The following is a 72,089-nucleotide window of genomic DNA, read 5'->3' as shown; positions in this document are numbered from 1 at the left end:
TACACAGGTAGTGTTGTCATCAATATATGTGCGAGCACTCGAGCGCTTTTTTGCATGCATTGCTAGCATGGTACACGGTGTTCTCTGCGGAAGCAAGTGCCACATTCATTTCTTTGAATTACCTTCACGCGCAAGTTCGGTATTACGTCATAATGAGACCACGATTGTCACCTTTTTTCATGTATTGGTATTGTTTTGTGCCTTGGTTTGATTTGTGACAAAGAATCCTACGTAACGGTGGTGTGGCGCGACTTGAATAACGCCTTTGTCTGAGCTGTATCGTCAGCTTGTTACGATAGTAATAATTTGTAGCGTGTCGCGCTATTTGAAGCAGTTTTTAAGGCAAAAGTGGTCTCTCAATACAGGTTTCGTCATGAGGGCTACCCAGTGAATAATCTGTGTAGTGTGATACGGCTGGGTGTACAGGTAAGTGTCACGTTCCTCATCCACTGGTTTCTACTTTACAGGAAGGAACAACCTCAGTGCACGCAAGGTGGTTAGCCTCTCTTAGTTTTGCACATTTTCTTACATGTTCACATCAGAAATACACCTTACACTTTAGGCTCCTTCACCCAGCAATACAATAATTAGAGATAATTCTTTTTAGAAGAGTTCCCCATATTCTTTCTGAATAGTTTTTCATCTTTTTAATTTTTAGAAGATACACGGATTGTAAACCATGTTTTAAACTGATGTTTTAACATTTGTCCAATGCATTTATTAAACAACATATTCATTTTTAACTGGTTGCACCCAAATCAATGTTCTGATGTATTATTTCCTTTGTTGTCGATGCACCATAAAAATTGGAATAATCATCATCAATGCAGGTTACTTCACAGCTGCCTCGACATACTCAAGAAATGGGTGCAGAACCTGCGTAATGCCCACAAACTTTGACTACCACAGCACCTCCAGAAAGTAAAGGCATATGTGTCACGTGGGATTTTTAAAGGCGTTCACAGTATATAATACCTTGTATTAACTGTTGTAGATGTAAGCCGTCTCTACAGTACACTCTCAGAAATTAAAACCGTGAGAACCGTGATAATTGTTTCAGTTAATAGGGCATGCACATATATGCTATAAGAAAATTATTTCTTGAGAATGCACTTCTCTGGCTACTGGTGTTGTTTACATCTACTGTTGATCACATTCATTTATCACGTATTATATTCTTATATATACTATTATGTTAACACATATTTGATCACATTAAATTCAAAATTCATCATATATAAGAAAATACCAGGAGGGAAGTTGCTATTCATTGCTCATTCTAACCTAAAATTGAGTGCTACAAATTTAGAGAGAGTACCTGTCCATTGTCATTCCTAAAATATATATTGTCATAGTAGCAAGGTCATAAAACAATAAATGTAGTCTTTTGTGACCTCCCTGCACGTTCATTGTATCCTGAAACGCATAAGTGCAAGAAATAACTTGAATAAACTTGATGTTGTATATTCTCTTTACTCACCATCAGTGACCTTCTTTACAAAAGCATATCGTGTTAGATTTTTTTTGTTTACGTTTCACAGACGGGGTACACGAGGGCCAAAATGACAAAATCACAACTGTTTCAAGCTCCAAATCGTCCTGCTGCAATTATCCTGTTGCAGACCATACGTGTGTAGTGCAAGAAGGCCCTTGCACATCAAAATCTAAGATGGGAGTTAAACTAAATGCAAAGTGGTTCCTATGAGAGACTTCGATGCTGAACAAAATTGTGCAAACTGCGGAAGGTGCCATAGAAGATATTCAGAAAGCGTGTCTGGTCTCACAACGGTGCTACGACGCTCTCTATTAGATGACGATGATACTCATTGGAGTTTCAGATGTGCAGCTGCATTTTTTCGAACATGCTCCACATAACAAGCATGACAAAGTCAGCACTGGATAGCAGGCCCCCGTTCCTAAGCAGCGTTGCTCACGCTGCAGTTGTATTCAGCAAAAGCATGTGAGTACTCGAGAAGGGCATTCAGTTTGGCACAACCGCGCCTGCAAATAATCAACAAATGAAGGAAGAAACAAACAAACATAGAAGGGCTGTACTTCAAAAAGAGGTAAATCCTGCGTCTCAAGGAGGTGTTACCACTTTTAAGTAACTTAATTGATTAAGCTTACATCACTACCTGATTAACTGTCCTAACGAGCGTGTTCTAATTGCGTGAAGCAATTAGATCACGCTCACAACGTATTTGGGCTGCTTCGGTGTGTCCATATTTGTGAGGCAAAGCACCGCAGTCGTTCACTAAAAGACACTTTCTGCGGCGGTGCTTGATATAAATCATACGAAACCGATACACGGCTAAAACAACGGCTCTGATTCTACAGAACGATCTCTTTCTGCCATGCGAGTATATCCTTTCCCGGACCGTTCTTTATGGAACAATTTTTGTCCAGAACGCAGCACGGGATATTACATACATGGTGGTTGTTAACCTCACATCGTTTCTTGTTGAAATATTGGCTGGGAAACGTACTGTAGTACAATCCCCAGCGCTGCACTGCTGTGACGGTCTAGTTTCGGAATGCAAAACATAACGTTATTAAGAATCGAACGGCAGGACACCTGTGAAACACTGTTAGGATACATCAGTATACCGGCACCTTACAAAATTGTGTGATGACAAGCAACGATCAACGCCTGCAGCGCTATAAATACTCACAATCTCCGTTGCCTCCCATTGTTTTCTATGGGCGCACACTGCGCTTTAGGGCCTCCCAACATGGCGGCCCGAATGCACGCCTCTCCCCCGCGAGCCCCTCTCCCATGCGCCATCCAGCCTTTATAGATAGAGATCAGTGCGTGTTATAGACTTCAAGGCCTGCCACCTATGAGTCATACCTTCCATGCGGGCAACCGTGGCGGCGCTAGTGATCTGCATCAAAAACGGCTCTTTTTATGTGAAGATTCCTGACTGTTCCACACGTAGGCCAGTCGGTGTATATGGGTAAAAATTACTCCCGATTGATAACGAAGCGCGCCCCCGATCTTCAACTTGTCGTCACCCCACAACCTGCATTAAATTCGTCACTTCAGCCCGGGATTTGCCACGAGCCCTTACGCGAATCTACCGGGTTTGGAGTGAGCAAACTTTAAATATAGCGATAACGATCGCTACATTATAGTGCTACGGTGCTCAGACTGTGCCAGGTAGGTATGTAACCTTTAGCCTGTAGGTTCCTAGCTACGTTTGTAGAAGAGAAAAAAAGAAAGAAAGAAAGGAAGAAACAAACTAAAAAACAAACATAGACATACAGACAGTCAGACGTGAAAGTTGAAGATGGCTGAATGGCTGAAGTGAGAAGGACGCCTAGAGCAGTATGTTCGAAGTGTACATAGGACATTCCTGGTACACTTCCCACCGACTGTCTTCAAATTTAAAATATGGTATACGTACGTATGGTATAGATGTTGAATGTCCCTTGCAGAGGACAACATGGCAAGTTTGGAGAGGGGGACCAATATTATATTTTGTCGGGACTTGCCTGACCCTTAAAACCTTGGCTGTCCTCTGAACAGAGTAGAATGCACCGCTACAGAATTAATGAAACACCCTCAGAAAGTTCGTCACCTGACCAAAAAGGGAGAGAGAGAGAGAAAAAAAAGAAACCTTTCCTAAACCGTACGTCCTATCGCCTTTAGGCTTGTCTCACGCACCTATGTCCACCAACAGCGAAACACGCTGCGCCCACTCGAATTCTCATCTCCGGCGTATCCATGTGTGGGAAGACGGTGCTCATGCAGAATATAATGAGACACCCCGAGTTATTTAGCATTCCACCGCAGAAGATACTCTAGCTCCACACCTTACTTGTAAATCTACCTCAATTACCTATAAATAATTGGAGTAGAATAATTGGAATAAAGTAATTGGAGTAGATTTACACGCAAGGTGTAGCCTGCTCGTGCAGCGTGATAGGACTGCGGATAAATAAACATGCACTCAAACGGTGCCTGCTTGCGTACTGCTGATCGATCGCCCAATAAGGCCGAAACAGCTATCCAGAGCTGGACCGCTCTTAGATGTACGGCGAGGACAGTAATGCAATGTGGGCAAGCATTGTGTCTTGCCCCATCCTACATGTAAGTTCATCGGCCGCCTTCGTTATTGTCACTCATGCCGCAGTTTGAACGCGAGCTGGCAGGTCATTGTGGACTAAGCGGAAATTAAGAGGCTGACAGAGTGGCTGCTGTTGCCAGACAATGCCAGGCGGTGGTACCGAATATGTTGACCCGTGGTGACAGGAGGGCATTCTTGTCGGCGATGATCCTACCAATGGCATCCCAACAATATCGCCGGGACATTACAGACAGGTCCTTGTTGCACGCCGTCGATCCAACTACATCATCATCAAGGGCCACCGATGTGTGGTAAGCGAAATACGGGTGATATGAGCGATTTGGCAAAATCATTGCGCATACGCACGAGTGCCAGCCCAAAACCTCTTACTCAAAAACTTCAAATCAAAGTTTTCTATAACAGTCAGTAAGTGGCGGGCACGGATTCAACATAGACGCACAAGTACCCATTTACGTACCACACATTTACAGCATTACTCTTGTCCCTGATAGGCAAAAATAGGAATAGAAATGTCCTTATGAAAAAACTCAACGAGAGCAAGTGCGAATGTGTAGTAGCACTTTGAAAACAGTGACCTCGCGACAAGATGAGTGCGATACTCACACGATAATGGGGTTGAAGAGAATCATTTCGTTCGGAGCCCTACAGTAGTTCACGCTAGTACCGCTGTGGGACGTCCCAGAATAAGTACACTAAATAAGGACACGATATCTGTGCGATCACAATAATCGCGTTGCCATGTCAACGTGAACGCAGATTATCGCGTAGGTGCTTCCAGGCTGTGTGAAAACGACTGGGACTCACACACTTCATACGATCGGCGATCGTGATTGTGCGTATCGTGAGTTATCGCGCTCACGAGTAATTTTGTCGAGCTCTGTAGCAGACGATGCTAACCGTCGTCATGACACTTTTTCAATTATTGATTGATTGATTGATTTTATTTGTAACCATACCTGATAACAGCTAATAAATGCCTTCATTTTGCTATGCGGTTGCCTAGTATAACTGTAACACACGAACCTCAATTTGCTTCTTGACCAGCATTTTCACTTCTCTTGTAATTACGCCTTCGATTGAAGAACAGCGGGACGTGGAGCTTCTCTTGTGACTCGTTGGTCTAGGCGTATGATTCTCGCTTTGGGTGTGAGTTTTCCTCGGATGAAATCTCGGACGAGCCCTCGTTTCTTGACGCTGGTGCCGGCACTTTGCTAAGCGGGTTGCTATTACAACAATCACACACGAACCGCAATTTGCTTCTTGACGAGCATTTGCACTTCTCCTGTAATTACGCCTTCGATTGAAGAGCAGCGGGACGTTGAGCTTCTCTTGTGGCTCGTTGGTCTAGGGGTATGATTCTCGCTTCGGGTGTGAGTTTTCCCTGGATGAAATCTCGGACGTGCCCTCGTTTCTTGACGCTGGTGCCGGCACTTTGCTAAGCGGGTTGCTATTACAACAATCACACACGAACCGCAATTTGCTTCTTGACGAGCATTTGCACTTCTCCTGTAATTACGCCTTCGATTGAAGAACTGCGGGACGTGGAGCTTCTCTTGTGACTCGTTGGTCTAGGGGTATGATTCTCGCTTCGGGTGCGAGAGGTCCCAGGTTCAAATCCCGGACGAGCCCTCGTTCCTGACCCTGGTGCCGGCATTTTGCTAAGCGGGTTGCTATAACAACAATCACACACGAACCGCAATTTGCTTCTTGACGAGCATTTGCACTTCTCTTGTAATTACGCCTTCGATTGAAGAACAGCGGGACGTTGAGCTTCTCTTGTGGCTCGTTGGTCTAGTGGTACGATTCTCGCTTCGGGTGCGAGAGGTCCCGGGTTCAAATCCCGGACGAGCCCTCGTTTCTTGACCCTGGTGCCGGCATTTTGCTAAGCGGGTTGCTATAACAACAATCACACGCGAACCGCAATTTGCTTCTTGACGAGCATTTGAACTTCTCTTGTAATTACGCCTTCGATTGAAGAACAGCGGGACGTTGAGCTTCTCTTGTGGCTCGTTGGTCTAGTGGTATGATTCTCGCTTTGGGTGTGAGTTTTCCTCGGATGAAATCTCGGACGAGCCCTCGTTTCTTGACGCTGGTGCCGGCACTTTGCTAAGCGGGTTGCTATTACAACAATCACACACGAACCGCAATTTGCTTCTTGACGAGCATTTGCACTTCTCCTGTAATTACGCCTTCGATTGAAGAGCAGCGGGACGTTGAGCTTCTCTTGTGGCTCGTTGGTCTAGGGGTATGATTCTCGCTTCGGGTGTGAGTTTTCCCTGGATGAAATCTCGGACGTGCCCTCGTTTCTTGACGCTGGTGCCGGCACTTTGCTAAGCGGGTTGCTATTACAACAATCACACACGAACCGCAATTTGCTTCTTGACGAGCATTTGCACTTCTCCTGTAATTACGCCTTCGATTGAAGAACTGCGGGACGTGGAGCTTCTCTTGTGACTCGTTGGTCTAGGGGTATGATTCTCGCTTCGGGTGCGAGAGGTCCCAGGTTCAAATCCCGGACGAGCCCTCGTTCCTGACCCTGGTGCCGGCATTTTGCTAAGCGGGTTGCTATAACAACAATCACACACGAACCGCAATTTGCTTCTTGACGAGCATTTGCACTTCTCTTGTAATTACGCCTTCGATTGAAGAACAGCGGGACGTTGAGCTTCTCTTGTGGCTCGTTGGTCTAGTGGTACGATTCTCGCTTCGGGTGCGAGAGGTCCCGGGTTCAAATCCCGGACGAGCCCTCGTTTCTTGACCCTGGTGCCGGCATTTTGCTAAGCGGGTTGCTATAACAACAATCACACGCGAACGAGCATTTGAACTTCACCTGTAATTACGCCTTCGATTGAAGAACAGCGGGACGTGGAGCTTCTGTTGTGGCTCGTTGGTCTAGCATTCTACTTCCGGCTGCGAAGGCAAACGGTCGTGGTTATCATGAGCTCCTCGGGAGCGGTTTCAACGGCTAGGCCTAGCCGGGCTAATACAGTACAGGTAGAAACGAAGGATAAACGCGTGTAGAGGACGATGATCTTCCTCCACATGATGCTGACCGGCGGTGATGGAATGTCTTAGCGGGCAGATGTGCGTGGCCTCACGCTAGGACGGTGCCGGTAGAACTGGCTGGCAGGCGCAGAGGCGCTCGCCAGCAGAGGCACGTCGTTGTCATCGTCGTCCACAGGCCGCCACATCACTCCCCCCTCAGACGCGGAGCGGTGCATGCGGTTGAGGTCCGCGTCGATACCATGAAGAGGAGAACGATGAAGACCCGTGGATGGAGGACGACTCGACACACGGCTGTGACTGACTGTGGCTGTTGATGCAGCAGCAGCGGGATGGCGGGAACAAGAGCGCTGCGATCTGGGCGGGTTCCAGTGATGAGATGTCTATGTTGAGTGCTTGGATGCTTGAGTTGTTGCTAATTGAGTGAGTTGCTGAGTGGGCGACAGTACAGCGACCGGTACGACAGCGTGAATGCCGGTTGCCGCCAGAGAAGTGCCAGGGAGGACCATCATGAAGCAGGTGGAGGCCGGAAAGTCAGCTTACTGTGGTCTCCCTGCGGGTCTCCGGTTGAGGTCCGCGTCGATACCATGAAGAGGAGAACGATGACGACTCGTGGATGGAGGACGACTCGACACACGGCTGTGACTGACTGTGGCTGTTGATGCAGCAGCAGCGGGATGGCGGGAACAAGAGCGCTGCGATCCGGGCGGGTTCCAGTGATGAGATGTGTATGTTGAGTGCTTGGATGCTTGAGTTGTTGCTGATTGAGTGAGTTGCTGAGTGGGCGACAGTACCGCGACCGGTACGACAGCGTGAATGCCGGTTCCCGCCAGAGAAGTGCCAGGGAGGACCATCATGAACAAGGTGGAGGCCGGAAAGTCAGCTTACTCTGGTCTCCCTGCGGGTCCCCGGTGGAACAGTGGTTCCGGTGCGCCTTGCCTGCTAGAGGGTGGTTCGCTGCTAGTTTGCCGAAAAATTTAGGATGTTGCATGGCCGAATTACGCCGAACATGGTCTTCGTTGTTCGGGTCACCAAATGTAGAGGACGATGGTCTTCCTCCACATGAGTCCTGACCGGCGGTGATGGAATGTCCCAGCGGGCAGATGTGCGTGGCCTCACACTAGGACGATGCCGGTAGAACTGGCTGGCAGGCGCAGTGGCGCGCGCCAGCAGAGGCACGTCGTTGTCATCGTCGTCCACGGGCCACCACACCTGATATAGTCTCATCATGCCACCATTACCTACAGAATACGCTTTTTCTGCACGAAGACCCGAGTGGAAGACCTTATAATGTGCACCATTTTGGTGAACCCAATGGGAACTTGCCGACTACCGAGAGATCGGCCGTCCATCGGCAGTCGGTCGGCAAACGACTTCATCGGCCAAGAATGTTTGAAACAAGCATGGGCCAATGTCACTAGGGCATGTTGGTCAACGGACGCTGGCCCCACAGCACGCCCTGACACCTTGTTGAGGTGTCGTTAAAGCGTTAGCATGCATCGTCTGGCCAACATTGGGTGGCCGTCGCGAAGAGATTCACCGAAAAGTACGCACAGCCGCTCTTTCTTCGATAATAGCAATACATATCGCGAGATTTAAACCATATCCTGTTCTCGATCCCAAGTGGAAAGTGCCGACAGCCAACCATCGGCCAGCGGTCGTCTTTTGGTTGGCATACAACTTAGTCGGCCATTGCACCTTGGACCAACATCAGAATGATGTCGCTCACAGTTGTTTGCAAACGACGTTGTGGGGCGATTTGCGGATGTGCTATTGAGTTTTGCAGAATATGGGCGGGCCAATGTTGTTCCTGCATTGCAAACAAACCCTAAAACAATGCAGCTGCTACTCGAAACAAAAAACAAAAACAAAAAAACAAACAAACAAAGAGAGACAAGGCGCTCTGACGGTTGTCGAAAAGTCGGATGATAGTTCGCCATCGACTCTTCCGGCCGGCCAACGTTGGTGCAATGTTGCATATTGATAGGCAGAGCGAGGTTTGGTAAGCCGTCGGCGAAGGCGCAGACCTGTACCAAGAACCAGCTCGTTGGCTAAGCACTTGCGAAGCACGGCTAGGTTTGCCAGCCGAACTCTTGCCAGGCTTGGTCCAATCTCAGCATGTTTGCTTGGAGAGAGGGAAACGCGGAATGGTGTGGCACTTCATAAGTTCGACTTTGGTTTGGCCATGAGATTGTCTCGAACCCAAAGCAGTAAGAAACAGACACCTTATGTTCATGGTTAGCTAATACGACCAGCAATTCCTCATTTCAGTGTTGTTTGTGTACGCGTTGAATTAAACTTAGACACCTCACCCTTCATGTTGACTCACACACGAACAGGACTCTCGAATTTGTGGAAGCTTGCGGGACAACCTATGTACAGTATCTCTTCTTGCTCGCGAAAGAAATGCTTACGCTTGTCCCGTCCTAGAGTTGGCAAGACGAGAAATGCAATTGCTTTTCTTTGCGATCTGTTTGAATATTTTGGTCACATGCATATTGGAAGCTCTTATGATTCTCCCTGTATTTTTCTGCACTTTGAAATGCTGTTCCATTGTGTGAAATTTCTGTGCTTTAGACGGCGTGCTCACTGCCCCCTGTGAAAAATACAAGCAAATAACAAAGGATGATAAATCGTCACCCCACGCTGCGAGACAATTGAGTATGAATAACGTCCATCCAGCGTCGGGCCTATTGCTGTATGACTGTGAGGCCTATGGCCGGCCCATCGATAAAAATAGATTGCAGCCTAGGGTGAAGCCAGGGAAACCCCAAGCAGCGACCAATCTCGGTTTTATGCTGACACTAACTTAGCCCTACGTCGTTTAGGTCGGCCATACACGTTGGCCCAAACTCCAGCAGATTAAGTCAGGCCACGTCAGGCCAATGTCAATCCCCGATCCTGGCCCGGTCACTTTTACGTAGGTCGGGCCGACAACTTTTAGTCTGACACTGTACATTGGGCCGACTTTGTGCCGACACTGTTTTTCCCATTGGGAAGCCCTTGAAGGAAAAGTGACTAAGGAAGATGTCGCGAACTTCGTTGACCAGTGTACCAGTACAGCCACGTTTGGACCATATGTTTTCACCATGGTGTAGCGCAGGACAAATTATTGGCAATCGGTGAAATAGAAGTGAAAGGAAGAAAATGAAAAATAATTGATCCTAATGTGAAAGATATCACGGTTAAAGTGCACTGGATACCGAGAAACATTCCGGGTGAAGCAGTCCCAAGCAGCACAATGTGCTGAAAGTTGAGTGCAATAGGGGTGGACGGGTAGGGAAAAGGCCTTGAACAAACTGATGAAACTAAAGAACACTGATAAGACACATACCGTGCACCCCTATTGCACTCGACTTTCAGTACATTGTGCTGCTTGGGGTGATTCGAACCTTATCAGCCTTCGGAAAGGTGAAAGAAGTGAACCGGCAAAAGTGGAGGACGTCATTCTTTGAAGGGGTGGAATCAACAACGCGGGAAGTGATCGTGGTATTGAAGGAAAATGTTTCTGTTGACGTGATGCCCCACTTAACCTTCGTAGCGGGATGCCAAGTGCTATTAGACATACAGGGATGTGCCCCGCTATGTTTGAGATGCAAGCAGGTATGCCACATTAGAAAGACACATAGTGTATGGGGCCGGTTGGTAGATATCCCTTGGCCAGGCGACAAAAGAAGGAACAAGACAGCGACGACGCATGCGTCGTCGCTGTCTTGTTCCTTCTTTTGCCAAGGGACATTAGAAAGGCTTGCAATACACCATGGTGTAAAAAATGTAGGAAATATGGGCATCAGGATGAAGAATGTGTGTCTACGTATGTATCACGAACCAAACGGAGGGAAGATTCTGCAAGAGAAATGCATGCGGAGGACACGGACAGCGACATCCAGATAGATGAAAAAGAACAGAAGAATGAACAAAGAAATGAATCCAATGGAAACGGAGATATAGCGACAAACATGGAAGTAGAGAATGAGAAGCAAGGCTCTGAATTGCAGCGTGACGACCAGCAACCAACGAGAAGATGGGTTAGTGGACTATTACAAGCAAGCCGTTCATTATTCATTCATACAAGCAAGCAGTGTTTCTGCCGGCAATGAAATTGAGCAACGTGGATCTACGTCCTCTGCGAAACAACTCAAGCAGGCCGATTTCAACGTAACTTCTCCCCTTGCACTACAAGAAATCGGAGCGTTGTGTTTGGATAACGTGCCTTTTGGAAATATACAGCAGCGGTGCGTTCCCCCTTCAACCTCATAGCAGCTGAAAACACGTTAAGTACGCACCACTTCAATTTTTGCAGACACACCATTGCATGAAAGAAAAAACTATTACTGTGGCTACTTTAAACATAAGAGGTCTGAATTCACGGAAAAAGCAATATCAGCTGAAGCGTTATCTGGAAAATTTCCCAAACTTAGATCTCATAGCGATACGGGAGACAAAAATAAGTTCTCAAGAAGCCAGTGAAGATTTAATCACCAACGTGTTTCAACAGAGCTATGATATTGTCGTCGGCCATGGAGATGGCTACCCGGCGGGAACATTATTATGTTTAGAAAAGAGAGAAGATATGATACCGCTGCAATATGCAACTGATGATCAACACAGGGCAGCTTGTCTCCATGTCCTCATATATAACGACCTGTGGCAGTTTATTGCTGTGTACGCACCAAATGAAGCTCAAGAAAGAGACGCTTTCTTCGAATCGCTGGCAAAGATTATAACAGAAGTTGATAACACAGTGCTCCTGGGTGACTTTAACTGCACCTTGAACGTTAACAACAGAAATAATGTAAAAGGGCCAACTGATAAAGGTACAGAAGCTTTACAAAGCATAATACGAAACTCATGCATGATAGACGCATTTGAATATGCAGCACCAAAGACACATAGATTTACTCATTTCCAAAAGAGTGCCAATGCCAGGTTAGATCGTGTGTATGTTACGGCGTCAAGTACGAAGAAAGTCTACAAATACCGGGTGGACCCAGTGTACTTCAGTGATCATAGTCTCGTGGAAGTTACATTGGGAAAATCCGAGCCTTTAGAACCATACAAGCAAGGATGGATGCTTTGCAAATTTAATGTGAAATTGTTGGAAGACCGGAAATTTGCGGATGATGTCAGGAAGGAAATCCCAAAGATCATACCAGGCAGTGGAACCCACATTTTACTCTGGGTAGAATTCAAGCAGCGAATACGATTCCTTTCTATCGAGAGAAGCAGCATCATCCCAAGAGAAAAAACGTGCTTGGCCCAAGGTCGGCTGAGAGGAGTTGGCCAACTAAGCCAACCTTGGCCCAAGCTACGACAACATGGTTGGGCCGAGCTTGGGGATTGACAATGGCCTAAGACTGGCCATCCATTGGCCACCAACATAGGGCCAACCTTTCTGGCCAACCTGGCCAACGCTGACCCATATACGGCCCTATCACGGCCCAGTGAGAAATTTTGCGTGACAACGCTACCTCCCAGCGGGAAAAGCAATATTGGCGAAACACTGGGCCGACGTCTGCTTCCAACCTAAAAGTTGTCTGCCAAGCTTGCAAAAAAAAGCTTGGGGCAAGGTTGGGGATTAACAATGGCCTCACTCGGGCCGACTTAGCCGGCACAAGCTCGGGCCAATGTAGAGGGCCGACCTGACAGATGTAGGGCCGATGTCTGGCCAATACGGAACCAAGCTTGGCTACTGATTGGGTAAACGTGGGCCCTATAATGGCCCGTGGAACAACACCTGTGCATGGGCCAACCACAGCCCGTTGCAAAAAAATGCATGACCCAACTATTAAGCAGCGCGCCGCAACATGCAGCTTTGGCTGCCCGCCAAGGAGAAAAACAACGTCGGCAAAATGCCGGGCCGACGTGTGCTTCCCACCTAAAAGTCGTTGGGCCGTTCTTGCAAAAAAGGTTGGGCCAAGCTTGGCAATAGCTAGGCTGGCCTACTCGGCCTTGGTCGGTGCATGATCGAATAACAAGCTTGTCTGTTGACACGGATCTGTACCTTGGCCAATGACTTGCCAAGCATTGGCCAGCCTGCATTGTGTCAAGTTAGGCCAAAGCAGTCCTGTGGCGTCGCTCGTATTCATACTCACCCTAGTAAAAATTCCAGCTGGAAATGCAGTGGGATTTCCAGCTGGATTATTGGACTGGTTCCAGCCTGGAATATAACTGGAAACAGGCTGGTTCCGGCCTGTAATTTAACTGGATCTAGCCTGGAAACAGGCTTGTCCCAGGCTGGAAACAGGCTGCATCCAGCTGGAGAAAGAGTGGTCTAGAACCAGTTCCACAGTGGTTCCAGGCTGGATCCAGGCTGGATATGCAGCATGTTTGCAGCCGGAATATCGTGCCCCGATGGGACTGCTTCCACTCTTCAGCCTGCCTCCTGCTGGAATCCAAGTTCCAAGGCAGGAGGCTCCGCTCACATAGAAGCAACTTATACAAGATAAATTGCTGCGCAAGGAAGAAAATGCAAACACACTAACAAATGAATAACGTGACAATCAGCAATGAATTCAGATTTATTTTAACAAGCATATAATAACTCTGAAGATGTATCATCTGAAACATGAAAGCACACCTCTGCATTCATGAGTTGTTTGTAATGGACAGTAACAGTACTCGTTACAGCATACTATATGCAACAGGGGTGGCAACTGATACATGTTACATGTATATTAAATTCAGTTTACGTCCACGAAGCCATAACAACACTGAGACGGTAATATGACATCACGTAACACATGGCCACCAAGGTACACAAAGCATAAATAACCGTGGCTAATACAGATGTCTAATACACAGGATGTAGTTGTCCTGCTTAAAAGTGCGTTCCCCCTTGGGATTTCTTATGCATGTTCTTACATTGCACTTAAGCTGAGTATTATCACTTCCATAGGCAACACCAGTTATAACAGATGCACGCAATAATGCAATATTCATGATATATAGGGTGTTCATTTTTATTCGCAACATATTTTTAGAAAAAAAAAAAACAGAGCAACATAGATGTCGTTTTTTCAGTTAGGTAAACAGCCAGGCAGACATCCTCTCGAAGAAAGTATGTAACTACAAGATGACTGATTACCTAAAAATTCGTTAATTACCTATGTATATGGGGAACTTTCGGCAAAAGTGGGATATCAGAACGAAGGACAATCCTTGCTGAAAGCCATTCCACGTTCTAAAAATCCTGAAAAAAAGTGCATCACCTTCGCTGACGGAGTCTTATCCGGGCAGTTTACCTGGCCAGCAAATTGACACCTACTCCAATCGTCTCTACTGCTTCAAATCACATGGCCCTCTGACGTGAAATGTGCGTTCTACCCCCTGCGTTCCCATTCGCTACAGTTTCGGCTCTTGCAGGGTGCATGTGCGTTAAAATACCATTTTGATATGCAAATGATCCGAAACTGCAGCGAACGGGAATGCAGGGGATAGAGCACCCATTTCACATCAGAGGACCACATGATTTAGGGTGGTAGAGGCAATTGGAGTAACAACAACAACAACTTTATTTTCGACCTTGGAGAGTGGGGAGTTTCATCTCCGCAGGCGATACTCTACCCCATTGCTGGTTGGGATGGGGGGAATAAAATAACGAGCCCCTTCACAATAACTATCGAAGTCCGATGGTGTCCAGAAATGTCAGAAGAGCTTTGAGCACAGAGCGTTGCTGGGCTGGATTGGGCCAGGGACCAAGCAATTTCGATAGGGAGAAAGGGCGAGAGTCCAGCTGACGAAGAGACTCGGAGAGTGTGGTTCGGGAAGGTTGGTAGTGAGGGCAATGAAGAAGAATATGCTCCAGATCCTCAGGAGCACCACAGTGGCAGCAGGTGGGACAGTCAACTTGTCTCAAGCGATAACGCCACTGAGCTGTAAAGGCCACATCGAGGCGCATTCGGTGGATTAATGCAGCATCTTGACGAGGGGTGTTTCGTGGCATGCGGAAAGCGAGCGTTGGATCAACTCTGCTCAACATACAGGGGGGAAGAATGTCGGTTGTCCGTTGGCGGGAAGCCAGGGGTATCACTATGCGTCGCAGAATTGAACGGCGGTCTCCTCTCAGCAGAACAATACGGGTCCGTTTCCGACACGAGAGTGCTGCTTTTGCGGCGCTGTCGGCCTGCTCGTTCCCCACGACACCAGAATGAGCTGGAACCCACTGGAGAACTAGCCTGTGGCCTGCGGCGTAGATAGTGTGGTAAGCCATTAACACATCTGTGACTAGGGGTGCGGATGGGCCTCGTATGCCGGAATTTTCAATGGCTTGAAGTGCAGGTTTGGAGTCTGTAAAGACTGCCCATTCCCGGGGTGTAAAATCAGAGATGTGTTGTAGAAAGAAAAGGATGGCATAGAGTTCCGCAGCTGTGGAGGAGGTTGGATGTGAAAGGCGTCTTCCGTGCACGACGCCTTCGGATGGAATGACGAATGCTGAGCCGGAGTTGTTGTTTCGGGATGCGCCATCGGTATATGCTGCCGGAAACGTAGAAAACTTCTCGTCTACCAGAGCATGAAAATGGCCTCGGAGGACTTGAGGGGGGACCTGGTCTCTTCTTTCCAGAAGGTTTGGGAGGTGTACAAAAGCGGGCGGTACCGGTAGAGACCAGGGGGCTTCCGGCGGTATAGTGTCCTTAGTTATGAAGCCAGTGAGAGTCTGGCGTGTCCTCTGCGCTACTCGATAGAAGTCGCTTTCAGGGCGGTATCGAATTTTCCTGAGGAGCGGGTGGCGGGGAATGTGAGCACGGAAACGGAGGTAGTGCCGAGCCGTTTCCCGTTCACGGAGAACTTCAATCGGGAGCTCACCAGCTTCAGCCAGTACTTGCCGTGTTTCAGCCATTCTTGGAACTCCGAGGCATCGACGAAGGCTTCGAGCAAACAGGGACCGAAGTGTATTTAATGAAGTTGTTGATATCCTGTGCAGAATAGGAAGGCTGTAAAGCACAGTTGCCCTCACCAATGCCGCGTGAACCGCGAGCAGGGAACGCTGATCACAGCCCCATCCTGGGCCAGAAAGATGTTGAATTGCGGGGAGCCATCGCTGCACTTTAGTTTCAAGGTGTTTAATGTGCCGAGCCCAGCGCAAGTCCGAGCCGATTACCACGCCAAGGAAGCGGTGAAAGCGTACCGGTTCAAGCTTCTTTGTACCAAGCCAAAGAGGGAAATTGGCCATAGCTTTACGCGTGAAAGGGAGCTCGACACACTTTTCGGGTGAAAGGTCCATCCCGAGGTGCGTGAGGTACATATGGATATTGTTTAAAGCGAGCTGCAGGCGGCGCTGGAGAGCTGGGCGTGATTTTCCTAGTGTCCAAAGGGCGACGTCATCTGCATACACGGAGAACGACACTTTGCGAGGAATTACTGATTGTAGGCCGGCCATCAGCACGTTAAAGAGTGTCGGGCTGAGAATGCTTCCTTGGGGGACTCTTTGAGTAACGGGATGCTGAGGGCTTTGGCCTTGGGACGTACGGACAGCGACAGTTCGGTCGGTAAAGGAAGTCTTGGAGCCAGATGAAGAGCCGATCGGATACTCCAAACGAGCGCAAGGAGTGCAGCACACAAATGTGCGAGACGTCAATCAAGACGTGCGAGTAGGTGTCAATCTGCTGGCCAGATCAGCTGCTTTCCGGCCGGGATAAGGCTCCGTCAGCGAAAGTGATGTGATTTTTTCAGGATTTTTAGAAGAATGGCTTTCAACGAGAGTTGTCTTTCATTCTGTCATTTTGCTTTTGATGAAAATTCCCTAATGGAATTTCATAATGAATATTAGGTAATCAGTCATCTCGTAGTTAAATACTTTCTTCGAGAGGATGTCCACCTGGATGTTCAACTCAACTGGAAAAACGACATCTATGTTGCTCTCATAGATTTCTAAAAAAAAAATCTGTTGTTGATAAAAATGAACACCCTGCAAGTGATACAAAGGCACCGAAAGCTACAACTTTGCTTGAATGGCCTGTAGCACACACTTTCCTCCTCCCCATGAGGGCTGTTACCAAGCTTGTTCTTGTCATCTGAAACCACTGGGAGGGTGCACGTCTTTCTTTAGTGTTGAAAACACTGTGCAGTGAAAAATAGCTGAGTGACCTAGAATGAAGAATGTAGTTTGACCAACGAAACGCAACAGATGTCATGAGTGGTTACATCTGGACCACTTCCTCTGTCTTCACTGTGCACGCATTTCCAACACTTGAAAGGGAAGAACTGCTTCCCCCCAGTGATGCACATGATACGAAGATACAATTTGGTAAAAGCCAAACTGTCCAAAGCAAAATGGGGATGTCGGTTACATGGGACAATGACAGGCTATGATAACATCCTTCATAACACTTGCATAATACTAAAAGTAATAAATGCTTTCTCAAACCACAGGTAACAACGTATCACAGAAAAAGTCCGCAACTATCACAGTTATATCCAAGAAAAGAAAACAGAAAGAAAAACTTATTCAACTATTTCAATGTGCTTCCCCCCAGTGATGCAAATCATACGATACAATTTGGAAACAGCGCAACTATTATATATGCCCAGATGGGATGTCGGTTACATGTGGCACTGACGGGTTATGATAACAGCCTTCATAACACTTACGCAATACTGAAAGTAATAAATGCTTTCAAACTACTTCAAAAAACTAGAGGTATCAAGTTATCACAGCAAAAGTTCGCAACTATCGCGTTTACATTAAGACATACACACATAGAAGAAAAACGTATGCAAATGATCCGACCTGGATCAACTCGAGATCAACTCTCTTGAGAAGCATGTAGAGCAAACTCTTTTCGGTGCTGTCCTAACTGCCACTACAGCAACTAAACAAAAGGTGACTTATTCTTTCTTTGTTCTGGCAGCATCTTGGCATTTACATGAGAGGACTGCGTTGATCCTATCCTCGATGTCTGCAACACAAACGCTCCGTCTTCGTCCCCATTCACGAAGTGTTGCTGGTAAAAAATACAATTGATAAATATAAGCCTAATATAATCAATTACACTTAATAATTAACATCTGACAAATTATAGCTCAGTATAATTAAGAATTCAACAGCTAAAGCTCTCTCTATGTACAGGGTGTTTCACCTAACGTGTCACAATTTTTTTTAAAGTGTAGTTGCACAAAAATTATGCAGCCAATGCTACTTATCTCAGGGGAATTTTGCCACGACTTCTGAGCACTTTTATCAATTTAAATTTACGAGAAATTGAATTTTCAGAATTCAACTTTGATGTTTGTCAAGTGAACCCCACATTTTTTTGCCATAAACAAAAAGCAGATGTTGAATTTACCAAATTTCAGTGGCATAAGACAGCTCTTATGAAAATCCTGTTTTCGTCGGTGCATGTAAATTAGTGAAACAAGTTATCATCGGTATTAAATTTTGAGGGCAAGTCTTCCAAGCCATTTCGAAGCTAACATACTGCTTTGGAAATTTCCCCACATAACGGCTAACCTCCTTACCTGCCAGAATGTTAGTCTGTGACTGCCTGTAATCCCCTTTCATCCCGTCTTTCCGGTCCTTCATTGTGAACTTCGTATTTTTGTAACCTGCTCTGGTGTTAAGATGCATACATTCACTTAACCCTCTTCCACAATCTAACAAAGCTGCTTACAGACGCAGTCCATTCACCTGTGTCACATCCCTAACCCTTTATTTACCAGGCGTTAGGAATTTACCCGTTGCGTGGACCCTAGGAGTTTGTAAAATTGTTCGACAAAGTAAGGCACAAGTGTACATGCCTTCGGCACAAACACAAAAACAAGTACACACCTCTCACAACTTCAGCCTTCTCTGGAGTGAGCTGGATTTTGCCTCCATCGGTACTTTTCCCTGTGGGTGTGCGGCAAGCCAAGGAGGACGTACCCCAAATAGCTTCGGCAGTGTCTTTCACAACAACAGTGGCCTTTTTGTTGCCGAATATCTTCCTAGCCTGTTGCGGTGTCACCATTATTCGCGAAGTCAAGTGCACCTTAAAAAAATAAAAAGCAAACAGAAGATGAAATAAATTAACTCTTTATATATAGATATTCAAAGTTTGTGCATTACATGAAGAAAATTTGTGGTGTTATGCAAGCTGCATACTCCCTGCGCAAGTGGTACAAGCATACATTTCTATCGTCTACAGCAGGCGGAATTGTGTTCATTACTATTAAATGTACAAATATAGCTCAGTGAAACGTGGGCAGCAATGGCATTTTGGCATCAGCTATGCGGTAACTTGCGGATGACGTGTGGCATGTTCAAAAGGTGGGCATGTAATCAGATGCATGTGTTTGAGCTCCCACATGTGCAAAATGATATATAGCATCAAGGTTTACCTGGTTTCCAGCATCAGTGAAAGCCAGGAGCTTACTGGGTCTGGTAGGGGACAATAGACCATCTGGAAGAGAACAAACCTATATAGAAGACTCAGAGTTCCATAAAGGATTGCAGCATAAATAATTCGGAAACACCTATCGAGGCCTCCTCAAGCGTGGTATTTTTTAAAGGAGCATGGAAAGACTCGAGAACAAAATATGTCGGGGGAAGTAGAAATTAGTATTACAAGCCTTGGGACACATATTCGCAGAAAACCTATGAGTGTAGCGCGTAATTCTAAAGCACAAGAGAGCTTTCAATCTCACGGGTCAGAAAACCTGCTCTCCTCAGCTGACAGATCCTCATAAATGAAGCTATGCGGCTGTACAAAAATATGCGAGAAGCAAGGACTGTACATATGACAGGTATAGAGTAGAACATACCACAAGGTGAACTGTTGGATGACATGACATCATTTAGGTCCACAGAGCTGGCTTGTGAGGCTGTAGCTGGAGACACTACAAAAGCAAGAAAATGGACTGCTCAATGCATTGCCTCAAAACTTGATGTCTGAATGTTAAATAAATGTAATGATAACTGGAACTTCAGTTTTTAATCAACTATCACGGCGCTTAGATGGGAAGTTATCTCACCTGGCAAAGTGAAGGTCCCTAGACGGCAAAGAAAAGACACAATTAGTTGAACTGCATTGTTTTAACATTTGGAAAACTTGATAGGAATTCGAATAACAGAACTGCAGAGTACAAGAGAGAAATCAATCACAGGACGTGGCTGTGTCGCAGAGAAATGCGTGCAAGAACAAGTTAAACAGACCAGTCTGTGTCAGAGGCAAGACAGAAGCAGCTTCCAGGAACTTCTGTACAGCTGGCTCCACTGCATAAGGAACAAACTGATAATGCAACATGTAGACGATGTACTAGAAGTGGCAATTGTGGTAATAGGACTGTGTCAAACATGGTGTTACGTTACTGGGGGCACACAGAAGTTCGATCCTGCTACCATAACATACATGCACACATATCACATGCCATTTCCTATACGCCATGACGGTAGACCAGCCTTTGGCGCAGGCGCTCAGCTTTTCCCTTTCTCCTCATACACGCAGAACGGTCTCATTGGGTAGCTCTAAAATAAGGTATGTGAACAACTACACGTGAGGTGACTGAGTGGTTAGCATGCCTGCCCTGTTATATCGAGACTGGGAAATACAGGGTTCGAATCCCGGTACCCGGTTTTCCTCAGACGCTGTCAGACATATGTTGGCATAGTTCCCTCAGAAGACAACCCACGATGCACATTCCCCCAGAGGAATAGTCGTGACGTTGGCCACCACTGTGAGGCCGACAATAGCGAACTTTTTCAGCAGTACCACCACCACCTCCATGTTGTTTCATCTTTGTCACCTCAGTGTTGTGCCCGTGTACGAAAGCCCCCTTATCACTGTTTTCTGAGTCAACAGACGCTTTGTCACATGCTTTCTCTAAACTTTTCTCTGTCCCACGTGCAGAGATGTACTGTCATAGCATATCGCTGCTCACAATTTCTTGCCTAAGGCTATGTCCTGTTCAACTCCCATAAGCCTAAACCATAGTGTGTTGATGCACTGAACAGAACAAGCACATGCAAATGTGGCAGAGGCATCTATAATCTGCTGAATTCTTAAAGTTGTCATGGTACACCATTAGTATTTAGTCACCTTCATGAAAGTAGCAGCTCACTTGAAAAAATCTTTGAATGTAAGCATTCCTCGAGGTTACCGATTTTGGTCTCTAACTCCTGGGACTTCTTTTCTTGTGCCTCGCAGCGACGCCTCCAAAATGCTGCCTCAGCTTCAGCTTTTTTCACTTCTTTAGATGTGGCAAGGCAGTCATCACTGTCCTCAGAGTCCCTATCAGACTAAGCAGCAAAACAATTTGTTTTGTGCACATTCACAACCTACAAACTTACCTCTATCACTTCACAAGGTTGAGTCTTCCTCCTTTTTTGTGTGTGTGAGACGTGGTCACGCAAGATATCTTGCCATGTGTCCTGCTGGGCAGCGGCTCTGTTCTTTTTGAGTTGGTGAGCCTTCTAAATAATCATTGCATGTCATGTTGCAGTAAACACTCACAGGCCATCACAAAAGCAGTCATGCAACGTGTTTCACCTGAAGTGATAAAAAAGTATAGCTGACGACGTAGTCGCCGGAAGATTGTAGGACTTACGGTTATTATCTTCTGGGAACTCTTGCTGTCATTCAGGAAGGCTTTGGAAAATTTTTAATTGAGGTAAATTTATTATTATTATTTTTGAAATTAGTTTTTCAACTGAACTTCGAAAATTGCCAAGCGAACCTCACTTTTCTTTTTACATAAATATGAAGTCTATATATGAAGTACCCATATATCCAACAAAAACTATGCGCAGTATCGCAACAGAAATAGACTAAAAAAATTTGTAAACATTACAGCTTAGCCCTGCCTGCCGATTGTCGCAAAGAAGAGCGCACAGAAGCTGCAGGGAGAAGAGGAAGCGTTCCCGCCTCTTGTTTTACCTTCCTTCCCTCCGCTTCGACCTCGATGCTGGTGTCAACCGACTTATCAAAAACAAAACAACCATCTTATCACGAAGGGAGCAAAAGAAGTTAAGGCGGGGACACTTCCTCCTCTAGACGCACATTTCGTGGGCGCTTCTTTGTGAAAATCAAGCAGGCAGGGCTAAAGCGTAATTTTTACAAATTGTTTTCGTTTTGCTAATTTCTGTTGCGATACTGTGCATAGTTTTTGTTGGGTCTGCAGTTATCCATTGAGAACTTCATGTTTCTGTAAAAAAAGAAGTGAGGTTCACTTGGCAATTTTCGAAGTTCAATTGAGAAAAGAAAAAGACTCTTCCCGCAATTAAACACTGTCGAAAGCCTTCCTCAACGGTGGCAAAAGTTTCCAGAAGGTAATTGCCGAGAGTCCCACAACCCTCTGGTGAGTACGCCGCCAGTTAGAAGTTGTTATCACTTTAGGTGAAACACCCTGTATAATTATGAAAGCGATACACACGTTCTTGTGTTTCTTTGAAGGAGGTGGGTCATCAATTTCATAGTCGTCGTCGAGCCATGGCTTAGCCGTAGGTTTCCGTTCCCTCTTTTCTGTTATTTCCTTCTCTGTTTCTGGAAATGGTAAATACTTCACTACACTCTACTCACTATTACGTATTTTAGACATCGTCGAAGACAGAAGCGAAGATATAGCTAACACGATGGCTGTACAATACCTAACAGGATGAATGCCGCGCGGCGACACGAACAGTGATAGTTGAGAAATGCGCGTTAGCTATACTCTGCATGCACAGTGCGACAGATGAATTTGTCTAAGCGTACGAGTTTAGATATTGAAACAAGCAACAGTCACTTTTTCTTCTGTCACTGTGGCGTTCTCGATATATGCATGACGCGTCCATTTCCGTTACAATTCGAATATTCGACAGGAATTTCAGTATTCCAATGCGAATCGTAAATGCTAATAAAAAAAATTCGCAAAAGCCCTATAGTGCTTGCCACTTAACCAGAAACAAGTGCTACTCTTACCTCCCAGCATGCATATTTGGACCTTGTAGTAGCCGGCAGAATCGTCGTCTACCCATAATGCCGAGTATATCTTCTTCTTGTCAAAATCGGACGAGTTGGCAGGCTCAAAATTCTCGATGTACGCCACTGGTATGGTGTGGAAGCGACTACCTTTTTCGTCTAGGTAACGTACGAGAGCGTACATTGATGAGGGTGGCTTCTTTCGGTTTTATGCCTGCTGAAACGCAAGTTAGAAGGTGTACAGAGAACGCAGATGATTGTGACACAACACAGCAAGCAATGCCCTGATGCATGCACGCAACTGCACAACTGTCTGTCACAACTTATCTTGCTCAACAAACATACACACAAAAGATATGTTTCTGAAGCTCACGTTCTTTAGGAAACAGACTCGTGGGGCCGACGAGCGTCCGTTGCATGCGTCATGCGTACCGCCAACCGCGAGCACTGTTGGCAGATGAGCGAAACAAAACTCCAACAGATAGCACGCATTACAACTTCATAGTTTTGCCGGTTTCATTTGTCGAACCAATCTGGTTTGTTTCTTTTGAAGTTTTAGTTTATTGCAGAACAGTGAAGATTCGTTCACTTTTTAATGTGAGTATTTCTGGCATGTAAATTCACACAAGCAGCAACGTTATCGCCATGGTCATCACCATCTCTACCGGCCACATTGCCGAAGAACGAAAGTGGACAAACCGAGTTTAAATAGTTTTGGGGAATAGTGACTTCTGTGTGCTGTTGTGCTTCCAACGCTCAAACGCATTTGTAATCCGTCAAGCGATGAGAAGGCGGGAATCGCGTTTTAGAACGTCAACAGATCGCTCTGTGTTGTAGACGCGACTTTTCCAATGGCTCGAGCTACATAGTTCAGTGGTCTACATCGTTGAACCTGTCAACGGAGCACGGACCATATAAAGGCTTCACGTTGTAGCGCGACGAAGGCAAAATTTCCACGGCCCAAGAACCGTGTGGCCAAGCAACATGTTGCGAGCCCAGGGTGCTGTGAAAAAGCGGCGCAAGCGGTACCTGTCCCCTGGGAACACAGATGAGTTGCCAAAGTCTACAAGCTCCACACTGTTGCCAACTTCGTTCGATGCACCGTCGACCAGCACTTTCAGAGGTGAGGTTGATGCTGTGCCAACGCAAGAAGAAATGGACCGCCCTGACATGGCTTTCATCAGTGAAGATGAGGACTTTTCCAGCACTCTCCCAGGTCCAGAACACATATTTTCTGTCCTTTCCCAACCACATTTGTCAGCACACACTGAAGAAACTGAAAGGAGCGGCGACAATTCCAGAAAGATCCGTCCCGACAAGCCCCTGACAGTTAACGATGTCTTGTTGCTAATAACACAGTTTGCAATAAGACATGGATTGTCTTGGAAGGGAATCGAAGACCTGCAGAAGCTAATGAATGTTGTTCTGCAAGAACCTGCCGTCCCTGAGTCCCTGTACATATTTAAGAAAACATGTGCAGCTTCTGAATTACAGATGGTATACCATTTCTATTGCCCAGACTGCATGACTGCTGTAGGAAAATCAGGAGGTTCTCCAAAAGAGAGGAAAAACCTGAAATTGCAGTGCCCACAATGCAAGAAAAGTTACACTGGTATGGAACTCTCCAATGGAGGCAGCTTCTTCGTGGTTTTGCCAACAAGACAGCAGCTTACGTCTTTACTGCATATCAGTAGTGTATCGGAAAAATTACACCAGTCCCTGGATAGGCTCCACCAGTGCTCGGAGGAACCTCAAGCTTTGAATGACATAACAGATGGAAGACTTTACCGAAGCATTCGTAATGAACTTTGCCGCCCCGAAGATATCACCATAACAGTCAACAGTGACGGAAGTCCTGCATTCAGCTCTTCGAACGATTCCATCTGGCCCATTCAGCTCACCGTGAATGAACTTCCTCCACCAGCAAGGGCATCCAATGTACTGATCGCAGCATAGTAGGTCGCAGCATCGCAGGTATGGCAAGGAGCACCCTAATATGACCCTATTCTTGGACCCATTTGTCAAAGACTTGAACATCCTTTCGGAGCAAGGTGTCCAATGGTCAAGTGGGGCGCAAACAGTCACATCTAAGGTTTATTGCATAAACTGCTGTGTCGATGCACTTGCCAGGGCTGCTATACAACAATTGAAGCAGTTTACCGGCCATTACGGTTGTGGTTGGTGTTTACATCCAGGATTTTGTCTCCCATATAAGCCTAAGTTAAACAATTCCACACCCTACATTTAATGACTAAACTTGTTATGATGCGCATTGATAAATTGCAACTGATTCAAAATTATGCTACTCAAGTGTGTGTCATAGAGCTTAAATGGGTCCTGACCATGACCTACTCATCGTGGTCCGAACTTAGGAACAACAACAACAAAGTGTCATGGCAGTGCGAGGTTAGATGGAGCATAAATCATATATCTCCTAAGTTGTTATTACCCTGCTAAGTCATTATATTTTTTTTCCGCTTCTAGGGTCATCAGTTGTGAGGTACAAGGCAGACTTGCTTGATATCTCTGACAGGACTCATTCTGGAATGATTGAGGACATGAAGGTGGCTGTGAGCCATGGACCAACAGATGAAGTGAAAGGCCCAAGTCCGCTGATCAACCTGAAGGGTTTCGACATAGTCTGGAGCTGCACTCCGGACTACATGCACTGTGTACTTTTAGGTGTCACAAGACAGTTTATGCAACTGTGGCTGGAGAGTGCTGGAGAGCCATACTACATCGGGAGGCCAAGCGACCTGGCAGTCATAAATGAGAAACTGTGCAGCATAAAACCACCCTCCACGTTTTCCCGGCTTCCCCGTTCACTGCGCTTGTATAAGCATTGGAAGGCGGTAGAGTTTCAAAAGTAGCTGCTGTACTACAGCCTTCCATGTTTGAAGGGAACCTTAGATGGCAAATATTTCCGCCACTTTCGACTTCTTGTATGTGCCATTTTTCTTTTGCTGAAACAGCCTGTGCATGTTAGTGACATTAACCTGGCGACAAAGTTCCTAGTTGAATTTGTGTTAAAGACACAACGGTATTACGGGGAAGGACAACTGACCTTCAATGTCCACCAATTGGTTCACTTGCCCAAAAGTGTTGTTAACTTTGGACCTCTGTGGTCTCAGTCATGCTTCAGCTTTGAGTCCAATATGGGCATGCTCCTCAATCTCATTCAATCTTCTAAGGGTGTTCCACAACAGATATCGACACGGATAGTCATGCAGAGCCAAAAAAAAAAAAAAAATGCTGGAGCGTGCAAGTGCCCCCGCCGTGGAGTTCTGCAGTTCACTACAACGCCAACCCAGCCAGTTGTGTGGCACCCATTTGCTCGGAACTGGGCATAGGTTTAGCATGCAGTTGTACGAGGCTGTAATTGCAAACACACTGGGGTTCCTCCCAGCATCTGCTACAGAGTATGACCGTGTGAGCATTGGAGGTTTCGTTTTCAACAGCACACAGTACAGCAGAGCAAAGAAGACCGACACAACTGTAGCCTTTCTTAATGACAAGGGAGCCTTCATTAGAATGGATCACATTCTGTGTTTTGATGACTCGAGATGTACCAATTCTGTGTACGCTATTTCTAGGTGCTTCAACGTCGAAAGGGCCTTAGTCATATTCACATCATTGAGGTTTTACCCATTTATGGCCTGTACAGTCTTGAGGGCTGCATTGTACCCTGTGTTTATGTTGAATTCATTAATGAGAAGTATGTCTGTCAAACGCCAAATATATGTGAACGTTCGTAAAGGAGCACTGAGGTGACCCCCAAAAGCTTTTTTTTTTCGTTGCGTCATGTTTTGAGACCAAATATAATGAGTGAAAGAGGATATCAGAGAACAAGGGAACATCGTGACGTAACATGGTACCTGGCATGTGACTCGTGAATGCAGAGCGCATTGCTCAATCAGGTGCAATCGATACGAGAGATGAGAAAGAAAAAGGGCACGGGCAGTTGTCGTCGTCATGCGAGGATCTCATCGGACGTCCTTGGCTGCCTTCTCCAACTGTTCTTGTAGATTTGATTGTGAAGTTATGATACAGCGCAGAGTGAAAATATTTTGCATGGTGGACTCCTGCCAGACAGCATGACGAATGAGACAAGGTTTCGAGCCATGGCGTCACTTCAATGCTCCTTTAAAGATATGATATTCACGAGTGCAAGAGTTCTGTAAAGAGAGCTGTAACATGTTGGTCTGTGTGTGCACGTACAACTTAATATGCAGCAAGTAAACGTTGCCAATTTTTAAACTACTATCATGGCATGTATAAGCACCTCAGGGCGTTAGTATTTTGAACAAGGAATAGTGTAGCTTGGAACTGACAGTGGTTTTGCACTGAATGCATGCTGCATGCAGCAATATGTCTTATGTTTAGTAAAGGGGAGTATTTCTGCTTCCAGTTTTATTTATTTCTGTTGGGCATGCTTCGACGAAGCACTTGTTCTGGCTATAATTGAACCTCTGTATGCAATAAGGGGATAAGTCGAATTATCCCCCTTTTAGTATTTTTGTTGCAATGACATCTACATACCAGAATGTACCTGTCAAAGAAATGAAAAGTACCTGTCAAAAGAAAACTGTATTGCAATTTATTGACTCGCTACAGGAGGATAAGAAACGGGAAATGCATGCCTGTCAATGGGACGGACAGTCAGAGCAGGCCCCTTTTCTACACATGTATATAAATGGTGTAGCTTAAATTTTGCTACAATTGCGGAACTGAATTCCGACTTCCGCTCGAAAAACATGTTCTTCCTACCTCACGTGACCGTGTCAGCTGTACCACTGAGCCTTGTAATCGGAAAAACGTGTGCACTATACTAATATGTCATATTTTGGTGGCCATACAGAACATTATTTTCAATATTGTGCTCGTTCAGCAGCACGATAATCAAAATCTAGGCTGCTCCACTGCACAAAGGTAGCTTCGCCCGTCCTGGCGTCACCATGAAAGTCAAACTTGCTAAAACTGTTTTTTCCTGCACGAAAACCCTGTGCGCGCGGTGTTACATAGAAAAAGGAGATGTGTCATGCTCTTGGGTTTTGTTCAATTTCTGCTAAGTCACACATCCAGAAACGATGCTAACGGGACATGCATGCAAAGTAGACACATGCATATATGTTACACATTTTGCGTTTACGTTGTTCGAGGAAACTCATCTGCAATTACTTTACGAAATATTCACTTGCAGATTTCTCGGTTTGGGATTTTTCGACTTGTCCCCTTATTGCGTACAGAGGGTCAATTGTTGGCTTATTTTTCCTTCAGTGTGAATATGTCTCCAGAATAGAAAATTTATTATATTGGCTTCCACCTCTTCTGCCTAAAGATTAGCAAAAAATGCTGCAGCACTGTGTGACTACGTATGCTTTTCTTGTCCTGACTGTATGCGCAAATAAACATGCATTTAGCAAAACCGATTTCACAATATTGACTACATATATATACACTGTGAGATGCAATCTGTGCATTTGCACAATTGCAAACCAAAGATATTCTCACAGAGTACCTGCGTACTTGTATGAACGGCGTACCATATTTCCAGCTGGTCCACAAACAGTCACCATTCTGGTTCCAGTGTGGAAATTGCCTGGTTCCACACTGGAAATTAGGCAGGGTTTAGCCCAGCATGAAACCATCATGGTTCCAGAGTGGAGATTGCCTGGTTCCACACTGGAAACTAAGCTGGGTTCAACCCAGCATGGAACCAGCATGGAACCATCATAGTTCCAGCCTGGAATAAACATTCCAGGCTGGTTCCACACTGGACCCAGGCTGTTTTTTTACTAGGGCAATTGTCTCGCGGTCTAGGGTAACAGCGTAGGGGGAGAATCGTAAAAGCTCGCGATATGCCCGAGATCACTAGATCAAACAGGTCAGTATAAAGAAAAGAAATTGGATTCCTTTCCTGAGGAAGAACAGCAGGTACTATACATAGGTTTGTCTCGCGAGCTTCCACAAATTCGAGAGTCCGAGGTGAGAAATTCGAGAGAAGGGTGAGGTGTCCACGTTTAATTTGATGCGTACACAAACAACACTGAAATGAGGTATTGCTTGTCGTATTAGCTCACCATGAAGATAATGTCTCTGTTTCTTACTGCTTTTGGTTTGAGACAGTCACTTGGCCAATCGAAAGTTGAATTATGCAGTATAGCGTACCAAGCAAGATGTACCAAGCAAGCGTACCAAGCGTTATTGGAATCGGAAAGTCCAGGAAGATCCTATAAAGAAATTGAAGATATAAAATACGAGCTTGAATTGATAAATTACTCCAAATATGAAGGCGCCAAAATTAGGGCAAGATCACAGCAATTTCTTCCAGATCAGCTGGCTGGTAAACGGCACTCACTCAAGAAATGCAATATGCGAAGAAGAAAGTTATACAAGAAATCCAGCATGAAGGAAAAATAATCAGTGAGCAGACAGAAATACACAGATGCTTTGAAGAATATTATGAAGAATTAATAGGTAAAGAAAGAAAATCGAAACCGACTGACTGTGAAAACCAATGGAAGCTGACGCAGCTAACAAGTTGGAAGACCAAGAAATGTTAGATCAGCCATTACAACTACAAGAGATAAGAGCGGCAATGACATCATTGGGAAAGAACAAGACATCAGGACCTGACGGACTAGGGCAGAGTTCTATCAAATGTTTGCCGATTTGTTATCACCGGTGTTATTAGAAGTATATCGGGAAGCCGAAAGAGAAGGATTGCTACCTGGATCTTTTCGACGATCACACACCATCCTAATACTGAAGAAAAAGGCAGAAGGAAGAATACCATGTGTCGCAGACTACAGGCCCATCACACTCAGCAATGTAGATTATAAAATGTATGCCAAAGTCCTCGCAGCTAGGCTGCAGAAAGTCATGGGAACTCTCGTCACAAATCATCAGACCTGTGCCACCAGGGGTAGAAGCATCCAAACCAACATTCAAGTGCTCCGTACTGTAATTGATGTATGTAGGCAAGAAGATGATCAGGTGGCAGTCATTGAGGCCGACTTATTGAACGCTTTTGACCGTGTGAGTCATGATTTCTTATTTTCCACTCTCCAGCAGATGAATATCGGAAAGGTGTTCACGGAACGTCTTCGCCTCTGTTACAACGCGGTGACGACGAAACTAGTAATTAATAATAAGTGCACACGTGCAATCCAACTGAAATCATCAGTACGACAGGGGTGCCCATTATCGCCACTACTCTTCGACCTCTACAGGGTTATTCTAGCAAACGTTACACATTTCGATCGCACTGTAAAAATAGAAGACTAGGTTTGACCCATGCGAAACTCTGCAGACAGATAGCCATTTATCTGAAGTTTCATTCTAATTTTTTCTAAGCGCTATTGTCATGCAGGCAGAAAATTAAAAATAAATCAAAATCTCGCTCCATGCATTTTCAGTAGCCTATCCCCCACAAACACCGCCAGTTTTCCTTGTGTCTGCTTCACATTCACATCACTTCACACATGTAGCGCTGCCTACAACAATGTGACATGCCGATTCTGACGTTATGCACCAATCCTCTTGTTCCAGTCTTGTTCTCTATGCTGATGCCACCTGTGTGTGGTGAAATGAAAATGAAGCGCACACAGCAAAAAATGTCGGCTTTTCAGTGAGATATGCCATAGAAGGTGCATAGAGTGAAATCTTGCTCGAGTTTGAATTTTTCTTCTACAGGACCATAATGCTCAGAAAAAAACCCAACAAAACTTCAGACAAATGTCTACCAGTCTGCAGAGTTTGGTGTTGGATAAACCCCGTGTTCTATTTTTATGATGCGATCAAAATGTGTAACGTTTGCGAGACTAGCCCTGTATATAGAGCCACTGTGCCAAAGTGTTTTAAGCAACATGGATATTAGAGGAAATCACCTGGATGACAGCATAGTGAAGGTCAGTAGTAATCACTGGACACAGACTGCCGCCAACTCACAACTTCGTCTAAACACAATTGAATTAGCAATTAGAGCTGTTAATTCAGCGGTGGCGCAGCGGTAACGCGTGCGCTTGGAGACTGGGAGGTCCGCGGTTCGAATCCGCGGGCCGGCTGTGCCGTCGGGGTTTTTCCTGGGTTTCCCTCAGATGTGTAATAGGCGTATGCCGGCACAGTTACCCTGAAGTCGGCCCATGGACGCAGCTATCCTTCCCCCGAGCGGATTCCGCTCGGTCTTCCACTTCACCCTTTCCTCTCCTCCTCTCCACCACCTTTCCCTTCCCGAGAAACATCAGGCAGAAACACTAATCAGGCAGGCAGACCTCTCGGGTTCCTCCCAACGACACTCCTCCTCCTCCTCCTCCTCGGGACCCCCCATTAATCAGCATCCTCCAGGGAGTAATTACACTAATTGGGGAGCATCTGTCTCGTGTTCGGCTGTGAGTTGGCGGCAACCTGTGTCCATGAAAAGAAGAAAATAGATAGAAATAGAGTGGAGAGAAACAATTTATTTGAAAATCAACGACGTCGTGGCGAAGAAACTGCTCCGAAAGGTCGAAGTTACCAGCGGCCGCCATGTTAGTAGTTGGCGACGGGCAGTTGCAGAGATCGACGACAGGTGGCCACTTAGTTGCAAGGCATCACACCAGATGGTGCCACCATGATAGCTCTATGCGAGAAAGACAGAGAACAACAAGATTCTAGCGGCACGTAAAAATGGCAGCACTGCTAAATAACTCTAGCCATGCGAGAGAAAAGGTCTAACCGCTACTGCTAAACAGCATGGAGAAAACAGTACACATCGGGCAAAAGGCGATCGGTTAGGCCTAACCACAGCGCCACCACGCTATGCAGCTAACACAAGGCGGGAACCACTGGGCACACAACGCTAAACATGCGTCAACATGAACAAAAGGCTTGCTCACCGCTACACAAGTCTAAACATGCGTGTACGTCGAGAAAAGGCTTAACACGAGCGCGGTCAAACATCGTCAAGTCATTCGTTGGTCAGCGCTAAACATGTCAAAACACGGGGGCACGGCAAACATGCGGGAAAAGGAGCGCGGTAAAATAACGCGGCAAATCCCTCACCTTTTTCGCAGCGGCGACGGGTGCGATTGCCCCATCCGAGAGGCAGGCAGAAACTGAGCAGGCGCGGGGACTGCGGAGCAACCGAGCACACGTCTGCTCTCCGCGACAGCCAGCGAGCAACTGACTGGGGCGACGGAAGAGGGGTTCGAATATCATCACGTCACTCATGAGACAATGTGGTGACCGTTGCGTCTGTATTTTTCCTTTCGTTGACGTCATGATGGACGGAGCGCGCAGCGGATGTGCGACCTTCACGGCGTACCAAAGATATCTGCAGGTGCGTTTTGTGTCGGCGCCTTTTTTTGTCTTTTGTGGCGTTTCTTCCCATTGTTGTTTCGAGCCCTCCCTGAAATCCAGCACGTCTCTCCCCGTTGCTATGGCCATCTTTTTTATTGCTCGCGATATTCCTTCACCGTCGGCCAAATTTCGCGCCAAGCGCTTCAACGTTCTCTTGGCGAGTGGTTTTATTTATTGGCAGATGGGAACGATAAACTTGGATATGTTGCTCAACACACCGTCCCCGCTTGCTTGAGCTCTTCGCAGAGAGCCTGTAGACGTCACATGTACGTCCAGGAGACTTAATTTGTTCCACGGTTTTCCACATTTGAGGAAAGTCCCACAGATGTCACCACAAGATATTTGGATATCCCAGGAATTATTTCAGAGAGCTTGTAGATGTCACATGTACATCCAGGAGACTTGATTTGTCCACATTTTTCCACATTGCAGAAATGTTGCACAGATGTCACCGCAGGATGTTCCCAGGATGTTGTTTAAATCCCTGCATTGTGTTAATGTTGTACTTGTTTTCATCACCATGATAGCAGCTTCTGCAGAGGCAATGCACTATACTAACCAGCAACATCTCAAGTGTTCTAGTAAGGTATATAATCTTGTTTATTTACGACTATGGTATACAATTTATCGCAAAATGTATTGCAGATTGTGGCATTACAAAGTTTACCACGTGCAGCATAGAAAAACATATCACAACACACTACACAAGTGTTTTTATCACAGTTTCACATGACTAAATTTATGGCAGTGTAATGTTTATCACAGTGCGGTGTAACACTTTACTGAACAAGAGCATGTCAAAACTTCTCAGTATCAAAATGTACTACTGTGCGGCATTGCAAAATGTACACAGAACAGCGTAGAAAAGTGTATCATGGTACGGTAAAACGAAGTTCTTAACACAATATAGTTTAAGTAAAAGCAAGCATTACAACAAATTCTATCTGTCCATGAGATTCCCAGTCGAAAAAAAGGAATTGGTCCAATTGGACATTTTCGCATTCAAATCAATTGGTATTCCAGTTGTGTTTTTGTCACCCATTGGACTGAAACCAGTTGAAATCAATTGGTCCCCCCAAATGGTCCAGGTGGACTCAGTAGGGTCTCCAATTGGAAACAAGTAGCCCTACCGGGTCTGCCACATAGGGCTACAGCTACGGTTTCATCAGTGAATATCACACACGAACATATGCAGGAGGTAACAACTTGTTTATTGTACGTTGGGACTAGTCTTGTTGACTAGAACTGCTCAGAACAAAGTACTTTACAATGGTCATTTCAAAACGAAAACAATACACCAAGCTTTTATTAAAAAGCTATTAGCTATCTGGCGCAAGGCGATGACACGTCATAAGGGAGGTTCAGATAAACATACATATCTATCGAGTTACTATCACCCACCTTAGTTCGGATTTGAGAGTTCAGGAAATTCACAACTGTCATACACGGGCCGCTTGTCCTTTCTCGTAACTCAGCTGGTGCACGGGTGCGAAGAGAAAATTCTACGCATAACACAGCAGCTCACGACACAGATACAATTATGTTCGCGTTCTTACACAGTTTGAAAAACCAGACGAAACGCTTCATTCACGGAGCTACACAATCGACTCGACCGACGCCAACGGAAACTTGTTCAAACAGATTCTGGGGTGATGCCGATGCGCTGCGTCAGACATGACGATAAGAGCATTAAAGTTTCGATTTCAAACTGAAGTGAAGACAGCGAAAGCTTTACTCGTGCGATGTAGAACCATGAACTTTCTTTGGCGCTGTCATTTTCCAGCTGTGGCTATGAAACCTAATTTACGCATTTTCTGCTGTATCGAAAAATCTCGCTCTCCGGGGGACGAACTAATCCTTAAAATATAAAATACTGTATAAACTGTTGTACTGTAAACTGTATATACTATAATAAATTACTGTTGCTTATTGATAGCATTAATAGTTTAGGTACACATGCACTGACTAATTGTATTGAGAATACTGAGTAACATCACTTACTTTACAACTCTACATTGGAATCAGTTGCCAGTTGGGCCAACAGTTGCTAATTGTCTGCTAATTGGGCGGACCAGTTGGAGACCGAGAGACCAAATGGAACTGGAGTTCCCTATCAGAACGACCTATTGGACCCATTATGTCCAATTGAGTGTCCAGTTGGAGTGCATGAAACCAAATGGACCTTCCAATTGGTGCTGAACTACCAACTGGACAGTCCAATTGGAACTGAACGATCCAACAGGTTTTGACATGGGACCTGTTGGGTCCCATTCGAACCAATTAGAAATTCCAACTGGACCATTTCCTTTTTTTCGGCTGGGTTGGCCACACATGACGACCATTAGGAACATGGTCCTTCCTATTTACTAAATTTACTAAACTGAAGCACGACATCCATATGCTTTAGTCACAGGCTGTGATAAGCAACTGCCGTTCTTGTCCTTGCCTGAGGCCTTATTTGCCTCTACAACCTATTCCAAAATCAAGACCAGGAAGACCAAGAGAGACAACAGGAACCTCCAAATGTGTGTGCTTGCGTCACATCACAGTAAATGACTATTATAAAAAAAGGTTTACACACCGACTTAACCGAACAACACAAAGTAATTTACTCAAACATGTAATTTCTGGGGGGACATCATCAGTGTCCGCCAAGAAAGACAGAGTGAGGAATGCCCAGTTGCCTCAGTTATGGTCAGTGTATACCTCGGGAAGTGGGCTACGGTTAACATTGCATAGGGTCTAATCTTTCTGAATGTGTGGGGACCCCACCTTTGTTCGCAAACACTGACGCAAACTAAGTTCGTTCATGTAGTTGAAGCTGTTACCTGTTGTCCAACAATGATAAAAAAAAATTTGTCTCTGACCTTGTCGAGTTTGTGGTTCTCTCTAAATCACGTGTCACAAATGCAACAAGGTCTAAGACAAAATTGCCTGATTATTGTTGGACAACTAGCCACAGCTTCAGCTATATGAATGCACTTAGTCTGGGTCGCGAACAAAGGTGGGGTACCCGCAGATTCCTCGAGTTGTGGCACATTAGGAAAGATAAGGCTGTATGAAATGTTAATCGTGGCCCACTTCGCGAGGTATACGCTGACCTCAACTGCGACAACTGGTTGGGCATTCCTCACTCAGTCTTTCTTGGCAGATATTAATGATGTCTCTCGCATGGGAAATGAAATGATGACCAAGGGCTTTGCACAGTATCAATCATTATGTTTCTTTGCTTATCTGGGGGGAGAAACAAAAATAAGAAAAAGAAGCAAAAGGAATGATGAACATAAAAGGATTATGCTAATAATGCCATCAGATATCCTACAACAGCGAGGAAGTCACTGCAGTACGTCTAGCAGTGGCAAAAATACAAAAAGTGCTGTTTGTCTTTCTCAGATTAGCTGCAACTTTGAAACAGCCTCTGAAGGCACTTTAATGCCCGTACTGCAAACATATATTGAAAAAAAAAGGAAGAAGCACACAATTTTGTTTTTTCTTCTGTTCCAATTCAGCCAAAATTAGTTGTTGTATTTTTGTTCACTCAGGAACCCTGATAGTACTCGAATGGCATATATTAAGCTGGAATTATAAAAAAAATGAAAATGCAACTTTTTTAGTCACCGTGTTTAGTCACCGTTTAGTCACCGTGTTACGTCTATGAGACATTGAAAACACGACATTCTGAAATGTCACATCAAGGATATCCATGGGACGTCTATGAGGCATAAAGAAAAAGTAATTCACGAACGTAAAATTCTGGATGTCCATGAGACGTCCATGTGGCAGGTGTGATATCTGTGACATATCCGACCTTTCTGGGATATCTTTTGGATGTTGGTGGTTTGCTGGGTGATGCAGTGTTCGAGGGGCAAAATTCAACAACTTCACCGTGTGTTTGCAACACTGATATGGAAATCAAACTTCGAGGCCATGCGAAGGAACAACTTGTTCAAAGCAATACGTGATGGAGGAGTACGGCTACAGCATCTGTTCGTCAAAAAACTACTTATGAGGCACTTTTTCTTTCGCAAATGCAGGCACCCTGTTTTGTGTGAAATGCTGCAGAGTGTTGGACAGGTATATCTACCGCAGATCGTGGTAGGGACTGTGAAACGTACGTTTGTGTTGTCTGGCTTCTACAATGATGTGGTGGAAAGTATAAGGTTCCTACTGACTAGGTTTACAAGAGACTATGTGTTCAGTGTGTCAAGAAGCAAGCTAAGAGCGGATCTCATTGCATGCCTCTTTCCAACTCCAATATACAGACAAATTCCGAGTGACTGGTCAGGTACTGATGTACTTTGCCGTGTTAGGAAAATGCCAATTAAGCCAGCGCTAAAAACATTTTTCTTCAAGATACATACAAACACGTTGCCCGTGAAATCGTGGCTGGCAGCGAAAGGTCTGTTAACTGTTGTTACTGCAGTGAACCTGAAACTATGAACACATTAATTTTTCTTTATTGTACAGAGGCCCAGTTCCTGTGGCAAGACCTAAGTATATTAATTGGGAAAAGTTTGCGACTTAATGCCCACACGATGCGCTACTTACCCTTAGCAGAGAAGAAAGGGCCACGATATGACGTCTTGTGTGTAGTCGCATTGTACTCATTATGGAAAGTCATCATTGCTGGCAGAATGGAGGAGGCCATGAGACCACCGATGGTATATTTAAAAGAAGATGGCAGAGAAGATGACTAAGGCAAATGAAACGATATGCTGAATACAGAGGAGAAGTACCGGACTGGCTTGAACAATTCTGCGGCTGTGTTGCTCCAATTAAGTCGGAGTCCACTCTTTTAAATGCAAATGTTTTTAATCTGATGTCAAGTTAAAATGTATCGAAATAAAAATATTAAAGGAAAGGGCTCGTTGGTCTAGAGGAATGATTCTCGCTTCGGTTGTGAGAGGTCCCGGCTTCAAATTCCGTTTCTTGACGCTGGTGCCGGTATTTTGCTAAGCGGGTTGCTATTACAACAATCACACACGAACCGCAATTTGCTTCTTGACGAGCATTTCCACTTCTCCTGTAATTACGCCTTGGACTGAAGAACAGTGGGACGTGGAGCTCTTGTGGCTCGTTGGTCTAGGGTATGATTCTCGCTTCGGGTGCGAGAGGTCCCGAGTTCAAATCCCGGACGAGCCCTCGCTTCTTGTCGCTGGTGCCTACATTTTGCTACGCGGGTTGCTATTCTAACAATCACACACGAACCGCAATTTGCTTCTTGACGAGCATTTTCACTTCACCTGTAATTACGCCTTCGATTGAAGAACAGCGGGACGTGGGACTGGTCTTGTGGCTCGTTGGTCCAGGGTATGATTCTCGCTTCGGGTGCGAGAGGTCCGGGGTTGACGAGCTCTCGTTTCTTGTCGCTGGTGCCTACATTTTGCTATGCGGGTTATATTCATGGCATATTGAACGGTATATTCATGGTATATTCAAACAATCAAACACGGACCGCCATTTGCTTCTTGACGAGCATTTTCACTTCACCTGTAATTACGCCTTCGATTGAAGAACAGCTTTACTATCCAAGAACTTCAACGTGCCATCAAAGCCGCGTCTGGCAAGCTAACATCTCCAGGACCAGAAGGGATAACCCACAAGTGTTTGGCAGATCTTGGACCGAGCGCTAAAGAAATATTACTGAAGATATACAACAAAAGCTGGCAAACAGGAAAGCTCCCCCCGGACTAGAGAAATCTTCAGATAGCACAGCCGATGAGGGGATTTGAACCCACGTCAATCTCCAGCAGTGGAAGCAGTCATACAAATGAAACAATTTGTAATGCATTAACATTAGAAGGGGCGTTTCGAGGAAAAGTGTAGACGTCGATCCGTGGTCAAGACGTGGAGAGGCAGTGAAATTTTGAATTTGCCGCAGCAGAAAACCGAGGGCGTTATACATAGATATATGTATCTGACCTTACAGGATAGCTACAGCACAGTATCCTTATTCAGAAGAGGAAACTATGTTTGGCATTGCTGTGATGCGATCTATGGTTCCAATGTCATTAGCCACATAATTCAATTCTAGCAAAAAAAAAAAAGAAAACACTCTGCTCATTTTGGAACTCCGTTCTCCAAATGACCTCCAAATGTGCCATATTTTGGGAAGCCATTTTCCCGCGCCATATTCACTCTATCCTTTCTGCCTCTCTCTCTCTTTTATTGATAACTACATCAGCAAAACTGAAGGGACAAATGACATTTCGCTGAATTTCATGTTTCAGAATTTACAAGCTCATCAGTCGGAATGAATCAGGACAACGCACCAGGAGTTTATTACTGCGACTATAATATGACATGATGTCTTGATGGCTGAACAGTGCACATGCAAGTCCCTGACTTTGGAGTGAAAGGTGGCACTTATCAAAGGCCTGTCAGCAAGTTCGTCAAGCATTTATCACGAACTGTTTCGTTCATGTGGGTTTCTCATCTTTCAGAAGAAATAATAACGAAGGGGGCGACCCTGAAATAAAGACGGTGCGTGACTCGCTACGGAATGATTCAGTATCACCACTAATTTGGACGAAGCTCCAGAATTCGTGTGGTTAAATCTGTTCCTTCAGCTGTTCTGAGTGCAGATACACGCATGTTTTCAAGAAGAAATAATAACGATGGGGGCGAACCTGAAATAAAGACGGTGCGTGACTCGCTACGGAATGATTCAATATCGCCACTAATTTGGACGAAGCTCCAGAATTTGTGTGGTTAAATATGTTCCTTCAGCTGTTCTGCGTGCAGATACACGCATGTTTTCAAGAAGAAATAATAACGATGGGGGCGACCCTGAAATAAAGACTGTGCGTGACTCGCTACGGAATGATTCAGTATCACCACTAATTTGGACGAAGCTCCAGAATTCGTGTGGTTAAATCTGTTCCTTCAGCTGTTCTGAGTGCAGATACACGCATGTTTTCAAGAAGAAATAATAACGATGGGGGCGAACCTGAAATAAAGACGGTGCGTGACTCGCTACGGAATGATTCAATATCGCCACTAATTTGGACGAAGCTCCAGAATTTGTGTGGTTAAATCTGTTCCTTCAGCTGTTCTGCGTGCAGATACACGCATGTTTTCAAGAAGAAATAATAACGATGGGGGCGAACCTGAAATAAAGACGGTGCGTGACTCGCTACGGAATGATTCAATATCGCCACTAATTTGGACGAAGCTCCAGAACTCGTGTGGTTAAATCTGCTCCTTCAGCTGTTCTGCGTGCAGATGCACGCATGTTTTCAAGAAGAAATAATAACGAGGGGGGCGAACCTGAAATGAAGACGGTGCGTGACTCGCTACGGAATGATTCAATATCACCACTAATTTGGACGAAGCCCCGAAATTCGTGTGGTTAAATCTGTTCCTTCAGCTGTTCTGCGTGCAGATGCACGCATGTTTTCAAGAAGAAATAATAACGAGGGGGGCGAACCTGAAATGAAGACGCTGCGTGACTCGCTAGATCGTGAAAACAGTGCTAAATAGCGTTTTTAGAGCGATTGGCGACGTGGAGAATGCGAATAATCATAACGCGCCGGAAATGGAAAAATCAAGCTGAAAACGTCTTAGATCGTGAAAACAGTGCTAAATAGCGTTTTTAGACCAATTCGTGACGTGGAAAATTCGAATATTCATAACGCGCCGGAAATCGAAAAATCAAGCTAGCCCATCATTGTTCACGAGGCCATCAGGGCTACCACCGAGCAATCCACTTTGATGTAGCCACAGTCCAGATGGTATTCCACTATTGTCACTTTTTTTCTTGCATTCTTCTGTGGCGGTAGCCTCATTGCTTTGTCCCCATATAATGGCGGATTGAGTGATTGAGAACATACAGGACATGTACCCCTCATGGTTCCAAGTACGCCAACAGTTTTAGTGCCCTGGAAGCGACTCTGGCTCATCGTCTGGACGTCCGACCTTTTGATATCGCCAAAATTTTTGCACGTTGACCAGCGCAGCTCCAACCATAACATCGTCATGTAGCTCGCGCTGACCTTCGTCTCTTGTTCCAATACGTGAGCTGGTGTATATCTCCTGTACAGCTGTGTGTGACCGGTTGTAATTCCTCAAAGTGCAAAGTTGTCTGGGAACCAGGTTTTGCGGTTTTCGACGCGCACAACATGGTAGGCAGCGACGTGAAATCCGGTGAGTTTCATTCATCGCACTGGCAACGGAAATGCGCGAGTTATTTCTATTGATTTCCTGTTTCATGTTTTCTTCTTCTCCTCTTGATTGGTTATTCGTTCTGAGCGTTTTATTTTCTTTTCTTTTTTTTTTGTTAAGCTGTTTGATGTGAGACCCTACATGGCAGTTTGGCAGTGGAATTCGTAATGCTTCACTGCAAATCCTTTACAGTACGTGCTCGTCAAGATCGACGGTGAACTCGTCTTTTCCCATCCAGACTAGGCGCTGGATGAGCCATCAGTCGCCGATGACGGATTTTGCCGTTTTCTCATGCCCGTACTCGTTAAAATCGACGGTGAACTCATGAGGTGGGGCTTGTCTTGTGGCTCGTTGATCTAGGGGTATGATTCTCGCTTCGGGTGCGAGAGGTCCCGGGTTCAAATCACGGACGAGCCCTCGTTTCTTGTCGTTGGTGCGTGCATTTTGCTAAGCGGGTTGCTATTGTAACAGTCACACACGAACTGCAATTTGCTTCTTGACTAGCATTTTCACTTCAGCTGTAATTACGCCTTCGATTGAAGAACAGCTGGACGTGAGGCTTGTCTTGTGGCTGGTTGGTCTAGGGGTATGATTCTCGCTTCGGGTGCGAGTGGTCCCGGCTTCAAATCCTGGATGAGCCCTCGTTTCTTGTCGTTGGTGCGTGCATTTTGCTAAGCGGGTTGCTATTGTAACAATCACACACGAACCGCAATTTACTTCTTGAGGAGCATTTTCACTTCACCTGTAATACGCCTCCGATTGAAGAACAGCGGGACGTGGGGCAGGTGTTGTGGCTCGTTGGTCTAGGGGTATGATTTTCTCTTCGGGTTCGAGAAGTCCCGGGTTCAAATCCCGGACGAGCCCTCGTTTCTGTGAGATATATTTACACAATGTGTTGTCTAGTTTCGTTTTCGTGTTCGTCTGACGTATGCTCACGTGTTTGTTCACTTTCATCTTGCGCACACTGCGTGTCTCGCGTAACACGCTTTTCCTTCACTTTTTCCCCTTTCCTTCACGAGTAAAGTCGTTCCTTGTTCGACTCTTGCTGTGGCCTCTGTCTACTCATACCTGCGCAGCGCTAACAGGTTATAGGCCCAGGACGCAAGTGGAGACGACAGGTCAGGATGCAAGAGAAGACGACAGTTCAGGACGTAAGTGAAGAGGACAGTCCAGGACGCAAGTGAAGAGGACAGTCCAGGACGCAAGTGAAGATAGCGACCGAAGCACGAAGCGACGTTAGCGAAGCCAGACGCCAGGAACACAGAAGTAGTGCCTGGGACGACAAAGCGATTCTGAGCGACACATACCGAGACGGGGCGACAGTCAAACCAGAGAAGATTCAGCAGTCATGGCTTTCAGCGACGAATTCAAGATCACGAAACTGAATTCAGAGAACTACCATGCGTGGTCGATTAGGACGAAAGCTGCACTCGTACAAAAGAATTGCTGGGAAGCAGTGGATCCTGGATACTCCGGCTCAGAAATGACAGACGAGGAGAGGAAACACAATAACAAGGCCCTCACTTTCCTGTTCCTTGTAGTAGAGGACAGTTATCTGGACGACATTGGCACTTGCACAACCGCGAAGGAAGCGTGGGAAATCCTTCGGGAAATTCACACGAAATACGGATTGCTGCACGTCCTACAACTCCTGCGAGATTTTGTGAATGTCCAGAAGAAAGACGATGAACCGATGAAGGAGTACCTGAGCCGCTTGATGGACCTACATCGCAAGTTGACTAACGGTGGATACGGATTCACTGATAAAGAGGTTGCGCTTGTCATGCTGATGGGACTGCCGGAATTTTACGAAGCCCTCATCCTCAAGTTGGAGCAGGACGAAGCCACACTCACCGCTAAGGAAGTAAAGGCAAGACTCTTGGTCGAGGTAAAACGCAAGAAACGTCGAGATGAAGGGCAGACGACGGAGAGTGATGGTACAGCAAGAGCTTTGTTCACCAAACGGGAAGCTGAGAGTCAGTACAAGTCAGTAGGCGACAACATGTCCAACATGTCTGAAGGGAAACCGTCCTCTCGAGGCCGTGGAATGAAGAGTTTTCAAAAAGTAAGATACGATGTTGGAAGACGACGTGTGAGATGGTTCGCCTGCGGGAAACTGGGACACATCGCCAAACACTGTGAAGAGGTTGATGATGACGCCACACCGCAGAAATCAACAGGACGACGACAAGCGAAAAATGTGACTCACGCATCATTATCGGTGTCAGATACAAGATCTGGGAGTCATGCTGTTTGGTACATGGACAGCGGAGCTACAGACCATATGACATCAAATAGGACGAAATTCGTGGAGTTCCAGCCATATGAATCTACTGTACACACAGCGAATCGAGACATAATGAAAGTCCTCAGACTTGGCGAGGTGAAATTCCAATTCCAAGAAGAGTACGGTGGGAATTTCTTAACCCTCAAGAACATGCTGTACGTACCCGAGCTAGACGGCAACATCCTATCTGTAGGGAAAATTGAGGAACTTAATTTCAAAGTAACATTCCACAATGGAAAAGCAGAAGTGCGACGGAGCAACGGTGAGACCATCTTATCGGCAACAAGGTCGGGAAAATTATACACGGTAGAAGAGTTGTGCTCGTCATCGAGGCTATCGAAACGTGGTTGTACTGCAGATGCATCGTTATGGCACCGTCGACTCGGCCATCTCCACCTGGATGCCGTATACCAGCTCTGTCCAGAAAGCTTCAGGAGCGATGAAGGAAGATGCTCGACGTGTGTGGAAGGCAAGCTCAGGAGAAGTAGTTTTCCGAGCAGCGACGTCACAGTGAGAGCTACAGCGCCGTTAGAACTGATCCACTCAGACGTGGGGAGTGTGACACCAACTTCGAAAGGAGGTTCGAAGTATTTCGTAACTTTTATTGATGATTACTCCAGATACGCAGTCGTGTACCCTATCAAAAGGAAGAACGAAGTCCTTAAAAAGTTTGATGAGTATAGACGGATTGTGGAAAATCTTCACGGCACTACCATCAAGACCCTTCGAAGCGACAACGGTGGCGAATATGTTGGAGAAGACTTCAAACAATACCTGACGAAATACGGGATAACACGACAGTTGACAGTGCCTGGGACACCGCAACAGAACGGTATATCTGAGAGATACAACCAAACGCTGATGGACATGACGAGATGTCTGTTGATTGAGTCCGGCCTGACTAAAACACTTTGGGCAGATGCGCTCGATACAGCAGCGCACATACGTAACAAGTGTCCGTCAAAAGCCGTCAAACATCAAGTGCCGGAAACACTATGGCTCAACCGAGAGGCCAAAATAGACTACCTCAGAGTCTATGGATGTCGAGCTTGGGCAGTACAGCGGAGACAACGCAGAAAGACGAAGTTGGACCCCAGAGCGGTCGAATGCATTCTTGTGGGTTATCCTGAAGGTGTCAAAGGATACAAACTGTGGGACATGAAGAATGATGAATTCTTCTTGAGCCGTGATGTTGTTTTCGACGAAGGCGCATTTTCCTGCAAACCCGAGACTGTCGAAACAGTCACGGAGCCAGTGACTGCGGAGTCATGTAACGACGACGGAATCGTAGTCGTAAATCTTGAATTCAACGACGAAGACGAGGCCCCAAAGGAGACTCCTATACGAGAACCCGAGCAACAAGAAGTGACATGCCAATGTGCAAACAGAGACGAAGAGCTCGTCGATGAAGCAGGTCAAGTGGAGGACGAAGTAGAACAGCTACCAAGACGATCTCAACGACTAGCGAACAAACCACGGCCAAACTACTGTTACACGGTCACACAAGCCGACGCTATCCCCGATCCTATCACTCTGGAAGGAGCATTGTCGATGCCTGATGGCAATTATTGGCAGGAGGCCATAGATGAAGAACTGGGAAATCTAGAGAGGAACGGTACGTGGGAAATTGTCCCAAGACCGCGCGATCAAGGAGTTGTCAAATGCAAGTGGATATTTCGAAAGAAATATGACGAGAACGGGAATCTACAACGGTACAAAGCACGACTTGTCGCTTGTGGCTGTTCTCAAGTCCAAGGAACTGATTTCAACGAAACTTATTCACCCGTTATAAAGATGAAGTCAATACGGATACTCCTTGCGGTTGCAATTGAGAGAGATTGGAAAATACATCAGGTTGACATTAGAGCAGCATACCTGAACGGAATTCTAAAGGAAACCATATATATGGAGCAACCCACTATCTTGTGTAAAGAAGACCAGGACAACGTTTGCCTGTTAAAGAAAAGTCTTTATGGACTCCGTCAATCAGGGAGGGAGTGGAACATAAGATTGGACGAACCCCTAAAGAACGAAGGCATGACAAGGTCAAAAGCAGATCCCTGCGTTTACTTTTGTGAAGACCTCATTATAGGTGTGTATGTGGACGACATACTCATCCTAGCGAAGACGGAGAGGAAAATTGAGGACTTTAAGCAGAAACTGCGAAGTGCATTCGAAGTAAAGGACCTTGGTGAAGCGAGCCACATACTATCTATGAGAATCAGAAGAAATGAAGACAGAAGCCTGATCCTGGACCAAACGAAGTATGCTGAGGAGCTCTTGGAAACCTTTGGCATGAAAGATGCGAGGGGAGCCTCGTCACCACTAGATCCAGGAATGAAGTACAAGAAAGCGTGTGATGACGACGAGGCAGCGAATGCATTGTCTCATCAGTACCGTCAAGCGATTGGAGGGCTATTTTATTTAGCTGGAGGGACGAGACCTGACTTGGCATTCGCAGCGTCATATATGAGTCAGTTTAATGTGAAGCCTACCGAACAGCATTGGAGCGGATTGAAGCACATGCTACGCTATCTCAAACAAACGAAAGACGTTGCCTTAACGTTTTCAAAGACTGGGAAGCAAATTGAAGCCTTCTGCGACGCAGACTGGGCGACTGATTGTGTTGACAGACGTTCTTTCAGTGGCTACATTTTTACGCTAGCAGGTGCAGCGGTATCCTGGAGTAGCAAAAAGCAGACGTCAACCGCACTGTCAACAGTCGAAGCGGAGTATATCGCAATGTGCCACGAAACTAAAGAGGTCTTGTGGTTGCAACATTTTACGAAGGAAGTGGAAGCGAGTGAATTCATCGGTGAGCCACTACCCTCTTCGTTGACAATCAGGGTGCAATTACGGTCGGAAATAATCAAGTGGTATCCGAACGCAACAAGCATATAGAGTTGCGACACTTCTTTCTCCGTGAAAAGATCGAGACCGGACAATTGAAACTCCAGTACATCAGAACATCGGAATATTACGCGGACATCATGACCAAGGCTCTGAATGGGAACAAGACACGCCGGCATTGTGAGAGTCTGGGTCTTCATAAACATCAGACTCCGATACCACCGACAAGGGTTTTTGCGACGACACATTGAGGGAGGGTGTTAAATATATTTACACAATGTGTTGTCTAGTTTCCTTTTCGTGTTCGTCTGACGTATGCTCACGTGTTTGTTCACTTTCATCTTGCGCACACTGCGTATCTCGCGTAACACGCTTTTCCTTCACGAGTAAAGTCGTTCCCTGTTCGACTCTTGCTGTGGCCTCTGTCTACTAATACCTGCGCAGCGCTAACAGTTTCTTGTCGCTGGTGCGTACATTCTCCTAGGCGGGTTGCTATTGTAACTATCACACACGAACCGCAATTTGCTTCTTGACGAGCATTTTCACTTCACCTGTAATTACGCCTTCCATTGAAGAACAGCTGGACGTGGGCTTGTCTTGTGGCTCGTTGGTCTAGGGGTATGATTCTCGCTTCGGGTGCGAGAGGTCCCGGGTTAAAATGCTGGACGAGCCCTCGTTTCTAGTCGGTGGTGCGTGCATTTTGCTAAGCGGGTTGCTGTTGTAGCAGTCACACACGAACTGCAATTTGCTTCTTGACTAGCATTTTCACTTCACCTGTAATTACGCCTTCGATTGAAGAACAGCTGGACGTGAGGCTTGTCTTGTGGCTGGTTGGTCTAGGGGTATGATTCTCGCTTCGGGTGCGAGTGGTCCCGGCTTCAAATCCTGGATGAGCCCTCGTTTCTTGTCGTTGGTGCGAGCATTTTGCTAAGCGGGTTGCTATTGTAACAATCACACACGAACCGCAATTTACTTATTGAGGAGGATATTCACTGCACCTGTAATTACGCCTCTGATTGAAGAACAGCGGGACGTAGGGCAGGTGCTGTGGCTTGTTGGCTTAGGGGTATGATTCTCGCTTCGGGTGCGAGAGGTCCCGGGTTCAAATCCCCGACGAGCCCTCGTTTGTTGTCGTTGGTGCGTGCATTTTGCTAAGCGGGTTGCTATTGTAACAATCACACACGAACCGCAATTTACTTCTTGAGGAGGATTTTCACTTCACCTGTAATTACGCCTTCAATTAAGAACAGCGGGACGTAGAGCAGGTGCTGTGGCTTGTTGGTCTACGGGTATGATTCTCGCTTCGGTTGCGAGAGGTCCCGGGTTCAAATCCCCGACGAGCCCTCGTTGGTGCGTGCATTTTGCTAAGCAGGTTGCTATTGTAACAATCACACACGAACCGCAATTTGCTTCTTGACGAGCATTTTCACTTCACCTGTAATTACGCCTCCGATTGAAGAACAGCGGGACGTGGGGCAGCTATCGTGGCTCGTTGGTCTAGGGGTATGATTCTCGCTTCGGGTGCGAGAGGTCCCGGGTTCAAATCCCGGACGAGCCCGCGTTTCTAGTCGCTGGTGCGTGCATTTTGCTAGGCGGGTTGCTATTGTAACTATCACACACGAACCGCAATTTGCTTCTTGACGAGCATTTTCACTTCACCTGTAATTACGCCTTCGATTGAAGAACAGCTGGACGTGGGGCTTGTCTTGTGCTCGTTGGTCTAGGGGTATGATTCTCGCTTCGGGTGCGAGAGGTCCCGGGTTCAAATCCCGGACGAGCCCTCGTTCCTTGTCGTTGGTGCGTGCATTTTGCTAAGCGGGTTGCTATTGTAACAGTCACACACGAACTGCAATTTGCTTCTTGACGAGCATTTTCACTTCACCTGTAATTACGCCTTCGATTGGAGAACAGCTGCACGTGGGGCTTGTCTTGTGGCTCGTTGGTCTATTGAGTTGGGAGAGCATTCTACTTCTGGCTTTCGTTGGGGTAGGACGCTTCGGAATGAGCTCCACTGGAGTAGCATCGACGGCTAAGCCTAGCCGGGACAACACGGATTTGAAGGAAGGAACGTCGTCTGAATACCGAATGATTCTGCCAACGCTACCCCGAGGGAATATTTCATACAACACGGTCTTTCTGCACGCTGATCCAGGAGGTAGGCCATATCGCGTAAATGATTTTGAAGGGGCTTTGAAGGCAGCCATAAACAAGGATGATATATCAGCGTTCGGCCCATATCAGCTAAACCATGTGTGGGCGTTGTCACTACACTCTGCCCTACCGAAAGCTGCAATCTTTGCAAAAGGCACGTTACCTGTCAAGGGAAGGAAGTGCATCGTTCTCGACCCGAATAAGGCCGAAGTATAAATCTCCTGCACTGGTTACCAACGCATATTCCTGACGACGCTGTGAAGAAGGCACTCCAGGTTTTTGGCACAACGAAACAGATGCAAAGGGTGAAAGGGAATGGTACTTTTTTCGACGGTATTGACACTACAAGTAGGAAAGTGTTATTGTCCCTTCATCAGGGCACAACAGTTGACACCCTGCCGCACATGTTACACATAATGGGATGCCAGGTGTTAGTAGCAGTGGAGGGAAGGCCACCTCTTTGTTTGCGGTGTCGCCGAGTAGGGCATGTTCGCAAACAATGTACCACGCCGTGGTGCACGGAATGTCGTACTTTCGGCCACGAGGCTATACACTGCATGGAGACATACGCGTCCAAGACCAGGAAGACGTTGGAAGGGGTGGACAGTGGTGACCAGATGGAGTGTGACGACGGTATGCACGATCTGGGTGCTGCAGCTGGAAGTGGCACAGATACCGCGCCGACAATTGCGAAAAGTTCAGAAGATGGGGCAGTCACTGGGCAGTTGGAACCCAAAGGTTCAGAGGGGACAAGTCAGTCTCCTGACCATACGGACGCAATAACGACGACTGGTTCAAGTGTAGGGGGACGGGTGCAGGAGGAGGGGAGCCTGGGAACCACCGTTCAACAAGATCAAGAGTCATCCTCGTTTCAAGCCACACAGCAGTCGCAGGGACAGAATAAAGAAGCACAGGGCGAGCAACAACGTCAAGTTGCCGGAGGAAAGAACGGAAGCGGTGCATCTGACGACGACAGCGAGCGTTCTCAGAGCGAGTTAGAATTGCCGAAACACAGCGACCCAAAAGGAGACCCTCTGCAAAGCAAATGGAAGGGAGTGCGATGGCGTAGGAAGAGGTACACACCTTCACCACGGCTCCCAGCACCAGAAAGGAACAGGTCAGCGTCCTTGCGTGTCATAGAGTGAATTATGCGTGCTCGCCGTAATATTAAGATTGCTACGCTGAATGTGAATAGTGTTGTGTCAGGCAAGCGGAAGCAGTGGTTAAAGGAGGTACTGTTCACGTCGGATATTGATATTATATGTGTTCAAGAAACAAAAATATCTACATACGAGGACGAAGGAAACCCAGTGGAGGCTTTCCAACAGTGGTTTTGGATTCGACACGCGGCGGGATCACCCCAGAGTGCAGGTACGGCAGTCCTGATACGCAAGTAATCAGCACTTCAGGTAATTGATTGTGAGCTTGACCAATGTGGACGTATAGTTGTTGTTGATATCTTCTGGCAAAATGAACTTTTGAGGGTTATATCGATATATGCACCGAATGACTGTGCGGAAAGGAAGGTGTTCTTTGGGGATCTTCGCCGTTTGCTAGATGTACCTTTTTCCGTGATTTGTGCTGGTGACTTTAATTGTGTTATGAAGCGGGATGACTGTACTTATCAACAGTATAGAAAAGACAACAGTGCTGATATGTTAAGGAAAATAACACGCGACTTTGACCTTCATGATGTTGCAACCTTGAGCACAAGCCATCAGATCCTGTTTACGCATTGGCAGGGTTCATCCCATGCCAGATTAGATAGATTATACATTTCCGGGGAGCGCCTCGAACAAACGAGTATGTATGAGATAATGCCAGTGTGGTTTTACGACCATGGTATGGTTTCCTTCAAGTTGTCACGAAAGATAAACTTGTGTTGTGCATGCTTGCGTAAGAGTACGTGGAAATTAAACGAAGAAATACTAAAAGATGATATCTTCATCACCAAAGTCAGGTTACTGATAGAGCAGCTTAAGGCTAAAGAAGTCAACGATCAGCTGTGGGAAACATCTAAGGCAGAAGTGAAATTATTGGCAATAGAGATATGCCAAGTCATAGCCTGGGAGAAGCGTGAGCAAGAAAAGGCTCTGCTCGACACTCTGAAAAGTTTGGTAGAGGAAGAGGAACAAAATCCAGGGGTCTTTCTTCAAGATATTAGGGATGTGAAAGCGGAGATCATGCGTAGTTTGGAAAGAAAGCTACGAGGCGCTGCCATACGTAGCCGCGTCGAACTACTTGAAAGGGACGAAATCCCCACAAAGGTTTTTCGCGCGCTCGAACGGGAGAGGGGGAGCTTAAATCGTGTTAACAAGATTCTGACGGAAAACGGTGTGGTTGACAACGAAGACGAAATACCAGCTATTTTTGAAGAGTACTACAAGGATCTTTTCGATGAAAAGAAAGACTTGTTCTACCCCGATGCGAACTTCCTGAAGCACATCAAAACTTTAACAGTTGAAGAGTTGGAAGCATCCACTGGAGCCATCAGCGTTTCAGAAGTTCAACTGCCCATTGGAAAGCTAAAGACCAACAAACCTCCAGGTCGGGACGGCCTAACCTCCTGCTTCAACAAGGTCTTCATGGAAGACCTAACCGGGAAATTGGTTAAGGTATATGAAGACATCTGGAGAAGAGGATTTTTATCACCCACCATGAGAAGCTCTGTCACGGTACTCATCCCGAAGAGGAAAGCACAGAAACAAAACATACCCCTCCTGACGGACTTCAGACCAATAAGTCTACTGTGTACGGACTATAAAATATTGGCGAAGGTATTGGCAAGAAGACTAGATAGTGTGCTGTGGAAAGTAATAGGCCCACACCAGTCGTACGGCATGAAGAAGCGGAGCATACAGACGAATCTACATGTTATGCGGACTGTGTTTGAAGCTGCGCAGGCAGCTGGAATCCCTGCTGCAATCTTACAACTGGACTTCAAGCAGGCCATCGACAGGGTTGCGCACTCATTCCTACTCAGTATTTTAACTAAGGTGAGAGCAACAGAGCTCTCTAAGTGGGTGTCGATCTGCTAAAGGGACATTAATTCGGCGCTAGCTATCAATGCTGTAATTGGAAACGAGATGAAGGTGAAGAGCGGGGTACGACAGGGATGTCCCATGTCTCCTGTGCTATTCGCATTGTACTTGGAGCCCTTATGTCAGAACATTTTGCATAATGTGGACATTGGAAGGGTAATGATAGGACATGAAACCATCAAGGTATGCGCGTACGCCGACGATCTTACCTTCTTTTGTAGCAACAGCAAATAAATTGAAGATTGCCTAGAAGAAACGCGTAAATTCTGTGAGATCTCAGGTGCTTGTGTGAATCCGAAGAAATCGAGTGGAGTTTGGCTCGGTAACTGGGATACGACGCTTCAAAAGTTCCATGAGATTCCCTGGGGACATCAAGTCGGCACCTACCTGGGAGTTGCTTTCCTGGAAAAAAACAAAGCCACTGTGAAACTGAAATCAGCCGTAGACACACTACAGGCTGAGGCCCCGCAATACATGTGTCGTAGGACAACCCTACTAACAAGGGCATACATCGCAAACACTGTGTTTTATCCGGTGATGTTGTATAAGGCCCAAGCTATGGGATGCAACATGGAAGTCATCAAGAAATACCACAGGATGGTTGCGACCTTCGTATGGGAATCAACGTTTGAAAGGATGAGACGTTTCAATATTTTCCTGCCAGTTAAGGCGGGTGGACTTGGTCTTATATACTTAGAGATAAAAACGCTACTGCACCGATTTATGTATTTCCGGAATCACCTGGATCCCATTTTATGCAGTACAGACCTTCGGGCGACAAGTCTTAGATGCCTGGGTGGTATCCAGCAGCCCTGTGGTGTGCGACAACGGAAACCTGGTGTTTTTCAAGGAAATCAAGAGTGCGCTCCTCTTCTTTGAAGCACGTTTTTCCTGAATTTACCTCACAAATGTATCCAAGAAGAAGCTCTACTGGGACACAGTCATGCAAACATCCCCGCCGCCAAGATACCGCTCACTTTATCCAGAATACATGAAGAGTGACGCAATGCTACGTGTACGTAAACTGCCCATACCGCCAGAGTGCAAAGAACTTTTCATTACAGCCCACATCGAAGTCCTTCCCGTATACACATGGAACGCTGACAAAGGGTTTGTGGTTCCGTACATAAGCTGTCGTTGCTGCGGCGAACTTGAAACTTTGCCACACGTTTTTGTTGACTGTAAAAATGTTATACTGTTTTGGCACGATGTAATGACAACGTTGGTACTCAACATTGATGTTTCCTGGAAGACACTTAAGTTCTTGATCGTGAGTGATGTAAACAAAGCCCACCTTCAAGAGATCATAATAGTACTCGGGATGAATGCACTCTGGAGAGCGCGAACTTCCCAAGCAGAAAACAGACCAAACATGAAGCCTACATGGTTGTACCTAAAGACAGCATTGTTGTGGGTATGTAGTAGCATTGGGCAAGGCAGGCTTGAAGCCGAGGTAGAATGGATGCGCATCCTAGAAATCAGCAAACGCATAACAGGAGTGACATTTGGGCGCAGGATACATTTCCACACTCCGTACGTTATGTAACCCCAGCGCTGGGCTTTTAGCGTATAAGAGCACAAGCAGTGCTCTGTAACTCATAGCCTCTCATTGTGTATATCATGTACAGCCTAGATCTATGCTGCATCTGTTAGACGTGCTCTTGTGAGATAGATGTAGCCCCGTTGGTCTAGGGGTATGATTATCGCTTCGGGTGCGAGAGGTCCCGGGTTCAAATCCCGGACGAGCCCTTGTTTCTTGTCGCTGGTGCGTGCATTTTGCTAGGCGGGTTGCTATTGTAACAATCATACACGAACCGCTATTTGCTTCTTGACGAGCATTTTAACGTCACCTGTAATTACGTCTTCGATTGAAGAACAGCTGGACGTGGGGCTGGTCTTGTGGCTCGTTGGTCTAGGGGTATGATTCTCGCTTTGGGTGCGAGAGGTGCCGGGTTCAAATTCCGGACGAGCCCTCGTTTCTTGTCGCTGGTGCGTGCATTTTGCTAGGCGGGTGCTATTGTACAGATAAAATGGTTAAAAAGCAAGCGAGCTGGTGGCTAAGATCCATGACGAAAACCCGAGACTGGGAAAAAGACGAAAAACAGACGACACAACACAAAGTCTCGAACACAGCTCGGGTCTTTCTTATCGTTGGTGGGTGCATTTTGCTAAGCGGGTTGCTATTGTAACAATCACACACGAACCGCAATTTGCTTCTTGACGAGCATTTTCACTTCAACTGTAATTACGCCTCCGATTGAAGAACAGCGGGACGTGGGGCAGGTGTTGTGGCTCGTTGGTCAAGGGTCTCGTTGGTCTGGTTGGTCAAGATTCTCGCTTCGGGTGCGAGAGGTCCCGGGTTCAAATCTCGGACGAGCCCTCGTTTCTTGTCGCTGGTGCGTGCAATTTGTTAGGCGGGTCGCTATTGTAACTCTCACAAAAGAACCGCAATTTGCTTCTTGACGAGCATTTTCACTTCGCCATTAATTACGCCTTCGATTGAAGGACAGCTGGACGTGGGGCTTGTCTTGTGGCTCGGTGCTCGTTAGCCATTCCATTGGATATTCTGCTGGTGTCATGCTCTTCATTAAGAGAAGTCTTTCCTATACCCATGTATACCATGCCGTAGATGCAGATGGTAGGTCAGCAATGCTAGATGTAGACATTAGGGGGGAACTTTGGAGGTTTTTAGTCGTATATGCTCCAAATGATAAGAATCAACGCTGTGCGTTCTTCGAATCGACCAGACAATATTTTGATGACCAATATAACATGGTGTTTCTGGGAGATTTTAATTGCGTCCTCTCAGCGAGTGACAGAACCACGTTCCGAAATCTTGAAGATGATAGTGCCGAGTGTCTGCAATACATTGTAGAAACTCATAATTTGATTGATGCTGCGGAATATCGTACACCAGACACAATTTAATACACACATTTTCAAAGGAACTCACACGCTAGATTGGATCGCATATACTATTCCGCTAACAAACTCAGAGAGGTGACGAAATACCAAGTCTTCCCAGTCCACTTCAGCGATCATTGTCTCGTAGTGGCAACAATTGGAAATCCCGAAACGGCAAAACGCACTCCAAAGACGTGGAAGCTATGGAAAATGAATTCGAAGCTTTTACAGGACTCTGTTTTTGATGATTACATACGACGAAAGCTTGCATGTCTTGCCGAGAATCCCTTAGGCTGGGCCGAAAAGTGGGAAATCTTCAAGCAGGAGGTTAGAGGTTACGCGATTGAGAGGAGTAATATAATAGCATATCAAGGAATGTGTGAAGAAACCAAATTGACAGAAGCTCATCGCAGTCTGGTACAGCTTGAGGCGAAAAACCCAGGCACATGTTTTGACGATATAAAGGAAATCGAGCTCCGGCTCGACCTTTTCAGCGAACATAGGTATGAAGGCGCAAGAGTTAGATGTCGAACAAAGAGATATCTGCCGGATGAAACGCCAAACAAAAGCTATTTGGCAACAGAGAGGAAGCAGACGCGTAGTAGGCGCATTGAAAGTTTAGAGCACGGGGGTAAAGTAGTGGGTGACTCTGAGAAAGTGAGGGAGATATTCGTCGATTACTATAAGAGTTTGTTTGGACAAACAGCACGAAAAGTTGACAAGGGTTTGATAAATAGGTGCATTGCAACCATGCCAAAGCTAAGTGAGGAGGAGAAAGAAATGTTAGGGTCGGACATTGCAGCAACTGAAATACAGTGTGCAATCAAAGAGTTAGCTTTCAACCGCACTCCCGGGCCGGATGGCTTGGGAACAGAGTTCTACAAGAAGTACGTAGAGCTGCTCACGCCTGTTTTACTTAATCTTTATGCAGAAGCGGAGGAAAAGGGCATTTTTTCTCTTAGTTTTCGGAGGTCGCACACTGTATTAATCCCGAAGAAAATAGCTGAGGGGTCCACTCCGAAAGTGACCGACTATAGGCCTATTACCCTCTGCAATGTGGACTACAAAATTTTCGCTAAAGTGCTTGCTGCACGTCTGCAATTTGTGTTGCCCCATCTAGTAGGGGAACATCAAACGTGTGCCATCAAGAATAGAAGAATACAAACCAATATACATATAGTTCGTACGGTGCTGGACTGGTGCAGATATGAGGGTGGGCATGTGGCGATGCTACAGTTGGATCTTTCGAAAGCTTTCGATAGAGTTTGTCATACATACCTGTTCGCATTGCTGCGTCATGTCAACATGGGAGATAGGTTTGTAAATCGCATCCAGTTGTGCTACAAACTAGTTGCAACGAGCCTTGTGGTGAATAGATTCATTGCCACCCCGATTGCGCTTGGAGCTTCGGTCCGGCAAGGTTGTCCTTTATCGCCTTTACTTTTCGATTTGTACTTAGAACCGTTGTGTAGACACGTAATCTGTCAGTATGACGTTCATGGCTTTCAGCTGGGTGGTGTTGAAGTTAAAGTTGTGGCGTATGCAGATGACGTTGCGTTCTTGGTGAAAGATAAGAGAAGTGTCGAAAAAATAATGGAGCAGGTCGACTTGTTTTGTGCAGCTTCTGGAGCTCAAGTAAACAAAGAGAAGTCTTTAGGAGTATGGTGTGGGCTTTGGGGTTCAACTCCAGAAATATTTTGCGATATCAAGCGGCAGACGAGCAACCCGGACTACCTGGGGGTGCCATTACACGCAAGTAGAAACACAAACAGGATGTGGTCAGAAAGAATTGATAAGATGAAAAAGCATGCATTCAGTTGGAGAGGCAAGGAACTGTCAATATTCCAGCGGGCTTCAGTTTGCAATGTGTTTTTAGTGGCGAAAATGGTATACATTTTGCAAGTACTTCAGTGTTCCCGTAAAATCGTACATGCATGCCATCGCGTGTTTGCCACCACGATATGGTGCTCAACATTTGAAAGAATGCGCCGAGAAAACCTTTTCAAGAAAGTCAAGGATGGAGGTTTAGGTCTACAGCACTTGTTTGTAAAGCAGCTAATCATGAGACTCTGGTTTTATAGGCAGTCTGTGCACCCCCTATTAGACGCCGTGAAGAGAGCAGTAGCCTACAACTATATGCCTGATATATATGTTGGCTTCCACGAGCATGGCTTGCAGTTGACAGGGTTTTATCAGGAGGTCGTGGACTGCGTCAACTTTCTAAAAGTCAGGTTTACCCCAGATTACCTCTTTTCGGTTTCAAAGAAAGTGTTGGCAGCCCATTTGATAGATACCTTGTTTCCCGTGCCAATTTACAGGCAAATTCCGTCTGAGTGGCCTGGAGCGGACGTTTTACACAGGGTCAAACGCATGCACATAAAGCCGAATATGAAAACATTCTTTTTCAAGCTTCATACATCAACGCTCTCTGTGAAAGCATGGTTGGAACAGAAAGGCATATATGTTCCATGGTCTGCCAACTGCAGGTTTTGCAAAGTCCCTGAAACCGTTGACCACATCTTTCTTGATTGTACGGAAGCACAGTTTTTCTGGGACGACATACAGATTAAAGTACTGAATAAACGCCTCTCTCTGAACCCACATACAATCAGATTCCTACCTTTACATCCGAATGAAGATATACGCTACGATATTATCATGCTGATAGCGATGTATTGCTTGTGGAAGCTGCGTATGGCAGACAGAAATGAAGAGCCATTGGCGTCGCCCATGCAGTATTTTAAAGTAGAAATAACGCAGCTGAAGCTATGCTGCATGCAGCATTTGGAAGCACCACCGTGGTTAGAGCATCTGTGTGAATCGCTGTCCTCTATGTAAATTATTAATCTCTGTGTGGGACGTGTTTAACCTGTGCGTTTTGTACCATGTATTTGTTTCTATCCTGTGTGTATGTAAATTGTTACTCTCTGTATGTGACCTGTGTAACCTGTGTGTTGTGTACCATGTATTTTTTTGTATTCTGTGTATTTGGATGCTACGGTGTGCATCATTCATTCATCATACATCACTCATTAACACTGTACAGTCATAGCTTATTTTAATGTTTGTAAATAAACGTTATTACCTGGTGGAAAAGAAAGGCTCGGTGGTCTAGGGGTATGATTCTCGCTTCGGGTGCGAGAGGTCCCGGGTTCAAATCCCGGACGAGCCCTCGTTTCTTGTCGCTGGTGCGTGCATTTTGCTAGGCGGGTTGCTATTGTAACAATCACACACGAACCGCAATTTGCTTCTTGACGAGCATTTTCACTTCACCTGTAATTACGCCTTCGATTGGAGAACAGCTGGACGTGGGGCTTGTCTTGTGGCTCGTTGGTCGAGGGGTATGATTCTCGCTTCGGGTGCGAGAGGTCCCGGGTTCAAATCCCCGACGAGCCTTCGTTTCTTGTCGCTGGTGCGTGCATTTTGCTAGGCGGGTTGCTATTGTAACAATCACACACGAACCGCAATTTGCTTCTTGACGAGCATTTTCACTTCACCTGTAATTACGCCTTCGATTGAAGAACAGCGGGACGTGGGGCTGTTTTTGTGGCTCGTTGGTCTAGGGGTATGATTCTCGCTTCGGGTGCGAGAGGTCCCGGGTTCAAATCCCGGACGAGCCCTCGTTTCTTGTCGCTGGTGCGTGCATTTTGCTAGGCGGGTTGCTATTGTAACAATCACACACGAACCGCAATTTGCTTCTTGACGAGCATTTTCACTTCACCTGTAATTACGCCTTCGATTGGAGAACAGCTGGACGTGGGGCTTGTCTTGTGGCTCGTTGGTCGAGGGGTATTATTCTCGCTTCGGGTGCGAGAGGTCCCGGGTTCAAATCCCCGACGACCCCTCGTTTCTTGTCGCTGGTGCGTGCATTTTGCTAGGCGGGTTGCTATTGTAACAATCACACACGAACCGCAATTTGCTTCTTGAGAGCATTTTCACTTCACCTGTAATTACGCCTTCGATTGAAGAACAGCTGGACGTGGGGCTGGTCTTGTGGCTCTTTGGTCTAGGGGTATGATTCTCGTTGATTCTGCTTCCGGCCTTCGAGTGGGAAGGACGCAGGAACTATAAGCTCTGACGGAGCGGCGATGACGGCTAACCCTAGCCGAGATGGGAATGGTGGCAACTGCAACGACGTCTATCCAGTGACTCTGCCTACCTTGCCAACCGGTGAAATTGGGGAGAACACTATTATTTTTAACGGAGATGTGTCAGGACGGCCCTATCGGCGCGACGATTTCAAGGAAGTGATCAAAAGTGTTCTGGATCCAGGAGATATTGCGGCTTTTGGTGCCTATCAAATGCATCACGTTTGGATGCTAACCACACAGTCTGCTGAGGCGAAGCGGAGGGTTCTAAGCCTTACTGCATGTAAAGTTAAAGGTAAGCGCTCCCTACTCATGGACACTCGTCTGAGAAGTATTTCCGTCCGAATACACTGGGTGCCGTACCATGTGTCCGATGAAACGGTCGAGAGAGTATTCAGCCTTTATGGCAGTGTGCAAGGAATGCAGAGAGAGGTATGGAAGGATGACTTCTTCAAGGGCGTCGAAACAACGGCGAGGATGTTTCAGTTGACGCTAAAAGAAGGGACTACTACGGAGAGCATTTCACATGTTTAAAAGAATAGCTCAAACTCAGTGCTTGTCTCGATACCGGGTCGTCCGCCTCTCTGTTTACGCTGTAAACAAGTTGGACACGTGCGTCAACAATGCAGGGCGCCGAGATGCTCCAAATGCCACGAATCCAAATCCAAATGCTCCAAATCACGATAGTGATAACTGTATACGCACGTACGCGGAAAGGACAAAAGGCGGACGCCATGATAACTGTGGTGATTTTATTATGGGAGAAGAGCAAATGAGTGCAACGTTGGATGAAAAAGCCAAGAACACGCCGAAAGCACGGCGCCCTTTTAAGCGGGGTACAATGCGATACCCCTGAGTGTAGAGCGATGTATTTTTAAAACCGAATAATAAAGGGGAAAAAAGGGCACGATTCTCGCTTCGGGTGCGAGAGGTCCCGGGTTCAAATCCCGGACGAGCCATCATTTTTTGTCGCTGGTGCCGGCATTTTGCTATGCGGGTTGCTATTATAACAATCACACACGAACCGCAATTTGCTTCTTGACGAGCGTTTTCACTTGTCCTGTAATTACGCCTTCAACGCATTAAACAGTCCGAATAACTTTGACGAGACCCTCTGGTTTTTCATGGAAACATCTTTATTGAATACATACAAAGACGTCTCTTGAGTTGGTCGATAGATGCCTGCACCCTCCTTGACTTGCCTGAACAGAAAAGGCCAGAAAAGGTATGTGGAATCTTCATCGCAGCATCGTGGTTGCGCGGGTCACGGCACCAACACGATGGCGGAATGGTCATTCTTTTCATACACCCATTCCGCGGCCACCCATGCGTCAGCAAGAGGGCGAACCCGTCAAAGACTTCGTTCAGCGCTTGTCTGCAATAATTTCCCGTTGCGAATACGAAACGGAAACATATGTCAGAGCCTGTTCCTTACTAACTGCCTTTATCGTGGGTCTCCGTGATCAACGCATTCGCGCCCGGCTCGTCCTCGAGAAGAGTTTAACTTTGAACACAGCGATTCGGCTGGCTGAAAGCTCTTTGGCCGCAGAGGCTGAATCAAAGCAGTTGCATGCGGGGACGGCCGTGCACAAGGTTACATCCAGGAATGCCAGCAAGGAGTCTTGTTTCAGGTGTGGAAATTCCAACCACCTCCAGGAATCTTGCAGATTTCGTAACGAAGAGTTGTGGGAAGATTGGCCATATTGCAAAGATGTGCCGTACATCCCAGCCACAGGCAAAACACAAGAAAGGCAAGAAGTTCCGCAAAGTGAAGCTTGTGACGGACGTGTTCCTTGCCGATTAAGAGGACGGGAAATTCCTTACTTGCAAGATCAAGGACAAGCAGATCGTTTTACAAGTGGATCGTTTTACAAGTGGAGCAAGTGTCAGAGTAACGGGCGTTTCTCGGCATGATTCAGCACTACGCAAAGGATTTGCCCTCGTTGGCGGACGCCTGCGCTCCGCTTAACAATTTACTCAGGAAATCTGTGCCATGGCAATGGTCGGCGTCTTGCGTGGATGCGTTTGAGGCAATCAAGAAGATGCTCACTTCTGCCCAAATTCTCACACACTACGATCCGCGCAAGGAGATCTTCCTGGCCGTGGATGCTTCTTCGAAAGGGCTTGGTGCAGTCATCTACCATCGTATTAACGGCCAAGATCGACCGATTGCACATGCATCAAAGACATTGACGCCAGCTGAGACCAAATACGCTCAGATAGAGCGGGAAGCCCTCGCCATTATCTTTGGGGTCAAGAAGTTTCACCAATATTTGTGAGGGCGAAGGTTTACGCTTTTTACAGACCACAAGCCTTTAACGGTGATTTTTGGGTCTAAGAAAGGCATTCCCGTGACTACAGCAAGTCGTCTACAGCGGTGGGCAATCATCCTCATGAGCTATTCGTTTGATATACAGTTCAAGTCTACAAACAACATCGCCAATGCTGATGGACTATCCAGGCTTCCAGAGGGCCCCGATTTGACGTTTGATGAGCAAATGCAGCGAGGAATTTTCAACGTCGATGACGAAGAGATTAATGCGGTACACGACTTTGATATGTCTACTCTGCCAGTCACCGCTAAGCATATCGCAGACACCACTCAGAAAGATCACTGCTTGGCGCAAGTCTTGGAGTTTATTGTCAATGGCTGGCCAAAGAATCCGGAGCCACAGTTTGCCATATATTTTCAGAAGTGAACTGAGCTGATATCTCACAGAGGATGTCTCCTTTGGGGACTACGCACCGTGATTCCGGAGAAGTACCGAGCGGATTTGCTGAACACTCTACATGATTGTCATGTTGGACAGACCAAAATGAAAATGCTCGCCCGCTCATACTTGTGGTGGCCAGGTCTTGACAAGGATATTGAAGCAAGGGTGCGACGTTGCGATCAATGTGCATCCGTCGCGGCACAAGAATCTCCGGTGCCACTTGATCAGTGGGAGTCACCAGAGAAGCCCTGGTGTCGACTGCATGCTGATTTTGCAGAGCTGCATGGGAATCATTATTTTGTCTTAGTAGACGCTTTCAGCAAGTGGCCAGAAGTGGTGCGCATGGTGTCTACCACAGCAATCAAGACTATTGAGGTGTTGAAAGACATCTTTCTTCACAATGGTCTTCCCGAGGTACTGGTGTCGGACAATGGCCACCAGTGGCCACAATTTCACCAGTCAACTTTTCGAACGTTTCTTGTCGGAACAAGGAATTCATCATGTTCGGACACCTCCATATCATCCCAAGTCGAACGGACAAGCAGAGAACTTTGTCCAAACTTTAAAAGCTGCGCTGTCCCGTTCAAGCGTGGAGGACAGGGAGGTTTTGAGAAGTTTCGTTTTCAAATACCGGGTAACCCCACATGCGTCGACCGGCCGTCCACCATGTGAGTTACTCAACAATCGGCATTATCGGTCCGTGCTGGATCTTGTACGACCCGCTGGTCCGTCTTCATCTCCTCCTGCAAGAGACGTCGCCGCTAAGGAACGTCAGAAGCGATGTCACGACAAACGAGCACGATACAGATCTTTTGGGTCCAACACGTGTGTCTGGATGCACGACCCACACAAAAAGGAACACTGGAGTAGTGCGACCATTGTGGGCCAGGAGGGGAAGGTTATATTCCGAGTGCGAGACGCTGATGGTAAGATGCATCGCGTACATAAAGATCATCTGAAGCAAAGGGGAAGTCTTCAATCCTGGGAGGACGAACTTCCTAGGGCATTGCCTGCCTCTTGTCTCTCACCAGACTGCCTCTTGCCATTCCCAGAAGTCGATGACACCTTCACCTCCTGTGGCGACAACCAGACATCAACTGAACCGTCTCCCATTCGCAGGCCAACGTCGGCACCAGGAAACGAAGCAACGGGACCGGACAGCAGTGTACGCCACTACCCCTTACGGGATCGTCATCCTGTCGGCAGCTACGGCTCGATCTAAAGGGGGAGGTATTGTGGTGGCGCGATTGGTGGCTAACGAAGAAGCGCAAGAGCGCGTATTTCATGTTCTCATTCTGGACTTGGCTGCGTACTGATCACAGCATGTTTATTCCCTGCATCTCATGTCACAGTCATTAAACGGTTACACACCCACGGCTATCTCACTTTGTCGTAGGCTATAGCGTACCTTTTCATCCGTCTCGTCTCACATTTTGTATCGTCTTACCGAACGGACTGATCGACATGGTTTTGTACAGAAGTCGCTCGAATTTCGTTTTCGCGGCATTCCTCAACGCGACGAAGCACGAAGGTTCGCAAAAAATTGTCTTGGCGGTACGAGAGGATGCTGTGAACACGTTTTATTTTCATGCCTACCGTCACGTACAGAGCGAGCAATGCATAATGAACGACGTAGCGTTCTTTGTCGTAGCACGTCAGCAAGAGTTCCTGTGTGGGAGGGGCATTCAGCGCCAACGCCTGTTTCAAGTGTCTTTGGTAGGGGGCGAGTTCGTTCTCGTCCACGCACCTGTGTTAGGGTGTCACGGGAAAATCCCTGGTGAGCGCGTGCAGTTCTTCGGGATAGGACAAGTCTACCACCTAGACGTAACCTACTTCCGAATCGTGAGAAATGTTGAGAAAAATCGATCTCGCTCCACCTCGAAGGATCGACCCACTGAGAACCACCTGGCGGGAGATGGAAAGTCATCGCGGACGGGTACAAGCTCTTCACGTCGAGGTACTGGATAAAATTATTTTCTTGCTGGGGATTGTAATCGTCACACCCTTCGTGATTAGCCCGACAGTATCTGCGGAAGTTGTTACAAATGCCACCCCTGATTCCCTTCTCGATCGTTTCGTACATCTCGTGATCGCTCATGAGCTCGAGTTAGACTTTGGTGAGATTCAGAGCGCTGCCCCACGCGTACGTAGGATATCCAGCCCATACGTCTCTAGCGCAATCTTCCTGAAATACAGCACGACATAGCAGAGCTGACAGGCGTCGAGCGTGACGTAGCGACGCGTGCAACCGCCGAGGTTCTTACATTCGAACAATTCGGAAATGTCGAGGGCGTACTGATAGTCCTCGTCCGTGATGTCTTGGTCGTTCAGGTCACTTTTGAAAGCTTCTTTTGGCGATAGCGCGGGCAAATTGTACGCTTCGAAACTGTCGACGAAGGTGTATGGATAAATGCCCTTCCTGAGGAGGCGGCGGAAACGGTCACCAAGCATTTGACGGGTACAATGAAACGCACTCTCACCACCGCTGGCGAGCAGTTCGAGACGTTAAAACGAGACGAGCAGTTCGAGACGAGTTCCAAGATGTCGCTCTCGTACATTTTTTCTATGGGAGGGTGACCGCACGGTCGTTGTCGACGCACATGAGCTTGGGACACTCAGTAATCAAGAGGACAGTGACCGCGTGTGGCAGAACGTTAGCGAAGCGTAACTGCAGGCGAACGTTTCCTTTTCGCCACTCGTTCAAATGCGAAGGAGAAGAACACTTGTCCACGTCCAAGTTCAAGTAGAGAAGGAACCCGTTCGTTTTAAATCGGTCGTAGCTGTACTTGAAATGGTTTTCACCCAGTTCTTGCAAGACGTTAAAGTACACTCTAAAAAATATAACTCCTTTTTGGGTGTAATTTGACGATGCCCTAACTGACTCCCTTTTTGATGTATATATACACCCTCTGGCAAGACAACACCCTTCAGGAGGGGTGTTATGCCGAGGGCAACAGAAACACAACGGTTAAAATAACAGGCATATTCTTTATTTGGATTACTTATAAAACACTGCATGCACTGCAATAAGAATTACATAGTCACCGCACAATACAAACCATAAAAGTGTCCACCAACATGTCGACCAAGATGAAGGTATTACGGTGAGGCCAAAAGAAGTCCTGCCTCTGTAGTGAAAGAAAAAACGAACTGTGAAATGCCTTAATCAAATTAAGGGCGAACCAAAAATTACATGATAATTACGCAGATGGCTGAGGCTAGAGGAGAATTAAGAGTATACGCAAACACAACCCTCGTCAACACGCAAGCAGTTCAAGGTAGAAAGTAAAGCAATCGATAAATGATGATGGTGATAAAAATGATGAAGCAATCGATAAATCGATGATGCGGCGCAAAAGCAACTCAAGCTATAATACGCCAAAACCATGGTAATATTGTGACTAGTTAAAAATCAGACGATTATAATAAAAAAAAAGAAAACGTAGAAATTCAGGAGCACATAATCATAGTGTAGTTAGAAGACCAATGTCCCTACAAAGCTGCAATCGGTAAAGGGTCAGCGAAGTGTCGGTAGCGAGACCCGAACACATACCTCTCTGATTTCTGGTCAAGTGTATTACCAATTTCACCATTCTGACATCTCCAACACACAAACTTGCCAGGGCCTTGTTAAGAAGACACGCACAGCCATTGACTCAGCACATCTGACGGGAAATCAGAGGATTGTGGCCTTGTGGTTCCATTGCCCGCTACCTCTTGCCTCTTGAGTTGTTGACTCTTGCGAGCTGCTTTACTTGCTATCCCAAATTGCACCATCTTCGTTTGTTACGTATACTCCTTGACTTTGCCTAACGGCCACACGCGACGCGCACTGTTCTCTAATCTAATCCGTGCATCCCACTTAAGGTTCACACATAATCTCAAAATACCCGCTTCAAAGGCACCTCAATGAGCCAGACAAGCAAACAAGACAGAATACACCGACAACACTCCCCAAACAGCACGCTGCAGCGAGACGCTCGGACAAGTTACTCGATGCTTCTGGCACGGCGCACCTGTTGCTTGCATACGTTCCAGACCCGGAACCGTAATCCTTGCAGTGCATACTAAACTCAGATGGCCAAATGACCTGTAGTTCACCAAACGACCTCCCCAAAGAACACGATATCTACCACAACTAACTCAAACCGCCATAGATGGAGAACACTGAGTAAACAGCACACTGTTGCCAGACCTGTCGTAGCGAAACAGGTCGAGCGAGTCGTAGCGACGAGGTCGTTCTTAAAGTCGTACTCGGCTCGCACTTAATGGCCATCCACAGAGAGCCTCGAATGAGACAAATCGTAATGGCAGAATTTGTAGGGGTTCGATTGGATGTCACCAAGAAAGTCGGACGTGGCAAACAGGGCGACGCATAATTGGGAAGGCACCCTTTCGAGGTAAACGTTTTCAAAGTGAGCATCCAAGCTCCCGGCACTCAAACTCTGCACTTTGGTTTCCAATCCGCGTAATACGTAGATGACTGGCGTGGTCTGAAGTCGCCGCTCGTATTCCAAAAACAGGAAGGTGCCAGCGTCACCTTTTTCAAGTGCAACGTCATCTCTTTAATGTCGAACTCGTAATTGTACATTTTCTTGTCGTGGGGAATCGATATGAGTTTCAATTCGTCGTTGTTTAACAGGAAAACGACTCGAATTTCGACGGCAGGTACCATCAGGCGAAGGCGTACCATGAAGCACGGCGTCCAAAATACTCCTGTAGGCGTACAACCCGTTGGAACTGACGAGCTTGTTGTTCGCATAAACGGTGACCGTCTTAAACGTGCCGCTCAACAGGTGGTTTATTGGGAAAACGACATCGTTCTCGTCCATTTCTTCTCCGTCGTCGCGAACAATGCGAGCGGTCAAAGACACGAAGCTGCCGTAGAGATCCAAGTGTGCCCTTTGCAAATTTTGAATAGAAAATTCGATCACTGTATTATTTACCCCGTTGACCGGATAAAAGAGTTGGCACGAAGTATCTTCCATGCCGGATTGAACGGAAGGGGGTTCGAATATCATCACGTCACTCGTCAGACGGAGCGGCGACCGTGGCGACAGTTTTTTGTCTTTCGTTGACGTCATGATGGCCGGAGCGTAGCGTATGTGTGACCCTCATGGTGAACCAAAGATATATGGAGGTGCGTCGTGTGTCTGCGCCTTTTATTGTCTTTTGCGACGTTTCTTTCCATTGTTCTTTCCGGAGCCCACCATGGAATCCAGCACTCTATCCCAGGCGCTATGGCCGTCTTTTTTACTGCGCCCGATATTCCTTCGCCGTCGGCCAAATTCCGCGCCAAGCGCTTCAACGTTTTGTTGGCGATCGGATTTATTTGTTGCCAGATGGGAACGATAAACTTGGATATATTGCTCAACACATCGCCCCCTCATTGGAAAAGGGGTCCCGTATACACGGGAATTATTTTGGGGGAATTACGGTACATATGTCTCTTATGGTATACATGTCCGTCTCGTAATAAAAGGGCAGTATTTTTAATATCGGCTTTTCCCGCTCCCCACGTACGTGGGTTCCACGATATCCGTGTACACGATTATGTTGTGAAACGGGGGTTCCAGGAGTATCTCGACAGAGCTCATGGCATCCTTATCCGCGAACACAGTATGCGATTCCAAGCCCAAAAGCACGGCCAGGTACTCGGAAAGTCTTAAGGTGGTGGTGCCCTCGGAAAGCCGAATTTTACATTTCTGTTGGGTTCCGTCGAAGCTGAAGCGCGCGTTCGCCTACGTACTGGTTTATCGCATCGAGAAGTGCTTGCGGCGTCGCATAATAGCCGGGAGGCAGATGTACTTGCAAAGATCGAGGAATTGTCCCTCAAGGGTGTCAGATGTAGCAGCTTGACAAAGGGTTCCGGCACGTGCAACCCTTTCGGCGTGTTCAGAGAGTAGACCTTATCCGCGAATTCTAGCAAGGCGTCCAGCTTGTGCGTCTGGAAATACTTGTTGAGTGTGTTACGTAGGGATGTGATTTCCGAATTCAAAGTGACGCCGCCGAAAGCGACGAGTGCGGCGTGCTCCAATAAGACGGAGGTGGTTTCCCGTTCGCTTAATTTGGGAGGCTTCACCGCACGACCTGTTTCGCGCGAGGCCAGCGACTCATCGAGCGCCTGTGCGAGCCTAGGGTCCAATTCCACGGCTTTCACTTCGACGAGTAAGACGAAGTCGTACCGCGATTTATTCTACGCGAAAGAAACGTTAAATTCCGAAAGGGCTTTTCCCAAATCCCTCTCGAGATCTGAGGTGTTGAGAAAAGTTCTCCCGACTTCTACCGTGTCCTCGAAAGAAACCTCGATTTTTGCATCTTGCCTTTCGTATCCGATATTTAAAATATCGTTGCTTATGCTGAGATCCATCAGACCGACTTTATAGCGATTCGAGAGCTGAAGCAGACTATCGATAGCTACCGCGAAGGCGTTGAGCTTATTTGATGGAAACTTATCTATGGTGGCGTTCGAGAGCAAGTGGACGTAGATGTCTGACGTCATTTCCCAATCTTGACCACGGCGCTGCTCGGAACCCAACTGTCGTGTTCTTTGTCGTAACCGAACCAGCGAACCAAGGAGAAGCTCTGACCGTTCACTTTCTTCTTTCTCAGCACTTTCGTTACTGGCCAAGGCTGATTGGCGTCTCGGGTTACGACGAGTACCTCCTCTGGGTAGAAAGATCCGTCCACTTCCTTACCCCAGTAATCTTCCAGATGCACGACGGGAGGGGAGGTGTCTCTCAGGCAGGAGACGGTGAAAATGTGAGGCGACCAATTCCCTTCCGAGCTCTTTCGAAAACCTTTCTATGTAGTAGGACCCTCACTTTATCCCCCACTTTGAGCTTTTTCACGAAGGGTACGACGCGCTTCCCATTTATCTTATTGAACAGTTCCAAGTCGTTTTCGGACGTGACTTCGGACGGGCTGATGCCCAACGTCCTGTGTTTGGTGTTTTTGTAGTCGCGCACGATCTTGGGAAGCAGGGAAACCAAGTGGTATTTTCCGGTTACTCCAAAATAATGGAATATTCTGTCGCGTAAAGTCCGTTCTGCCCGTGATGCTTTGATTGCGGGAGAGAATGTGGAATACATGTGGACCTTCTTTCGTGCCAGGTACTCCTTGACGGTCTCCTTGTAGAATTTCCCTCCTTTGTCTCAAAAAATGCGTGTAGGCGCGTTACCTCCCTGGAAAAGTCGCGTTTCGTTTTTAGCGGGATGGTCGCAGAAAACGGGAGAGGGAATGGATCGCTACAAGAATGTAGCGGTAGCCACCATTGAACCTCTTGTATTTTGAAAAGCCGGCGAGATCCATTTGCCACACGTTGTTGATCTTGAGCGGGATGATGCGTCTCCTATTAAACTTTGTTCTCACCGGGTGGTGTAGCGTGTAGGCATCCAGCTTTCTGAGAATGGCGAGAGCCTTCTCTTTGCTCAAGTGACGCGCTTTTCTCCGCTTTTCTCCACTCCCACCAAACCACCCTCTGGTTTCTCATATCCCTCCATAAGTCGTTCACGCAATTGAGGCTTGCTGCTGCTGCTGAGGCTCGCGAGATTTGGGCAGAGAAATCAGGCGCAATAGTTTCGAGAGTTTGGAGAACCAGTCCTGAAGGTTTCTTTCCCGTTTTACGTCGCAACAAATAATTGACGAGTTTGGAAATGGAGGGGTGCCTGATGGACTTGCCCGAGACGGAAACACAACCCTCGCGATAATAGAAAATAACCTTCTCTAATTCCGTGACGACCCCTTCCGCTTCCTCTTCGTCCACCTCTGGAGGTAAAAGCGAATAGTCAAAATCATTTGTAGCGTCGGAGGCCTTGTTTTTATTGTCGTAGTGATCGATTCCGTACTGCTTGAGAATGCGATACCGTGCCCGCAGTGTGAGTTTTACTGTGACGTCGTCACTCTCCTTCGAGGAAAGAATGTTTCCGATGGAGCCGGTCACTTCAATTCTTTTGGCCATTGCCGAAAAAGTTGAACACACAGGAAAGCAGGAGAGGAACCACCGACGAAAGGGCTCCCTGCCCTCGCTGCTGAGACAGATAGCGCTTCAAACGTTGCGGATTCTTGTGAATCTTTTTGTAGGCGAGCCGACTTAAGAAGCGTTTGTGCTTCTTCAAACGCGCGAACGTGTCTGGAGCTAGTGCCACCTTTCCGTTGAACACACAGAGACAAATTTCGGAGAGGTGTTTCATGTCTGACGAGGAAGAACGTCTCAAGGCTTCGCGACGGTGAGGAGGGGGTAGAGTGGAGAGCACTTTGAGTAAAGTGAGGTGAGGGAGGAGTTTCAATTCGGAGCGTAGATACGAGGGGTGTTCAAGTCGGGACTTTTCATTTTTCGCAAAAGTAAAATGAACTTACAGGCGAGAAATTAGTTTTATTTTTCAAGGTAATATCCAGCTGCACTAATGCGCTTGGAAAGCAGCGTAGGAAACCATAACCCTACTGGCTCCTAGCAGCCATGATCGGACCGCATTCTTGACCTCGTCGTCGCAGCTCAAGTGGCGGCCCCCAAGGAACGCCTTCAGTGGCCCGATGTCATGGAAATCGCTGGGGGCGAGGTCTGGAATGTAAGGGGGATGTGGCAGCAACTCCCAGCCAAGTTCTTGTTAGGTGCGTGTCGTGAGGTGCGCGGTATGCGGGCGTGCATTGTCCTGTAGGAGGAGGACTCTATTGGTGATGAGGCCCGGCCGCTTTTGCTTCAGCGCCTTATGCACATCCCTGAGAACCTGGCAGTAATATGCATTATTGATGGTGGCACCACTCTGCAGAAAATCAACATGAACAAGCCACCCTTGTGGCCATGGCAAAACCGTATGGCAAAACCGTGGCCATGACCTTACCCGCAGACGGGGTGCTTCGGAACTTCTTGGGAGCTGGCGAGCCCGGATGCTTCCACTGTTTTGATGCGCGTTTAGACTGAGGAGTGAAATGGCGCACCCACGTTTCATCGCACGTGGTGATCCGATCAAGGAACGACTGTCCTTCAGTGTCGAAATGGTACCTTAACTGTTGGGAGATTTCCAGTCTTCCCTGCCGGTCAAACACGGAGAGCTGCATCGGGCACTAACTTTCCGAAACTGGAGGTGTTGATGAATGACAGTGTTCAACGTTCCCACAGAAAGGTCCGTCTTTTGAGCCAGTTCGAGACATGTTATCCGTCGGTCCTTGAGGATCAGGAGCTCCACAAGTTGGATGTTCTCAGGAACTCTGACACTGGGCTCTGAAACGGGATCGTCCTGCACTGACGTACGGCCGTCCCGGAACCGTTTGCACCACTCAAACGCTTTGCTGCGGCTAAGTGTGTCGTGGCCATACTGAGCATGAAGTCTTCTGTGAATTTCAGATGACTTAACGCCTTCATTCACGAGAAACTTCATGACAATTCGCTGTTCGATGTGCGCGCTCACCTCGTTGTCGGCCAACTTGTCCAGAACGTGTCGTCTGTTTTGCAAAACCTTTGGCCCACCACGTGGTGAACACGGAGGCCGGTCGCAGGTGAAAATGATGAAAAAGAAGTAGCGAAAGCCATTTGTACACTCAGGAGACTGAAAGTCCAAGTTTGACTTCAACACCCCTCGTATATTGACGCTCTCCCGGAAAGATATTGCTACGCAACCTGCGATGCTCGTGCGTATAGTAATGAAGATCCACGAGTAAATAAGGGTGGGGCGACGACATCGCTTGTTTATATGCGTCCAGAAAATACTCCAATCTTTTTCTGCCAAATAGCTGTTGCCCAAAATGTTCCATCTGGTGGACGCTGCGCACGGTGCGCCACAGGACGACGTAACTGGTGTTGTAGGATATAGTTCTAAAATGGATGCTGTTGAAAAAGAAGTTTTGAACGAGTAAGAAGATCGACGCGTTGGCATGGTGAGAACCCCGAATGAATAGATCGCTCACCTCTTTCAAGGAATCGGCGTCGGTCATGTGATCGTCGACGACGATGAGCGTAGCTCGGGACGTGTCCCACTCTCGTAGTAGCTCCTTGATAAATTTTACAGAGTCCCCAAATCCGTCCTGCATGCTCGGCAAAGCATATTTCTGCACGTAGAATATTTGTGACGGAGGCTTGTCCATGATGTCGTTCAGGTTCCTCAGCACGTTCGCAACGAACGTAGATTTACTGCACATGGAGGGGTCGCTTAAAATACCGCGAAAAGGATGGCGGAAACAAAGAGACTGAGCCTCGTAGAGAAATGCATCTCTTTTATTTACACGCCGTCCTCTAGACCGGAACTGCGTTCCCAATACAGACTATCCAAGCTAAAGTTGGACTTCTTGTTCGTCAGCCTGTCCGCCGCTAATATGCGGTCGAGCGTCTTCATCTTGTCATGGCACATTTCTTGATGTGCTTGCAACCATTCCAAGCGGTGAACTTGAAATGCTTCCTCCACGATGGCGCGAATAAATTCGCGAAGTTCTTCGTTTTTTGTCTTTCCTCGTTGGCGAGAAACGCAGGTGAACAAACCACACATGACGTTTTCCACGTATTGGTTTGAATGATGACGCGAGCGCAGTGCGCGCTGCCTTTATACAGCGTTCTCAAACACACACGCGCAAAGAAACGAGAGCGAAACCGAAACGGAGAAGCAACCCGTTGCAACCGCTAGGAGCGCGCGCAGTGGCAGGAGAGACCGAAACCGAAACGGGAAGCGCCCGCGAAGACATGACCGCTCGATGCCGGCCGGCCGGCCGGGCCACTGATCCCTATGTATAAAGGCTGGATCGCGCATGGGAGAGGGGCTCGTGGGGGAGAGGCGTGCATTCGGGCCGCCATGTTGGGAGGCCCTAAAACGCAGTGTGCGCCCATAGAAAACAATGGGAGGCAACGGAGATTGTGAGTATTTATTGCGCTGCAGGCGTTGATCGTTGTTTGTCATCACACCATTTTGTAAGGTGCCAGTATACTGATGTATCCTAACAGTGTTTCACAGGTGTCCTGTCGTTCGATTCTTAATTACGTTATGTTTTGCATTCCGAAACTAGACCGTCACGGCAGTGCAGCGCTGGGGATTGTACTACAGTACGTTTCCCAGCCAATATTTCAATAAGAAACGATGTGAGGTTAACAACAACCATGTATGTAATATCCCGTGCTGCGTTCTGGACAAAAATTGTTCCATAAAGAACGGTCCGGAATGATATATACTCGCATGGCAGGAAGAGATCGTACTGTAGAATCACAGCCCTTGTCTTAGTCGTGTATGGGTTTAGTATGATTTATATCAAGCATCGCCGCAGAAACAGTCTTTTAGTAAACGACAGCGGTGCTTTGCCTCGCAAATATCGACACACCGAAGCAGCCCTAAATACTTCACGCAATTAGATCACGCTCGTTAGGACAGTTAATCAGGTAGTGATGTAAGCTTAATCAATTAAGTTACTTAGAAAGTGGTAACACCTCCTTGAGACACAGGACTTATCTCTTTTTGAAGTACAGCCCTTCTATGTTTGTTTGCTTCTTCCTTTATTTGTTCTGATTATTTGCAGGCACGGTTGTGGCAAACTGAATGTCCTTCTCCAGCACTCACATGCTTTTGTTGAATACAACTGCAGCGTGAGAAAAGCTGCTTGGGGACGGGG

At 46.7% G+C, this 72,089-nt stretch overlaps 1 protein-coding gene and 9 non-coding genes across 10 annotated transcripts; all 10 read left to right on the top strand.

Moving 5' to 3' along the window:
• Window positions 1–5,871: 5,871 nt before the first annotated feature.
• Trnap-cgg (transfer RNA proline (anticodon CGG)) lies at window positions 5,872–5,943 on the top strand. The gene has a single exon. It is a non-coding gene; the product is annotated as a tRNA-Pro (tRNA).
• Window positions 5,944–6,766: 823 nt separating this feature from the next.
• Trnap-cgg (transfer RNA proline (anticodon CGG)) lies at window positions 6,767–6,838 on the top strand. The gene has a single exon. It is a non-coding gene; the product is annotated as a tRNA-Pro (tRNA).
• A 33,975-nt stretch (window positions 6,839–40,813) lies between these two features.
• On the top strand, window positions 40,814–40,885 carry Trnap-cgg (transfer RNA proline (anticodon CGG)). Its single transcript has one exon. It is a non-coding gene; the product is annotated as a tRNA-Pro (tRNA).
• A 6,206-nt stretch (window positions 40,886–47,091) lies between these two features.
• Window positions 47,092–47,163, top strand: Trnap-cgg (transfer RNA proline (anticodon CGG)). The gene has a single exon. It is a non-coding gene; the product is annotated as a tRNA-Pro (tRNA).
• Window positions 47,164–47,314: 151 nt separating this feature from the next.
• Trnap-cgg (transfer RNA proline (anticodon CGG)) lies at window positions 47,315–47,386 on the top strand. The gene has a single exon. It is a non-coding gene; the product is annotated as a tRNA-Pro (tRNA).
• Window positions 47,387–52,698: 5,312 nt separating this feature from the next.
• Window positions 52,699–52,770, top strand: Trnap-ugg (transfer RNA proline (anticodon UGG)). The gene has a single exon. It is a non-coding gene; the product is annotated as a tRNA-Pro (tRNA).
• Window positions 52,771–56,801: 4,031 nt separating this feature from the next.
• Trnap-cgg (transfer RNA proline (anticodon CGG)) lies at window positions 56,802–56,873 on the top strand. Its single transcript has one exon. It is a non-coding gene; the product is annotated as a tRNA-Pro (tRNA).
• A 152-nt stretch (window positions 56,874–57,025) lies between these two features.
• Window positions 57,026–57,097, top strand: Trnap-cgg (transfer RNA proline (anticodon CGG)). The gene has a single exon. It is a non-coding gene; the product is annotated as a tRNA-Pro (tRNA).
• Window positions 57,098–57,249: 152 nt separating this feature from the next.
• Trnap-cgg (transfer RNA proline (anticodon CGG)) lies at window positions 57,250–57,321 on the top strand. The gene has a single exon. It is a non-coding gene; the product is annotated as a tRNA-Pro (tRNA).
• Window positions 57,322–60,605: 3,284 nt separating this feature from the next.
• LOC135390892 (uncharacterized protein K02A2.6-like) lies at window positions 60,606–61,175 on the top strand. Its single transcript, XM_064620862.1, has one exon. It carries the CDS (start codon window positions 60,606–60,608, stop codon window positions 61,173–61,175), a length of 570 nt encoding a protein of 189 aa, XP_064476932.1.
• The last annotated feature ends 10,914 nt before the right edge of the window (window positions 61,176–72,089 follow it).

The sequence above is a fragment of the Ornithodoros turicata genome, chromosome 1 (genome assembly GCF_037126465.1).
Source record: "Ornithodoros turicata isolate Travis chromosome 1, ASM3712646v1, whole genome shotgun sequence".
Taxonomy (NCBI): Eukaryota; Metazoa; Arthropoda; class Arachnida; order Ixodida; family Argasidae; genus Ornithodoros; species Ornithodoros turicata.
The sequence above is the reverse complement of the archived record's forward strand: the minus strand, read 5'-3'. Positions and strand labels throughout refer to the sequence as shown.

Bases quoted from the DNA above. Each gene is read 5' to 3' on its own strand.
- LOC135390892 (XM_064620862.1), top strand. From the start codon at position 60,606: ATGAAAATGCTCGCCCGCTCATACTTGTGGTGGCCAGGTCTTGACAAG.